The sequence below is a fragment of the Hyperolius riggenbachi genome, chromosome 3 (genome assembly GCF_040937935.1).
Source record: "Hyperolius riggenbachi isolate aHypRig1 chromosome 3, aHypRig1.pri, whole genome shotgun sequence".
Classification (NCBI taxonomy): domain Eukaryota; kingdom Metazoa; phylum Chordata; class Amphibia; order Anura; family Hyperoliidae; genus Hyperolius; species Hyperolius riggenbachi.
Window position 1 is genome coordinate 339,592,929 of NC_090648.1, and position 53,917 is coordinate 339,646,845.

General features: G+C 46.3%; 1 protein-coding gene across 1 annotated transcript; it reads left to right on the plus strand.

Moving 5' to 3' along the window:
- Positions 1-11,868: 11,868 nt before the first annotated feature.
- On the plus strand, positions 11,869-41,050 carry NFYB (nuclear transcription factor Y subunit beta). Its single transcript, XM_068272794.1, is given in 8 exon segments — positions 11,869-12,005; positions 26,979-27,072; positions 27,935-28,056; positions 28,059-28,154; positions 34,032-34,229; positions 34,353-34,434; positions 36,323-36,405; positions 40,614-41,050. Coding segments are annotated over 7 exon segments (714 nt in total). The 5' UTR covers positions 11,869-12,005; the 3' UTR covers positions 40,653-41,050.
- Positions 41,051-53,917: the final 12,867 nt, after the last annotated feature.

Below are 53,917 nucleotides of genomic sequence, written 5' to 3' on the forward strand. Positions count from 1 at the left end.
GTATCCTCAGAGACCCGGGATCATTTCTGTGTGCTGATAAGCAGGTAGCGGAAAGTGAATGACTTGGAGAAAGTCGTTTATTCACGCAATATAAATAATTAATATATACAGACAATTATGAAAATCAACAATTATGAAAACAGCAATAGCCAGTATGAAAAATAAAAGAAGGGAGAAAAATACTTAGTTCTGGAAAGATGTCCTTATTGTGGGAAGAATCATAAAGTCCTTGGTTTCAAAGTCCAGAGTTCAGAGTTCAGACCAGGTGGATACCAGCATATCCTCAAGCTGCATCTGATGAGTGCAAGATGGTTCAGTGTGGAGGACCCTGAGTTTTAGTCCTCAGCCATTCTTATGCCCCTGCTTCAGTAGGAGGGAGTGAGGGCGGGGAGCTATACACCTCCTTCAAAGATGAGATGAGCCCTCCTCTTGTACGTGGGGCTAGAAATCATATCTACCCATATATGGGCTCTATCTCACAGAACCGGTACAGGTCAGGGCAGATTTACTAATATTTCCAGATCTGCCTCGATGTACCCAGCAGTCTGATACCAAACCATGAGGGGTGGGACCCCTGTGGTACCATTAGGGCACTGTTGGACTGCCTAACGGGCAGTCTTTACCTCAGAAGGTTCTGAAATGTGCTCAGAACCAACGCCAGGCAGGGCCCTACCTGCTCTGTTAGTTTGGAGGGTCCTGCCAGCCTAGGCAACACAGAAAATATGATACATATAGCAATTTATGGAATATGAGAGACCCCTGGGATTTATACCAGGTCATTCCCAGGCAAAGGGTTCTTTGAAGTTGGCCAGCAGCAAGCCACATGTCGGCTCCCTGCTGGGAAAAGGAGTCGGAGTGTCTGAGTTCCCTCACTCTAAAGGGCTGGTTCAGACATGGTGTTTGTCACCTTATACCTGATGGATGGGCCATCAGCACAGCTTGAAGCCAGGGACTCTCTGGGCCCAGGCTCATTAGCATATCAAAGAGCCATCCTGCAGTTAAGGTGATGCTATTCCTCTGCTAAGAAGGGACTGCAGACCTCCTACACAATAAATCCAGATTGTACCGATTTGAAGCGCAATCGACGCAGGAATCGAGTGCGATCGTTCTTTTCTTCACGGGCGGTTCCAGACGCGCCTGCGTCCCCCGCAATCGTCCGTGACAGCCCCCCCCCTTGTCCGTGGCTTAGCCACTCATCCGCAAGATGTGTGGCGGCGCCGCTAGCCTGGCTGACGGGTCTCGAGTTGCCGGTACGGCGGGAAAACCTATTGGAGCCTGTGGCTCGGTTCCCCTGGACCGGTCGCGGTCGGCTACCCTCAGGGTTTGACCCAACATGGACCGTTCTGGACAGGGCGTGTTTGCGCCACTGCAGTCGGACGTGGGTGTCTGCCGGGACTGCGGACAACGGGCAGTGGGTTGGTTAGGTCAACAGCCAGCCCACGCAGGGTTCCCCTGCTGAGTGGCTGTGGACCTAAGGGAACCCCGCGGAATCCCTGGACCTTCCCAGCTCCTGACAGACGGCACATGCCCTGCAGTAGTTGGCTACATCCCTGTTCATCCGGGGCCAATAAACTGTTTCCGAATACCGGCGAGTGTCTTGCGGACACCCGAGTGCCCGGTCAGAGGATTACCATGTGCGGATTTCAGCACATGTCCCCTGAACGCACTCGGGACCACAAGCCATTTGGTATTCGCGTGGGATCTACCTGTAGGGGGCTGTGCAGACTCACTGTACAGTCTCCCACCTTCCCAGTACACCTTGAAAGCGGCCCCGTCTGCGAGGGGGCTCAGCGGCTTGCTGCATGAGCACCTCCAGGCTGGGGTCACTTTGTAGTGCGGCTAGAATACGGCGCTGTCAGTTTCAGCCAACTGGCTCATGTCACACGAGGCCAGCGGCTGAAGGTCTCATCCCTGCGGTCAGAGGAGGGGGAGGAGCCGGAACCCCCTCCACCTGTTCTGAGCTCGGGTTCTGAGCAGTGCAGCTGGCGCGGTATTGCTAGCACAGGTACACTGTCAGAATGGCACATATTGGCATTACCTACATCATTGTCACAAGCATTTATAACAGTAACAGGAACATTTTCATCACGGACAGTTGTACAGTAAACTCAGGTACAGTTACAGCATCCTCACAACAGACAGTCTGTACATCAAACTCAGGTGCCTTTGAAGCAGGCACTATTGAACCTGGTACCCCTTGAACTGGGCACCATTCAACCCGCCTCCCCCTGGTGCTCCCCAAGTGTATAAAGTACCTGGTGTGGGTGGAGAGTCCGTCTCCTTCCGTGAGCGACAAGGCGGTCGTGGCAGGTTCATAGTAGGACACAAGCTTGCCCAAATCAGTCCCTAGCAACACAGGGACTGGGAGATCCTTCATAACCCCAACAACCCTTTCTTGGACCCCTCCCACTCCCAATCCAGCTTCACCCTGGCGTGGGCTATGTGAAAAAAGGGTGCCTTCTACTCCAGTGAGGGCAAGGGATCGGCTGGAGTTGATGCTCTCCTTTGGCACAAGGTGTGAGTGAACTAACGTGATGTCAGCTCCGGTGTCTCGGAATCCGGTGACAACTTTGCCGTTCACTCTAACAAGTTGCTGCTGGTCGGTTCGGTCTGCGGATTCCTTTCCGCGGGCAAACAGGACAAAATCTGATGATCCAGGCTGTGGTTCGCTGGCGGGATGCCTCTGCTGTGGGTGAGGTGCAGGTGATGCCAGATGATTCCAGGTGCTGGTGGGTGTCTGTCTCCGCTCCGGGCAGTCGAACTTCATGTGTCCGGGCTGGCGGCAGTAGTGACAGATGACCTCTCCAGGCGCTGCAGGCTGAGTGCAGCAGCTGCGCTGGGTGGCCTCTGTGGCGGACGGCTCACAGGGGCAGGAGGGTCTGCCGAGGTATTGGGCTGACCTCCTCTCCAGCTGGATGGGACAGTTCTGCGTGTATCAGCCACCCGGGTAGTTGCAAAAGTCTCAGCAAGGTCTGCAGCGACAGTTTGCTGAGGTCTGCAGCGACAGTTGCTGAAGCCGGCTTGCGTTCTAGCACAAATTGTCGTACATCAGCAGGGCAAATGTTCAGAAATTGTTCCAGGACTATCAAGTCCTCCAGGACGCCATAAGACCCTTTGGTGAGGCCTAGTGTCCACTGGCGGAGTGTGGTGAGCAAAGCTGCTGACCACATCTCGGTACGAATCAGAAGACTTTTTCTGCCAGGCCCTGAACTTTTTCCGATAGGCTTCTGGCGTCAGCTGGTACTTAGTAATGATAGCGTCTTTTATAGCAGCATAATCATTATCCTTCTCCGCAGGCAATTCTGCGAAGGCATCAAGCGCTTTGTAGCGCAGCAACGGTGTCAGATGTCTGGCCCACTGGTCTTGGGACAGACGATACTGACGGCATGCTTTTTCAAAAGACCGCAAAAACAAGTCAATGTCAGTGTCTTTTTCAATATTAGCAAATTTAAATTTTGCACTTACGGGTGCTGCAGCTCCTTCAGCAGGGAGGCTGGGCGGTGAACTCCGGCTGGCCTGTTGAACCTTTGCCATGTCGAGCTCATGCTGTCGTCTCTCCCGCGCCTCTGCAGATTGGCGCTCCCGTTCTCGCTCAGCGGCATCCCTCTCTGGCGTGGCGTCCAGCAGCAGCAGCAGCAGCAGCTTGCCGCTCCCGTTCCTCTCGTGCTTCCATGTACTGCATGTACTTTTCCAGGTCAGTCTCCATCAGCTTTTGTAATGCCTGCTGCATTACCGGGTCAGCACCCATGGACAGTCCAGTACTGGCCAGTTCCGGGCGGAGTAATGTCAGAAACTCTGGGATTGGGGTCCATACTGACAGTCTCTGGCGTAACTGTTGCAACAGGGCCCGCAGGATGCTCAACCTCTGTACGCCTAAGATCTTCAGCCTCTGGTTCCCCTTGATTGTCAGATGGGCTGGTATCCACCTCAGCGGACACTCCCGGCTCCCGCAGTTGCTGGGCATCCCATCTGGACAAGTCGGCATCAGGTCCCGTTTGTCTTGCGGAGGATGCCAATGCCCCTCTCTTCGCAAGATTTTCCAGGTCTGCTAGGCACATGTTCTGGTAGTTCCCGACATTTCCATGCAAATAAAATAAAACTTTGGGGAGGGGTACTGGCTACACAGTCTCTCTGTATATATAAAAAATATATTGCCTTCCAGCTACACCAACGAATTAGTTCGTTTCTCGATAGCGCTAGCGCTATCGCAGATACTTTCAGCACAACACAGGTCTCACCGCTGCCTACCACTGTCACAGGACCCTAGTGGCTGACCGCACTTAGCCTTCTAAACGGTGCAGCGCACAGATCGTGCGAACTCTGGTCGCAGTCAATGCGCAGGAACCGTTAAGAATTAGCCGCAGACAACTCAGAAGGGAGCCTGTGAGACACGGGTGATTACAACGTCACCTACTGGTTCAGAGTAAACTGCCACCACCGCGGTTACTATGGGACCGTGGGGCCCACTAACTGACTGACTAATCCTGCGAATAAAACGGTTAAACACACGATATTCTGTCTAGCCAACAACAAACAAACAGTAGCGTATCCTCAGAGACCCGGGATCATTTCTGTGTGTGCTGATAAGCAGGGTAGCGGAAAGTGAATGACTTGGAGAAAGTCGTTATTCACGCAATATAAATAATTAATATATACAGACAATTATGAAAATCAACAATTATGAAAACAGCAATAGCCAGTTATGAAAATAAAAGAAGGGAGAAAAATACTTAGTTCTGGAAAGATGTCCTTATTGTGGGAAGAATCATAAAGTCCTTGGTTTCAAAGTCCAGAGTTCAGAGTTCAGACCAGGTGGATACCAGCATATCCTCAAGCTGGCATCTGATGAGTGCAAGATGGTTCAGTGTGGAGGACCCTGAGTTTTTAGTCCTCAGCCATTCTTATGCCCCTGCTTCAGTAGGGAGGGAGTGAGGGCGGGGAGCTATACACCTCCTTCAAAGATGAGATGAGCCCTCCTCTTGTACTGGGGCTAGAAATCATATCTACCCATATATGGGCTCTATCTCACAGAACCGTACAGGTCAGGGCAGATTTACTAATATTTCCAGATCTGCTCGATGTACCCAGCAGTCTGATACCAAACATGAGGGGTGGACCCCTGTGGTACCATTAGGGCACTGTTGGACTGCCTAACGGGCAGTCTTTACCTCAGAAGGTTCTGAAATGTGCTCAGAACCAACGCCAGGCAGGGCCCTACCTGCTCTGTTAGTTTGGAGGGTCTGCCAGCCTGGCAACACAGAAAATATGATACATATAGCAATTTATGGAATATGAGAGACCCCTGGGATTTATACCAGGTCATTCCCAGGCAAAGGTTCTTTGAAGTTGGCAGCAGCAAGCCACATGTCGGCTCCTGCTGGGAAAAGGAGTCGGAGTGTCTGAGTTCCCTCACTCTAAGGGCTGGTTCAGACATGGTGTTTGTCACCTTATACCTGATGGATGGGCCATCAGCACAGCTTGAAGCCAGGGACTCTCTGGGCCCAGGCTCATTAGCATATCAAAAGAGCCATCCTGCAGTTAAGGTGATGCTATTCCTCTGCTAAGAAGGGACTGCAGACCTCCTACACAATAAATCCAGATTGTACCGATTTGAAGCGCAATCGACGCAGGAATCGAGTGCGATCGTTCTTTTCTTCACGGGCGGTTCCAGAACGCGCCTGCGTCCCCGCAATCGTCCGTGACAGCGTCCCTCTCTCTGTGCCCCCACTGTGCGTCCCTCTCTCTGTGCCTCCCACTGTGCGTCCCTCTCTCTGTGCGCCCCACTGTGCGTCCCCCCTCTCTCTCTCTCTCTCTCTCTCTGTGCGCCCCTCTCTCTCTCTCTCTCTCTCTCTGTGCGCCCCTCTCTCTCTCTGTGCGCCCCTCTCTCTCTCTGTGCGCCCCTCTCTCTCTCTGTGCGCCCCTCTCTCTCTCTGTGCGCCCCTCTCTCTCTCTGTGCGCCCCTCTCTCTCTCTGTGCGCCCCTCTCTCTCTCTGTGCGCCCCTCTCTCTCTCTCTGTGCGCCCTCTCTCTCTCTCTGTGCGCCCCTCTCTCTCTCTCTCTCTCTGTGCGCCCTCTCTCTCTCTCTGTGCTCTCTCTCTCTCTCTCTGTGCGCCCCTCTCTCTCTCTCTGTGCGCCCCTCTCTCTCTCTCTGTGCGCCCCTCTCTCTCTCTCTCTGTGCGCCCCTCTCTCTCTCTCTCTCTCTGTGCGCCCCTCTCTCTCTCTCTCTCTGTGCGCCCCTCTCTCTCTTCTCTCTCTCTGTGCGCCCCTCTCTCTCTCTCTCTCTCTGTGCGCCCCTCTCTCTCTCTCTCTCTCTCTCTCTCTCTGTGCGCCCCTCTCTCTCTCTCTCTCTCTCTCTGTGCGCCCCTCTCTCTCTCTCTCTCTCTCTCTGTGCGCCCCTCTCTCTCTTTCTGTGCCGCCCCTCTCTGTGCGCCCCTCTCTCTCTGTACGCCCCTCTCTCTCTCTCTTTGCGCCCCCCTCTCTCTCTCTGTATGCTCCTCTCTCTCTCTCTCTCTCTCTCTCTCTCTCTCTCTCTCTCTCTCTCTCTCTCTCTGTGCGCCCCTCTCTCTCTCTCTCTCTCTCTGTGCGCCCCTCTCTCTCTCTCTCTCTCTCTCTCTCTGTGCGCCCTCTCTCTCTCTCTCTCTCTCTCTCTGTGCGCCCCTCTCTCTCTCTCTGTGCGCCCCTCTCTCTCTCTCTCTCTGTGCGCCCCTCTCTCTCTCTCTCTCTCTCTCTCTGTGCGCCTCTCTCTCTCTGTGCGCCTCTCTCTCTCTCTCTCTGTGCGCCTCTCTCTCTCTCTCTCTCTGTGCGCCTCTCTCTCTCTCTCTCTCTCTCTCTCTCTCTCTCTCTCTCTCTGTGCGCCTCTCTCTCTCTCTCTCTCTCTCTCTCTGTGCGCCCCTCTCTCTCTCTCTCTGTGCGCCCCTCTCTCTCTGTGCGCCCCTCTCTCTCTCTCTGTGCGCCCCTCTCTCTCTCTCTGTGCGTCCCTCTCTCTCTCTCTGTGCGTCCCTCTCTCTCTCTCTGTGCGTCCCTCTCTCTCTCTCTGTGCGTCCCTCTCTCTCTCTCTGTGCGTCCCTCTCTCTCTCTCTGTGCGCCCCTCTCTCTCTCTCTGTGCGTCCCTCTCTCTCTCTCTGTGCGTCCCTCTCTCTCTCTCTGTGCGTCCCTCTCTCTCTCTCTGTGCGTCCCTCCCTCTCTCTCTGTGCGTCCCTCTCTCTCTGTGCGTCCCTCTCTCTCTCTCTCTGTGCGCCCCTCTCTCTCTCTCTGTGCGCCCCTCTCTCTCTCTCTCTGTGCGCCCCTCTCTCTCTCTCTGTGCGCCCCTCTCTCTCTCTCTCTCTCTCTCTGTGCGCCCCTCTCTCTCTGTGCGCCCCTCTCTCTCTCTCTTTGTGAGCCCTCTCTCTCTCTCTCTCTCTCTCTCTCTCTCTCTCTCTCTCTCTGCGCCCCTCTCTCTCTCTCTCTCTGCGCCCCTCTCTCTCTCTCTCTCTCTCTCTGCGCCAACAGAACAACCGATTTCCTCCCAAACTAGACAGCCACCATGCAGCCTCCATCCCAGTGAATACGATAGTCCACCAGAGAAGGCAGCCGCAGCGGGGGAGAATGACAGCACCAGATGACTCACATTCACCTATTGCAAGCAATTAAATTAATATAACATTCCATGACACATAAGGGTGAGAGCCCTGCCCTTGTGAGCTTACAATCTATCAATTGATTGGTACCCTTTTTTAAAATTTGAGCACTCCCCTCTTGAGGATCCTCTGCACGGCCCTGGTTGGGAGCTATGGAGAGCTAATATTGTGGATGAGGGAGGGCCCCTCTAGCCCAAGGGCCCCAGTGAGATTGCATCTTCTGCATTACTACACCACTGTCCAGGCTCGTACTGACCCACCGAACTGCCGACGTTTCCATCGGTGAGCCCTGCTTCCTGGGGGCCCCAGAGCAGGCACAACACAGGAACGGGGGAAATTGGGCACAGAGCAGCGGGGAGGGGGGGAAGCTTCCCCCCTCCCCCACCTAGGCCCCCCCCCTTCCGCACTCCACCTCCCTCCAAAATTGCAGCCAGCGGCAGCGAGCGGGTAATAGCTTTACCGGCATGATGAGATGAGATCCATCGCTCTGCGTGCCGCTGGCTGGTCTGGTCTCCTGCAATGCACTGTGTCCAATTACGCTCTTGCAGTACTTCCTGTGAGAGCGTGATTGGACACAGTGCATTGCAGGAGAACAGACCAGCCAGCGGCACGCAGAGCGATGGATCTCATCTCATCATGCCGGTAAGCTATTCCCCACTCGCTGCCGCTGGCTGCAATTTTGGAGGGAGGGGGAGTGCGGAAGGGAGGGGGGCCTAGGTGAGGGAGGGGGGGAAGCTTCCCCCCCTCCCTGCCGCTTTGTGTGCCCACTGCCCCCCCCCTTCCAAGCTGGAGGGGAACTTAGACCTGGCTGCCTACCTAACTGGGGACACCTGTGACCTGCCTACCCAAACCGGGGGGGGGGGGGGGGGGCGGCTCCAGGTGAGGGAGGGGGGTCCCTCTGTGCCCACTGCACCACCTTCCAGCATGGGAGCCCCCACTAACTGGGGACCTGCCTTTATGGGGATATCTGCTGCCAAACTAATTGTATTTTGTGGGGATATCTGCTGCCATACGGATTGTATTTTGTGGGGATATCTGCTGCCAATCTAATTGCATTTTGTGGGGATATCTGCCACCAACCTAATTTCATTTTGTGGGGATATCTGCCACCAATCTGATTGTATTTTGTCTGGAAATCTGCCGCCAATTTGATTGCATTTTGTGGGGATATCTTCCGCCAATCTACTTGCATTTTGTGGGGATATTTGCCGCCAATCTAATTGCATTTTGTGGGGATATCTGCCGCCAATCTAATTGCATTTTGTGGGGATATCTGCCACCAATCCGATTGTATTTTGTTGGGAAATCAGCCGCCAATTTGATTGCATTTTGTGGGGATATCTGCCGCCAATCTATTTGCATTTTGTGGGGATAGCTGCTGCCAATTTGATTGCATTTTGTGGGGATATCTGCCGCCAATCTAATTGCATTTTGTGTGGATATCTGCCACCAATCTAATTGCATTTTGTGGGGATATCTGCCACCAATCTGATTGTATCTTGTTGGGAAATCTTCCGCCAATTTGATTGCATTTTGTGGGGATATGTGCCGCCAATCTATTTGCATTTTGTGGGAGTATCTGCTGCCAATTTGATTGCATTTTGTGGGGAATCTGCCGCCAATCTGATTGCATTTTGTCGGAAAATCTGCTGCCATTTGACTACTTGATGAGTTATCATGAGGCATGTAACTACTTGATTATTTTATCTAAAATGTATCTGGTCAGACCTAATCTCTGTGAATACCACCGCTACTTATTTTGTGTTGTTTTTTTTTAAAGTCTGCCCATGACTCATCATGACCACGCTGATGTTCCAGTGTGTGGTGACACCCATTTATTTTTGCTGAGGCGCGCTGTGCGCGCCCCATGTGGACATATCCCTAATAGAGACTGACCTCAGAAGTGCTTACAATCTATTCCCTACCATAAAATCATGCAAAATTTCAGGAGTACATGTGTATGTGAGCCCAAAATGGATGGGGGGGGGGGGATTCGGGCCCCAGGCTAAAACTTCCTCGGTGGGCCCAGAGTGTCCCAGTCCGACCCTGGCACTGCCCTTCTCCTTCACAATCATTGTCTTTTCTACATGTTTTTTTTAACACAGTAGAACGCTTCCTACTGGGTCCCCTCAACTAGAGTGACCAGACGTCCCGGATTGCCCGGGACGCGTCCCGGATTCGGGGTCCGCTGTCCCAGGCAGCATGAGGTCCCGGGAAACGTCCCGCTTTCAGCAGCGGGACGTCCCGGCCTCGGGACTCTGGCCACTCTCTCTTCATGAACTGGCAGCGGCGTCTATAGACGCCGTGCCAGTTCATTTCCTGCAGCCCCGCTCCAGCCTCCTCTTCCGGTGTCTGTTCCGGCAGGCGAGCAGGGCTACGGCAAGATGGCCGAAGCCCTGTACTGGAGACCTATTTGTGTCTCCAGTACTGGGCTTCGGGCGCCATCTTGCCGTAGCCCTGTCAGCGCGGGAGACCAGAGAGAGCAGGAGGAACAAGACGGTCCCGGGACGGAGCAGCGCGCCAGAGGAAGACTTCTGCCAGGTGAGTAAATGGTTTTTTTCCAGGTGTACTTTGCCCGCATTGCGTTTCATTTGTGGTGAAATGTTTGCCCACATTATGTTTCATTCCTGGTGAAATGTTTGCCCGCATTGCGTTTCATTCCTGGTGAAATGTTTGCCCGCATTGCGTTTCATTTCTGGTGAAATGTTTGCCTGTATTGCGTTTATCTTCTGGTGAAACGTTTGCCCGCATTGCGTTTCATTTCTGGTGAAATGTTTGCCCGCAGTGCGTTTCTTGTCTGCTGAAATGTTTGCCCGCAGTGCGTTTCTTGTCTGGTGAAATGTTTGCCCGCAGTGCGTTTTTTGTCTGGTGAAATATTTGCCGCAGTGCATTTCTTGTCTGGTGAAATGTTTGCCTGCAGTGCGTTTCTTTTCTGGTGAAATGTTTGCCCGCATTGCGTTTCTTTTCTGGTGAAATGTTTGCCTGTATTGCGTTTATCTTCTGGTGAAATGTTTGCCCGCAGTGCGTTTATTTTCTGATGAAATGTTTGGCCGCAGTGCGTTTCTTCTCTGGTGAAATGTTTGCCTGCAGTGTGTTTCTTTTCTGGTGAAATGTTTGCCCGCAGAGCGTTTCTTTTCTGGTGAAATGTTTGCCCGCATTGCGTTTATTTTCTGGTGAAATGTTTGCCCGCATTGCATTTCTTTTCTGGTGAAATGTTTGCCCGCATTGCGTTTATTTTGTACTGACATGTTGCCCCCATTGCGTTTATTTTGTACTGCAATGTTTGCCCGCATTGCGGTTATTTTGTACTGACATGTTGCCCGCATTGCGTTTATTTTGTACTGACATGTTGCCCGCATTGCGGTTATTGTGTACTGACATGTTTGCCCGCATTGCGTTTATTTTGTACTGACATGTTGCCCGCATTGCGGTTATTTTGTGCTGACATGTTGCCTATTGCGTTTATTTTCTGGTGTCCGGGGTAACTTTTACTGCATTTATTATTTAATGGTCATAGATGGCTATGTTTGCTGTTTTGTGGTTACGGTATACTATTAGCATCACACAGTTTCTGCACACCCATGATGCAAAGTCTCGTTTGTCCACATCATTGTGTAAACACTGCTTTCTTATGCCTCGCTGTTACATCATTACGTTAGCTCCGCCCATACAATGTCATGGTCACGCCCATTTTGCGCCGCGCGCGCTCCTCAGTCCTCCCCACTTTTCGCCGCGGCGCGCTTCCCCCCCCACGCCCCCCTCCCCATCCCAGGTTGGACCCACAAAAATATGGTCACTCTACCTCAACTACACTAGCGCCAAATTGTCTGCTTATATTTATTATGGCTGACCTGAAGACATAAATACAATAACGCCATAACAGCAATGTTCTTTGTGCAGCATTGGTAGAAGGGGGTGTAACACAACATTGCTGGAAGAGCCATCTAGGCTCACAGCCTTCGGCACTACAGACTGTCTAGCTCTAGCATATATGTGCGAACACACACTTCCTTCTAAACTACGCGAGAAGACGGCTGTGGAGGACAGCTCAGCGGCGGGGGGAGATGTAGAACGAGTGTACGCTTTCACAGCTCATTCAGTTACAGGAAGGAGTCTTGGAACAGCCATAGACGCGGGAGGGGTACTCGGCTAATGGCACAGCAGCAGCTGGGTGCTGGATGGTAAGCGGCACAGCTAGGAGCTTGCGCGCTGTGAGCCGAGGAGGGGGGTGGCGTCCCCTTCTCGGAACAGTAGCCCTGCTTTACAGCGGAGGGAGGAGAAGCAGAGTGCTGGAAGAGCCGCTCCGCGCTGGGACTGGCTCCTTCGCAGCCATTTTCTGTCCAACCAAACAGCCGATTCGTGCAGGGAGCCAACCAGGGCCGCACTGGAGGTTTGTGCCTGGCTTCGGCCAATGATTGCTAACCGATTCCTCCCTGCAGCTCAAATGAAATGTCCGGATCCGGCAGAGTGTGTGACGCCCGCCTCACTACCGTGCCCGAGTCAGCGCGGCGGCTCCGGAGCTCTGTCACCCGGCCCAGGCACAGGAGCGCTCTGCTTGCTGCGGCCGCCTCTGCTGTAGCGCGGGCTGCTCGGGGACGCAGTGCTGCTGCTGTGTGTGCCGGGGGGAGGGAGGGAGGAGGGGGACCGGACTGTGTACGAGAAGCCTGCACGGTATAGAGGAGGCGAGGCGGGCTGCGGCTAGTGTGCTGTGATGGATGAGTGCGATATGCGGGGAGGAAGGGAGGGGGCTGCTGCACCGGCTTCACCGGCAGCCTCACCTCTATTGTCTCCTCGGGAGAGGCTGTAGCCAGCAGCGGATCACCTGCTGCTCCCTGCCAGCCGTGCTGTGCCTCCCCCACTCTCCAATGAGCCTGTGCCTCTCCAGTGCCACCGGGACTGAGCCTCTGCCAGTCCCCACACTGTGCAGCTGCCTTCCTCGGCTATAGTGCTGGGGCTGCTTTTCCACTTGATGCGATGCAGCCGGTCTGCCCATGACAACAGCACTGTGATTTACATGTAAATCCCCATTCACACTCAAAATCACAAGATGAGATCGCAAATGATTTTGCATTGTTGTTTTTGTTGATTTTGCGATCTTCATTCCAGTGAATGAGAATCGCAACACAGTCCGAAAAATGCTTCATGCATCGCTTTTTGCGTTTGGTGGAAATCACAATCGCCATAGTGTGAGTAATCCCATAGGATTACATGTGCTGCAGTGCTTTGGTGATTGCCAATTGCCAGTGATCAGTACAGTGCCAGTGTGTCCTGGCCTAAACCATGGTGCTCCTTTTACATTAGTGCAATTTGTTTTTGCCAGAGTTGCAATTGCTAGCCTGCACAATTTTTGCTGCAATCACGCTTTGTTCCCGGCTCTACGGCCCAATCGCAGCAATGGAAATAGCAGGTTATGCGATCACAAATGCAGCATGATTGGGAGGGAGAATTGTTGTGTATCAGACTTGTGTTGTGGTGAAGGTACAAAGGAAGGTAGACTGTTTTTTTTTTTCCACTGCAACAATAGATTGGATAGCACTCAGTACAGCATTAGGCTGTATTAAACTCTAGATTTGAATTGATGTGAATCTGTTTTTAGCTTAAAGCGGAATATAACCCTGCATTTCAACTTTGCTCTAAAACATTATTTACAGCATATTATATGCAAAAAGCATTTTTTTTTTACTAGACCAGCATTGGAAGGGTTAAACACAGAGGTTTTAAGTTCCGTGCAGACATTCAGATGGTTACATTCTATTTAGTTAGTGTGTAACTGTTTATCAATAGATACATCTCTTTGGCTGTCCTCCAAGCTCCTTCTCAGTGAGAGAGATGAGTCATAATAAACACATATTTGTAAACAAAAAGTATCTAACTTAAGTTCGGATTCGGTTGCAGAAATCTCTAGGGACTTTAAAGCCCTGTGTAACCCTTCCAATGCTGGTCTAGTAAAAAAAAAAATGCTGGTTGCATATAATATACTGTAAATAATGTTTTAGAGCAAAGTTGAAATGCAGGGTTATATTCCGCTTTAATCCTGCTGTGTATTAAAAATAGGAACTCTCCTGTACAATGCGGTTTGTCAGAAAAATATTTGGCACTTGCGTATTTATAGCTTTGCATAGTAGGTGACTATTACGGTATGTTGTGTAAAAGCTCCTTGATTAACTGATATAAAATCTGATTTGATCACCTTTATTGGCAGTGGATTTGCCTTCACTACAATTTATGAAAAAAAAAAACTATCAAAAGCTGATTTTTTTTAGCACGCTGGAAAATCTTCTATTTGGATAATGGATGAGTGATTGGGTTTTTTGTCTTTGTAATGCATCAAGCAGTAAAGCACCAGCTGTTGTATTCTCATTAGATTTTTGTTAAATTTAAAGGACTCTTTCACACAGATGTTAAATGCACCATTTTGCCACCCAGTTGTTGGAATTAAGTGCCTTCTTACTGCAGAATAATGCAGCCACATGAGAGTATTTGTAACTCCACTTGTGTCAGCGTTTGACATGCAGTGGAGTTACCTGGCAGCAAAAACACAAAGTGTCAAGTTGTGTCTGAGATAGACTATAACTTGGGTGGGGTGCTTTGCCCATACCAAGCACCATCAAGCACCCCAGTCACTGCATGGGAGCAACTGACCGGTGGTAAATTCTCTGCCTTCAACCTGTGGAAGAGGCCTAAGGCTGGATTCACACAGTGCACGTTCCATAACACGAACAGAAATGTAAACTGGATATACACATTAATTCAAAGCCTGCATTCAGAGAGTTAGAGTTGAGAAGGCCTATAAAATTGTAAAGGCGAGTTGACATGCAGAATTATTCTGCATCGTAACTGATGTACTGTGAAAGGAGGATCAATTCAGCAGTTTGGTAGAGAATCAATAACTACCATATCAATTTACATACTTATTAGTTAGTATAAGTACACATACTGGCTTCATTTTACATTACTGGCATGTCAACTGTGAAGAGAAGAGCATTTATTTCAACCGAATGCCACAGGAAATGACAATAGCTGAAGCTGATATGTAACTTTTGGATAGAGCTAATCCAGATTCAGATGTTAACAAATTGCAAGATCATTACATTAGCTTCTGAATTTCAGTATCCCTTTAGAACATTTAGTTCTCAACCTGGGGTCCGCGGACTCCTGAGGGTACATCGGCAGCTGTCACGGGGGGCCGCAGACAAAATGGCGGATCTTGCCCCCAGGACAGAAGTGTCAGGCAGGGCAGTCTCAGTGGCATGAATGCAGCAACTTACTTAGCCTCGTTCTTGTGTGGACTCCTATCGCCGAGCTCTGCCTGTTGCTGCCTTGCATCCTGTTGCCATGGTTACCTGGTAGCCTCTCATGACGTCAGAGTTGCTGCTAGAAGTAACCATAGCAGGAAGATGCGGTGAGAGGAGGAGAGCCCAGCGAGAGGAGTCAGCGCGGAAATGGGACTATGTAAGATTATACTGGGGCACTACCTGGCTATCTATACCGCAGCACCTATAGGCTTGCTAACTACACTGGAGCAACACCTATGACTGGCTATCTATACTGGAGCACCTATACCTCTCTGCTATCCACTATGGCATCTGTACCTGGCTGCCTATACTGGGGGTACCTGTACCTTGCTAACTTATACTGTGGGCACCTATGGCTGGATACCTATACTGGGGGCATCTATGCCTTGCTATAGGCCTGAACGATTTTAGGAAAAGATTGAATTGCACGATTTCTGTTGGAAATTGTGATTTCGTTCACGATTTTCTTTCAATCAAGCTTTAGTATATCACACAGTCCAGCACAGTCACCTCAGCTCCAATGCACAGTGCCCACAGCACACATCATCTTGCGCGCACACACACAGAATGAGTCGCACAGGGTGTCAGAGTGATCTGATGTGCATTCTGCAGAGTTGCAAAGGAGGCAGGGGGCGGAGCCATGATAAATCTTAGCCTAGATGCCTGGCTCGTAGTTAGTAGTGGTACTGTTTGTCACTGCCTGGCCAAACGCTTGACTGACAGGCCTTCCGTGGCGCGCTATGCTAGGAGCAAGAGAGCACGAGAGTCTGCGGGAGAAGAGAGAACCGAGAGCCTGCGGGCGGAATCTACTGCCCGCCCAGCTGATGAAGTGCCAGTCTGGGCGGTGCAAAAGTGTGAGACCCTGCCGTGGCCGCCCGCCCAGCCAATGTCGCGCTAGGCGGAGGGAGAAAGTGAGAGGCTGAGCCCTGTGATGACGTCAGAGGTGGAGGCGGCACTAGGAAGGAGGAAGGAGCTGGTTAGAACCGCTAAGCCACAGTTACTTACACGGAGCGCAAGCGGAAGATGGACTGCCTGCCTCTGCCTGGCTGAACGGATACACTGCAGGAGGGCGGGGGGGGGGGGGGGGATATTGTGAGAAATCGTGGCATTCACGATCACGGAATTAGCGTTTCCGTGATCGCGATTTTGGTTTTAAATCGATACATCGTTCAGCCCTACCTTGCTACCTATTCTGGGGAACCTATACCTGGATATCTATATGGGGGGGCACCTATACCTATTTAGGACGGGGTCAAGAGGTGACATTGGGACCTAGAGGGGGACAAAACAGGCACGGGGGAGCAGAGCTATGGGGAGATGAGGTGACACAGAGGGAGACAAATGCACAAACTGAGGTGACACGGGGGTACAAAAGAGAATGGATTCAGGTTAAAAATGGATACGGTCCTTATCTCATTTGTTAACCAGGGAGTACCTGTATTTTACTAGTATTTGGCTCCACCCACATCATGTAATGGCTACGCCCCCTTCTTTGAGATTTTTCCAGTGGGGGTAGTTTTGCCTATGGAAGACTCAATGGGGTACACGTGCTAAAAAGGTTGAGAACCACTGCTTTACAAAGTAGCATTATATTGTAGCTAAGCAAAAAAAGAACTAAACATACCCTCCTATTTCAAAAAAGTAACTTCTAAGCAATTACTTTGTGTGTTTTACAGATGCCACTTGTACCCACCCATGTGTATTATGTATATTTTTTTGAGTAACATTATTGCCAAGCAGTGGGTTTCATGCTTGAATCGGGTACCGTTGCCGTGATAACTAGTAGCGTATTTACAAATATTTGGCTCTAAGAACAACGTTTTTAATCCAGCATAAATTAAAAAAGTTCTTAGACCATTCATTATGTCAAGCCATCACAATAAATATCAACATTATACATTTGTTTGTGCATTATGTTGGCATTTATTGCATTAATTGAGGTACTGAATAGCCTTGAAACACAGGCTTGCTTGTTTATACTTAATTAAAAGCATTATCTTTAGTGGAGTGGTGAAGATTTGCTCTGACTACCTTAGGGCCGGACAGTTCCCTCGTTTGTTTTATTTTTTTTTTGTTTATACTACTGATCCCATTCAAACGTGTGCATAATGCATGCATTATTACAGCAGTTTACTATTAGGACCTATGACTATTGTTATTAATTGGATTTATATAGTGCCAACTTATTACAAAGCGCTGGACAATAAATAAGGTTACTCACAATAATAGGGGTGACAGACAACACAATACAGATAATAAGCAGTAAAGCACACAATGTCAGATCATAAGCTGGAGCCATAGTCCAAGTAATTAAATTTCACATTCTATGAGCAGGATGCATAATCAGGCAAAATACACAAGGGGGTGGGGGCATGATAGGAGGGGGGGTTACGTTGAGAGGTTTTCAGCAGAGAGAATTAGGACATTTTACAAGGTAGTGTAGGCTTTCTTGAAGAGATGAGTTTTGAGAGCTTGTTTGAAGGTGCTGACAGAGGGGGCAAGTCTGATGGGCAGTGGGAGAGCGTTCCACAGGATGGGGGCTGCTCTAGAGTCCTGTAGTCATGCAGGAAGTGTGAGATGTATAGAGTGGTTTGGAGGAGCAGAGTGGGTGGCCAGGTATGTATCTGCTGACTAGGTCAGATATGTAGATTGGGTAGGACTTTTGCATAGATTTTTAGGCCAGACATAGGACTTGAAGCTGACTCAGAAGTGGATCTGGAGCCAGTGGATGGATTTGCATAGTGAAGTCATGGAGACAGAGCAGTGGGAGGAGTAGATGAGTTTGGCTGCTGTGTTCATGATGGATTGTAAAAGGACAATGCAGTTCAGAGGTTGGCCTGACAGGAGAGTGTTGCAGTAGTCCTAGCAGTAGATGATTAGGGCATCGGTTAGGCATTTGGCAGTGTCAGGAAGGGGTGTATCTTTAAGATGTTGCATAAATGGAAATTGCAGGCTTATGGTGGGTACACACTTGAAAGATAAATGAAAGATATCAGACCAATTTTACCCCCTTCCATGTAGTATGAGAGCCATACTCTACACAGTCTTTTCTATGGAGCTGAACTCCCCATCAGATAAAACTCTTTGCAAGATGCTGCACACAAAGATGCTGTACACATTCAAAAGATCTGTATCTGCAAAAGATTTGTGGCCTGTGGCCCCCCAGGTAAATTGAGTTTGAGACCCCTGGTCTAGAACATAGTGGATCTGAACATATGCCTATTGTATGCAGCCTTTTCGTAGTAAGTTAGGTCCTATGGATAATGTTTACCTACACTAGCCTCTGTATCAGGCAAACCTAAGGGTAAAAAACAGATACTTGCTGAAGATGGGGGAAGTCTCTGAATCCTGTGCATGAAGAGGAGCACGGCAATCTTCAGGATGGTTCCGGCCAGCTGCGGTGGTCTCCAAGACATTAGATACCGCGCTCCATTATATCTGGGAAACACCCCACTGTGAACGGCCTAAAGGAAATAACGTGCATAAGCTTCAAAATGTCCCTCCAGATTTCATCAATAAATGACTCCAAGCCAGCTTCCCTTCTAGCTCTACTTTTATTTGGGAATTTCTGAAGGTATTTTGGGAGAAGACCACAGAAATCATGGATGAACCCTTGAAGTGTGTTCATGCTCGATCCACATACCTCTGTGTGTTGTTTGTGCCTCTCCCTGTTGTCCTCGTAATAATTTTTTGAAAAAATGTGACCTTTGGCTAAAGTAAACAGTGTTCTCCCCAGAATTTTTTTTCCAGCCGGGTGGCATAAAAAAGTAGCCGGGTGGGGCAAGATGACAATGCAGGACAACTGTGCTTACAGCATAGGAGGAGGTGAGCCGAGGACAGCCGGGTGGTCACCAAATCTAGCCGGGTGGAGCACCCGGCTAAAAGAGCCTGGGGAGAACACTGGTAAAATTAGGAAGAGGCAGACTTGTGGTAATGTTCCCTCCTATTACCCAAGCATTTCCTCCTCTTAACCACCCTGGCGTTCTATTGAGATCGCCAGGGCGGCTGCGGGAGGGTTTTTTTTAAATTAAAAAAAAAACTATTTCATGCAGCCAACTGAAAGTTGGCTGCATGAAAGCCCACTAGAGGGTGCTCTGGAGGCGTTCTTTTTCCGATCGCCTCCGGCAAGCAGAAGTAACAAGGAAGGCTGCAATGAGCAGCCTTCCTTGTTTAGTTTTCCTCGTCGCCATGGCGACGAGCGGAGTGACGTCAGCCGACGTCCTGACGTCAGCCGCCTCCGATCCAGCCTTTAGCGCTGGCCGGAACTATTTGTTCCGGCTGCACAGGGCTCGGGCGCCTGGGGGGACCCTCTTTCGCCGCTGCTCGCGGCGGATCGCCGCAGAGCGGCAGCGATCAGGCAGCACACGCGGCTGGCAAAGTGCCGGCTGCGTGTGCTGCTTTTTATTTCATCAAAAGGTGGTTAAGGGGAGTGAATGGGGATCAGCAGGGTTACAAGAAGGAACATCACCGCGAGCCTGCCTCTTTTTTTTTTTTTTTTTTTTTTTTTTTCCCTGACATTCTGATTTTAGCCAAAAGTCACATTTTCAAGGTGTGATTACGATACGTAGTCCGGAGGAATGGACAGCGCACAAAGGTATATGGATCCAGCATGAACACACCTCTGTGCTTACCTTAGGTAGCTTTCCCTCAGGTCAGGTGTGCTTTCAATTACAAATTGACTAGTGTACCACTTACTTGTCATAAGAATTATTATCTCCAAAGAAGGTATTTCACATTAAAGGACAACTGAAACAAAGGCTGCCATATTGATCTTCTTTTAAACAATACCAGTTGCCTGGCTGTCCTGTTGATCCTCTGCCTCTAATACATTTAGCCATAGACCCTGACCAAGCATGCAGCATATCAGGTGTCTCTGACATTGTCAGATCCGACAAGATTAGATGCATGCTTGTATCTGGTGTGATTCAGACACTACTGCAGACAAAGAGATCAGCAGGGCTGCCAGGCAACTGGTATTGTTTGAACGGAAGTACATATGGCAGCCTCCATAGCCCTCTCAGTTCCGGTGTCTTTTAAAGCAGAGTTCCCCAACCCTGTCCTACAGGCCCACCAACAGTACATGTTTTGCAGGAAACCACAAACATGCACAGGTGAGGTAATTAGTGTCTCAGCAGAGCTGATTATCTACCTTTTGTGGATTTCCACAAAACGTGCAGTGTTGGTGGGCCTTGAGGACATTGTTGGGGAACACTGCTTTAACCTCCTTGGCGGTTATCTCGAGCTAGGGTTAGGGCGGAAAACCGCAGCTAAGAGCGGTGATCCCGACCTCTGCTCGGGGTAGCTGCCGGAGGCTGAATGCAGAGCAATGCGAGCAGCGGGATTGTTTCTACATACCTCCCGGGGATCCCGATGTCGGCTGGCATTCTTCTTCCTCTCCTCTGGGGCTCTGCTTCCTGCTGGTGAGATCGCCATGACGACAGCCGGCAATTTCACTTTAGAGTTGCAGCGCCACCCAGAGGATGGAGGCCTAACTGCAGCGCTGGAGCCAGGGAGGTGAATGATTGCTGGGCTGCTGCAGATCTCCCTGGCAGCACGATTTTTTTCCAGGTTTTAGCGTCTGAAAGGGTGCAAAAAAAATTGCACCGCTTTTAGACCCTAAAATCCGGAAAGAATCAGAACGCCAAGGAGGTTAAAAGATCTACTGCTAAAGTCATGGTGTCAAATATCACAGAACACCATCAGGGGTCTTGTGGAGTCCACATCTCAATGATTTACAGCTCTACTGCCAGCACAAGTGGATACTGACACAGTGGGCTTATGGTTTTGGTTTCTCTGTTCCTAGGGCCCAACTTATGAAATAAGCCCTTCATATGTTTAACATGCAGCTGTTTTTTATCAAAATAAGGGGCATTATGTTTTTTTTTTGTTTTTTTTTTTGTTTTTTTTTTTTAGAGATAACATTACTAAGGGCTCGTTTCCACTATTGCGGTGCAGAATCGCCTGGATTCCACCGCTGTTGAAATTCCATGAATTAGCATGCGGATGCGAATTTTTGCGCGTTTTTTGCCGCGAATTCGCATAGGTGAGGGTATATGAGAAATTAACCATGTCACTGCCTGTTTGAATTACATTGGTACCTATGCGAATTCGCATGAAAATTCGCATACCATAGCCGCATGCGAATTTCCTATTAAATACATTAGCGGCGATTCGCATGCATTCCACTCGCAGGCGAATTCGTTGGCTCTTTTGTGCGTTTTTTTACCGCTGAAAAAAACGCACCTCAACAACGCTACAGTGGAAACAGGCCCATCCACTTGCATTACATGTGCGAATCTGCATGCGTTGGACGCATGCAGATTCGCGATAGTGGAAACGAGCCCTAACCTTGGAGGTATTTCATCCAAGCACCCTCAGGGGACCTGTACTGCTGTTGCATGTGGAAACACCTGGTTGGGCCAAGCATTTCTCCAACCACCGTTGAACAGGGATATCCTAACATCCCTGAAACCATTTTATCATCTGTATAGTAAGGAGATAAGGATTTTCAGTAGTACTAATCCAGATATTAAATTTTCCTTTGATCAGTCGTTACACTTGGACAGCAATCATCTCCTGTGTTGGCCTAGACCAGTGTTTCTCAACCCTGTCCTCTATGACTCCACAGTGGTGCGTGTTTTGCTGACCTGGCAAAAGTGAACTGCGGCTGTTGGATATATTTTGTGTAAGATAAACAGATTTGTTGAAGGTGGAGTGCACATCTGAATCAGCCTGTCAATAATCATATGTGCATATCAGGTCAATACTAACTAATGGAGTTTGAGGGACTATTTGCAATATAACAGTCTTTTGCTACAGCTTTCATAATCACTTTGTGATTTTAAAAGCTCTTGCTAATGTTATCCTATGTGTGTGTTCACGCTGGAGCGATGTGATTTTGTAAAAATCCCCCATAGCATTGCATTAGCAAGGGCTTTTCAAAATCACTAGCGCTTAAAAAGCGCTTGTAGTGCGAATCAGCCCTTAGAAACTCAGTTCATCAATGAGCAGCAGGAACTACAGAGCTATTGAGCAAAGTGATTTCCCAAATTTTTTTTTATTTTTAAGGGGTGTGTGTGTTTGCCCCACAGGCCATTAAAATCAATGGCCCGCTCAGAAATCACAATTTGTTGCATTTTTCCACTTAGTTTTAAATCAGACAACTTTCTGCAGTGGTGAGATTGGCAGGCTAGGACACGGAGTACAGGTAAACAAACAAGCTGCTTGGATCTCAAGGCCCTGATCCTGTAGAATCCCTCAACCAGTTACTTGAGTACTCTGCAGGGGTTCCTTAGCATTCTTCCCCATCTTGGATGTTGGGGAAGTATGAGAGAAAGAACACTGTAATAGGGGGTACTGTTAAAAGATGCACTAAATCGGTGGTTAGAATACGAATGAACACATTAATAAAAGGCACTAGAATCCTGCAGAATTTGCTGTAAATATGCAGAATCCATAGTTCCATCAATTAAAGCCAGTTGTCTTGGTTGCTACCGTGACAAATGGGAAACAGATGTTAAGCTAGAGAGCAGAGTTTGCATTAGCCAAACAGCACTATTCCTTCAAGCCAAACTGAGCCTTGAGGTTCCCTAATTTAGCTACTTCTGGGCATATAAACCAGTACCCACACCAGCAGGGCCGAATTTACCATAAGGCACTGTAGGCGCGTGCCTACGGGCGCCTTATATGGCAGGGGCGGCTCACCTCTCTTCCCGAATGTATCCTCTCTCAGCAGAGCTGGAGATTGATATTACTCACCACCCGGCTCCAGTCTGGCAGCCACAGGCACGTAGTTAGGGGCGGAGTTTTGAGGCTTAATCAGTATCTCCAGTGAAAGTGAGAGTAGCGTGGTGGGCAGAGTGGGTATTGCATCCTCCCTGTACCGCAATCACTCTGGCCACACACACTGCCATTTGCCGCCTGCTCTTCTCATCTTGGTTGGCTTGAGGCAATTTAAGGTGGTGACTTAGTTGTGTTTAGCCCCATCCCCGATTGAGTGTAACCTGTTTTATAAGGTAACTAGGACCATAGGTTTTGCTGGGCAGGCCCTCCCTTTGAATTACACCACTGCTAGGTTCATATACATTTAGCTCTTTGTGTGACATAAGAAAATAAAGGTTGGCATTGGGGGTGTGGCCTGTGTTGAGGGGCAGAGTTTATGGCGCTAGAATCTCTGTGCCTACAAGCTCCTTAAAGCGAACCTGAACTCAGAATGTCCTCTCTAAGGCTGGTTTCACAGTGGGACGTTAAAGTCCCACGTTACAGCAGCCAGTAATGCAGCCTAACTCACAGCACTGTAAAATCAGTTGTGCTGTTCACAGTGCTCATGTTGCGTTACAAAGTAACGCAGCACGTTTAAACAAAGTGCTGCATGCTGTACGTTATACTGGGCTAAGCAGCGTTAGACTGCTTGCACATGCTCAGTAGTGTTGGAGGAGGAGGTCTTCCCTCCTCCTCAGCTGCCAGCCACATGGCTAATTAATATTCACTGCACTGCAGAGACTCTTGGTAGGACTGTAGTGTTGTCCGGATCATGAACGAATCGTTCATTTCATCCCGATCTTTTTTGTGAGTCGAATCATCCGGATCATCACAATGAAAGATTCGGTTCACAGTGGATGTCTGTCTGGAAGAAACAGGAACATACAGAATGTACAGTGCAGGGAAAGTCCTGTCCTGCTAGTCATTTCACCCAGTCTGCTTCCCTAGTAAAATGATTCAAATGATTCGGTTAAAAAGATCCGGATCTTTTCAATGATCCGAATCCTAATAAGATCCGGACTTCCTATCACTAACCTGGAGCGGCTGCTTTGAGAGCTGCATAACGCAGCTTAATCTGACGTCCAACTTCAACACCACCATGCGTTGCGTTAGGGGCATGTTATGCGAACATAACATAACGTCCCCTAAAACGCAACGTCTTGGTGGGAAAGTAGCCTAAAAGATACACAACAGCATAATAACCTTTAAACCTTGGGCAGCACGGTGGCGTAGTGGTTAGCACTCTCGCCTTGCAGCGCTGGGTCCCTGGTTCGAATCCCAGCCAGGTCACTATCTGCAAAGAGTTTGTATGTTCTCTCCGTGTCTGCGTGGGTTTCCTCCGGGCACTCCGGTTTCCTCCCACATTCCAAAAACATATATGGATAAGTTAATTGGCTGCCCCTAAATTGGCCCTAGAATACAGTACTTACACTACATAATATAGACATATGGCAATGGTAGGAATTAGATTGTGAGCTCCTTTGAGGGACAGTTAGTGACAAGACAATATATATATATATATATATATATATACTCTGTACAGCGCTGCGTAATATGTCGGCGCTATATAAATACTAAATAATAATAATAATAATAAACAACGAACATTTCTTTTGTTACAGCTGATACAAATAAATCTGCACAGTTTCTACTTCCTGATTCATGGAAGCAGACATATTGTTTACAGCCTGTGCTTTCAAATGGGCTTATCTGCTTACCTGCCATAGGTAGTCATGTGACACAGGGAGGGATCAAATTACAACTAGTGATTAGACACAAATGAAGAGGAATTAGGCTAAACTCTCTAAATACAGTGGCTTGCAAAAGTATTCGGCCCCCTTGAAGTTTTCCACATTTTGTTACATTACTGCCACAAACATGCATCAATTTTATTGGAATTCCATGTGAAAGACCAATACAAAGTAGTGTACATGTGAGAAGTCGTTTGAAAATCATACATCATTTCAAACATTTTTTACAAATAAATAACTGCAAAGTGTGGTGTGTGTAATTATTCGGCCCCCTGAGTCAATACTTTGTAGAACCACCTTTTGCTGCAATTACAGCAGCCAGTCTTTTAGGGTATGTCTCTACCAGCTTTGCACATCTAGAGACTGAAATACTTGACCATTCTTCTTTGCAAAACAGCTCCAGCTCAGTCAGATTAGATGGACAGCGTTTGTGAACAGCAGTTTTCAGATCTTGCCACATATTCTCTATTGGATTTAGATCTGGACTTTGACTAGGCCATTCTAACACATAAATATGTTTCGTTTTAAACCATTCCATTGTTGCCCTGGCTTTATGTTTAGGGTCATTGTCCTGCTGGAAGGTGAACCTCCACCCCCAGTCTCAAGTCTTTTGCAGTCTCCAAGAGGTATTTTTCCAAGTTTGCCCTGTATTTGGCTCCATCCATCTTCCCATCAACTCTGACCAGCTTCCCTGTCCTTGCTGAAGAGATGCACCCCTTGAGCATGATGCTGCCACCACCATATTTGACAGTGGGGATGGTATGTTCAGAGTGATGTGCAGTGTTAGTTTTCTGCCACACATAGAGTTTTGCTTTTTGGCCAAAAAGTTCCATTTTGGTCTCATCTGACTAGAGCACCTTCCCCACATGGCTTGTGGCAAACTGCAAACGCGACTTCTTATGCTTTCTGTTAACAATGCCTTTCTTCTTGCCACTCTTCCATAAAGGCCAACTTCGTACAGTGCATTACTAATAGTTGTCCTATGGACAGAGTCTCCCACCTGAGCTGTAGATCTCTGCAGCTCGTCCAGAGTCACCATGGGCCTCTTGACTGCATTTCTGATCAGCGCTCTCCTTGTTCGGCCTGTGAGTTTAGGTGGACGGCCTTGTCTTGGTAGGTTTACAGTTGTGCCATACTCCTTCCATTTCTGAATGATCGCTTGAACAGTGCTCCGTGGTATGTTCAAGGCTTTGGAAATATTTTTGTAGCCTAAGCCTGCTTTAAATTTCTCAGTAACTTTATCCCTGACCTGTCTGGTGTGTTCTTTGGACTTCACGGTGTTGTTGCTCCCAATATTCTCTTAGACAACCTCTGAGGCCCTCACAGAGCAGCTGTATTTGTACTGACATTAGATTACACACCGGTGCACTCTATTTAGTCATTAGCACTTATGTCTAATGTGTATGCACAATGTCTATAGGCAACTGACTGCACTCAGATCAAAGGGGGCTGAATAATTATGCACACACCACTTTGCAGTTATTTATTTGTAAAAAAAATGTTTGGAATCATGGATGATTTTTGTTCCACTTCTCACGTGTACAGCACTTTGTATTGGTCTTACATGTGGAATTCCAATAAAATTGATTCATGTTTGTGGCAGTAATGTGACAAAATGTGGAAAACTTCAAGGGGGCCGAATACTTTTGCAACCCACTGTACATACAGGGTAGGCATTTCTCCACGTTATCCTTTTGTCCAGTGCAAGAGTTTAGGTCCACTTTAAGTGTAAATCCAGCCCTGCGCACCAGGCCATACTGTGGAGGTACCACTGGCACTGCATGCATTCCAATAATTTTATTATATTTTTGTACTTTTGTGAAAATTACAGTAAATATTTTCCTGAATATCAGTGTCCTTATTAATGGTTAGGAATTATAAGTAACTAGTGGCTCTAGGTCTGTCACCGTCGCGTGCATCTTCCACTCCCCCCCCCCCCCCCCCCCCCCAAAAGGCTGTCAGTGCAGGACATGCGCAGTAGCGCAAAACCACTGACGCAGGAACACTTGTATATTATTAGGTAGGACTAGATGTACTGTTCCTAAGATATTAGTGGAAACTGTCGAAATACCTTCTGAAAGCTCAATTAAACTCATGGCAAACATGAAAAAAAGCCTAGAAAGATGTTTAAAAATGAATTATTATACTTTTGAGAATACTTTTATGCGGTGTATCCTGCACTTTTTCATTCATTTTGCTTAGGGGGCTCATCCAAATGTAATCAGTCTTAAAGGAGTCATCAGGCAAAAAAAAAAAAGTTTCACTTACCTGGGGCTTCTACCAGCCCCATGCAGCCATCCTGTGCCCTCGTAGTCACTCACTGCTGCTCTGGTCCCCCTCTGTCAGCTCGTTTTAGTTTTTGCCGACCTCGGGGTCGGCGGGCCGCATTGCGTACATTTTTAGCATTCCCGCTGGTGCAGGAACATTAACGCATACATTTTTACGCGTTAAGAGGTTCAATACGTAAAATTTTACGACTCCTTTAACTATAGATTTTTAGCTATGTAAATATATAAAACTTGCATTAATTTGCCATTGGTCTATTTTCATTTACAGATGGATGGTGATAGTGGTACAACAGACACATCCCAGCTAGGAATTGCTGCAGACTATATCGGAGGAAGCCATTACGTCATACAGCCACATGATGGTACGTCTTGAAGCCAAAAAAATGCTCTTGTTTTAAGGCTACCCACATCTTACAGATTGCTAGCTATAAGCGACAAGTAATCTTACTGTTATCTTACTGTTGGTTCACGCTGCTACCCCATTATTAATCTTCAGGAGCACCAGTTCCTCCTCCTGCTGGCACATGCCCCATAGCTGGTAGTTATATTTTGGCCTGTGGCGGCACCCAAATTAACAGCTACACCCTTTTTAGCTACTTCGTGGTGAATGAGATGCAAATAATTCTGAGTTGATGAATGATTTTGCAAATCTTGTTAGCAAATTTATGTATCAAGTGGACTAATGGAATCTCCCCTAGCTGGAATTCAATTAGTCAGTTTTCAAGCTGCATAGATTTGCATACAACATTTGCATAATCCTGCATCAACTTTGAATTATTTGTATGGAATTGACTATCACTAGCCTGTGGTCACACATGAATATTTCTGAAGCACAGTGCCACCAGCAGGTGAAACAGAAAATTGTAAGTCCCCTGATGCTACAATACTTCTCATTAATCAACAACTTGGTTTTCTTAGCAGGAAATATGTTTCCATTTTGTTCTGAAGCTCAATCTTCACACTAGATACTCATAATTTGCAATTGGTGGTCCTAATGTAACTACAGTCACATAAATTTTACACTTTTGATTACATACGTGTGCATCTGCATGGCAGGATGAGTATATAATTTGTACTGAAGCTTGTGCCTGAAGGAAATAGATCTTGCTTGATTATCAAGGTTTCCGAGTTGACTGTGAAAAGGATTAATATTTTTTTTCCTACACAGATATTCTCCTTGGCTAATGCAATACAAAACATTTTCTCTGTTTTTAATATTTTTAGGAGACACAGAAGACAGCTTAAATGACCCTGACGACACAAATGGCTCTAAAGAGAGCTTCAGAGAACAAGATATTTATCTCCCAATCGCCAATGTGGCACGGATCATGAAAAATGCCATACCACAAACAGGAAAAGTAATGTCTACAGATTCCCCTTTTTCTTATCTACCGTACAGCTTCATTTTGCACCCTCAGTCAATGCTATGCTTCAGGCACAAGAGGTGTGAAGATATTTAGTTTATTTTATTGTGGGCACCTTGTAGAAAAGACCGTGTGTGTGTGTGTGTGTGTGTGTGTGTGTGTGTGTGTGTGTGTGTGTGTGTGTGTGTGTGTGTGTGTAAAATGTCTTACATTCAATTATATATTTGTGTTACATTTTAAACCACTTTAGTGAAACATTAATGCATTCCAGATGTAGGCTTCTGTACAGTTACTAGTGAACCCTGAGAGGTTTGGATTACTAACAGCCTATTCATGTACCGGTATATAGCGGTGCTGATGCTGCTGGCTGCCAAGTTATGTGGCACGGCGAGGCTTATATAAGGGAGCAATGCGCCAAAATGCTACTCCCCTCCCTCCCCCCCCCCCGCCTCCACCCCCACTTTTCCAGTGGTTCTGCTTATGACCCATATGTGCACTGCTGTACTAGTGAAAGGCAACTGCTGGCAGCAGCAGCAATGAGAGGTCGGTGTGAAATACACTGCCATATACATTGGCATGATAGAAAAAGAAAAATGGAGGCACTGTTAAAGCAGAAGAGTGGTACCTTTAATCCACGGTGAAACAGACAACGGGGTTCACAGTGGGGGTGAAGGGGTGCCTGACAGCTGTTTCCCTAAGAAAGCTTCTTCAGAGGCAAATAATAATATTTGCCTCTGAAGAAGCTTTCTTAGCGAAACAGCTGTCAGGCACCCCTTCACCCCCACTGTGAACCCCGTTGTCTGCTTCACCGTGGATTAAAGGTACCACTCTTCTGCTTTAACAGTGCCTCCATTTTTCTTTTTCTATCATGCCAATGTATGCTTCTGAGAGCACGTCTTAGCTACTGGTACAGGATCCGGTGTACTCATTGCCTCTGGTTCATCTGGTGCCAGTCTTTTGTCTTCCCCATTTCGTACACTGCCATATACAGTGCTGCCCATAATTATTCATACCCCTGGCAAATTTTGACATAAAGTTACTTTTATTCAACCAGCAAGTAATTTTTTGATGGGAAATGACATAGGCGTCTCCCAAAAGATAAGACAATGTACAAGAGGCATTATTGTGATAAAAAGATTTCTCAGCTTTTATTTACATTTGAGCAAAAAGTGTCCAGTCCAAAATTATTCATATTCATAGCCGCATACTTGTTTCAGGTGTGTAATTCAGACACTGCTGATGCATGAAAGATCAGCAGGAGAGCCAGGCAACTGGTATTGTTTAAAGGAAATACATATGGCAGCCTCCATATCGCTCTTACTTCAGGCTACCTTGAAATATTGTAGAAAAACAAGTCCCTTATCAGACAGCACCAGATTGCTATGCACGTGTACATGTAATGCACATGTAATGAGCACTGGTAACAGAAAAATGGTCCAGAAATTCCAAGCCTATGGATAAGAAGTACCATCTGTGTGCTATTTGTCTGCTTTGTTGTGCAACTTGTAAATATTGTAGATGAATTCTCCCTTTCCTGGCATTCTGTTGGATGTATTAATGACATTCAAATATAAAGGGTCACATACAATCACTTGATTACCTATTTTATTGTTACTGTTGTTGTTGAAGGGAACTCCAATATACATTGGACTCTATGGCACTGGGACCTTTCCAAGTAGAGACCAGCAAAATATTATTCTAACATGCCAAGTTCCACTGACTCAGGAAGGTAAAGAAATTGTGACCAGTAACTGGCAATGAATTAGCTGGCAGGTAATTACCAATTAGAAGTTTAGGGTTCCATTGGAGATTTGGGTGTTAGGAGAATTGTGTTTGCTCATTATCAGAGATAACATGGAGGGATCCCAACCCCTTAGCGTTGCTTGTTCACAGTGATGGATGAACTGTATGCAGTCATGGGCACACTAGTTGGCTTGTGAACTTTTGTGTAGGATGTGACACCATGATCATCTGTTTGTCCATATATACTGCATCTTCATGCATGCATAATTCATTTAGCTTACAGCCCAAGTCCAGGCAGAAAAAAGTAGGAAATGCACACTTCATTAAGTAATGTTGTAGCTTGTACAGTTCTAAATAAGTCATCATTTTATCATTGTTTCCCCCAGTGTCTCAGCTGCTGCCTTCACTCAGAGCACAGAGTCTTGGCTGCTGGTAACACAGTTCAGTCCACAGTCTGCTGGCCAATGAGCACCTTCTGGCTGCAATTTAATACAGCCGATTGGCAGCATTAGTAACCAAATGCTTATCAGCATTTGACATGCAGTGTGGTTAGTTGGCAGCACAAAAAAGCCTCCTGCTACATCTTGAGTGTGGCTGCCACCCTTAATGTGCCACTATGGGACAGATGCTTCACCCTGCCTATGCTGACAGGCAGTGTATGTTCTGCCTGCAGCTGCCCATGTATAGGAGGCCTGATCTGCTCTTTTGCTAAATAGGCAATCCTGCTGTCTAGATGGCATCATTTGAATTAGATTAACAGAACTGTGATCATGTTACCAGAGCGATTATCTATATAGGTATGCAGATGCTTTATTACACAGGTGGTCCCCTACTTACGAATAACATCCTTTCCAGTATATGACTTGTAAGTTGAGTCAGAGTGATTTCCTGCCTGCTGCTTCAACTGGGACATGTGCAATATGGAGGAAAAGCTTCTGTAAACAGCTGTAGCACTCGATTAAAAGCTTTGTACACTTAGCTTTGTATATTTACATACAGCTCAGCTCACATTCTCTCCAGCAGAGGGAGCCTCACTAGAAAGACTCAATTTTCACTGTGCTCTGGCTACTCACAGGTTAATTTTGTTTACCCAGGCACTGCTGCATACAGTAAGATCATGCAAGATGACGTTAATAAAGCCCCGAGCTACTGCAAATCTGAGCTCCCGGTCTCCAGCATGACATCAGTAGAGCCCCAAGCAGCTTCCGAATGGCTGTATAGCACAGCTACAGGTCTCCAGCAACTTCTTTGCCTACTCTACATCCTCCCCCAGTTTGTGCATATCTCCCGAGATTCATAAATTGGTGATCGTAGGGGACTACCTGTAACTGAAATGTGTAGCAGTAGATTTTTGAAGGTGCATAAAGAAGCTTTTCTTGCATGCCTGGACTTGGGCATTAAGTGTGCATTATATCACTTCTGCATAGTCCACCAACCCCTGTTCCTTTCAGTAGTAGACCTCCCCTTCCCAACAAAGCAGTTTGCTTAGTGCTGAGGGAATTGGACTGTTTTTCATTCTCCTGGCCATTTAGGTATGTCCAGTTGAGATTGAGAGTAGATGTGCATGCTACAGCACATACATGATTACCTCCAGGGCTGTAGCAATAGGGGTTGCAGAGGTTACGACTGCATCAGGGCCCTTGGACCAGAGGGGCTCCGAAGGGCCCTCCCTCAACTACAGTATCAGCTCTCTATTGGTCCTGTGGTCATAGTAATCACTTCTATAGATACTTTGAATAGTGGTAATCATTAACAAGCTGTTTCCCATCCCCTTCTTGCATCTCTGACACTGTAGTTGCCATTGGCAGGTTTTGGTGCGCCATGTCAATTTATATGTATAGAGTGCTTGGGGGGGGGGGGGGGGGGGGGGCCCCCATTTTAAAACTAGCATTGGGGCCACAGCTCCCTAGCTACGGCACTGAATACCTTGTCCTCGCATTCAGAAGAAACAATACCCACGCCACATGTTTCACTCTTTTTTATTGAATGAATAACTGTTTTTTATTACAGTTTGTGATGTTACCAGTCATCCTCTTCTGGGAAGTAGCGGTAGGCGTTGGGGGCTAAACCTATGGTCCTGCTATTCTTTAGCATAACGTCTGTTGTCGGTTGGAGCATAATCTGGCTTGATTGAGCTGTTGTACCTTGAGGGGTGGTGACCCTGTCTTCACTTATAAAATCTGGCTCCAGACAGACAGGGATTTTGTTGCCATATACAGTGGTTTGCAAAAGTATTCGACCCCCTTGAAGTTTTCCACATTTTGTCATATTACTGCCACAAACATGAATCAATTTTATTGGAATTCCACATGTAAGACCAATACAAAGTGGTGTACACGTGAGAAGTGAACCAAAAATCATACATGATTCCAAACATTTTTTTACAAAAAATAACTGCAAAGTGGGGTGTGCATAATTATTCAGCCCCCTTCGGTCTGAGTGCAGTCAGTTGCCCATAGACATTGCCTGATGAGTGCTAATGACTAAATACAGTGCACCTGTGTGTAATCTAATGTCAGTACAAATACAGCTGCTCTGTGACGGCCTCAGAGGTTGTCTAAGAGAATGTTGGGAGCAACAACACCATGAAGTCCAAAGAACACACCAGACAGGTCAGGGATAAAGTTATTGAGAAATTTAAAGCAGGCTTAGGCTACAAAAAGGTTTCCAAAGCCTTGAACATCCCACTGAGCACTGTTCAAGTGATCATTCAGAAATGGAAGGAGTATGGCACAACTGTAAACCTACCAAGACAAGGCTGTCCACCTAAACTCACAGGCCGAACAAGGAGAGCGCTGATCAGAAATGCAGTCAAGAGGCCCATGATGACTCTGGACGAGCTGCAGAGATCTACAGCTCAGGTGGGGGAATCTGTCCATAGGACAACTATTAGTCGTGCACTGCACAAAGTTGGCCTTTATGGAAGAGTGGCAAGAAGAAAACCATTGTTAACAGAAAGCATAAGAAGTCCCTTTTGCAGTTTGCCACAAGCCATGTGGGGGACACAGCAAACATGTGGAAGAAGGTGCTCTGGTCAGATGAGACCATAATGGAGAATTTTGGCCAAAATGCTATGTGTGGCGGAAAACTAACACTGCACATCACTCTTAACACACCATCCCCACTGTCAAATATGGTGGTGGCAGCATCTTGCTCTAGGGGTGCTTCTCTTCAGCAGGGACAGGAAAGCTGGTCAGAGTTGATGGGAAGATGGATGGAGCCAAATACAGGGCAATCTTGGAAGAAAACCTCTTGGAGTCTGCAAAAGACTTGAGACTGGGGCGAAGGTTCACCTTCCAGCAGGGCAACGACCCTAAACATAAAGCCAGGGCAACAATGGAATGGTTTAATACAAAACATATCCATGTGTTAGAATGGCCCAATCGAAGTCCAGATCTAAATCCAATCGATAATCTGTGGCAAGATCTGAAAACTGCTGTTCACAAACGCTGTCCATCTAATTTGACTGAGCTGGAGCTGTTTTGCAAAGAAGAATGGGCAAGGATTTCAGTCTCTAGATGTGCAAAGCTGGTAGCAACATACCCTAAAGACTGGCAGCTGTAATTGCACCAAAAGGTGGTTTTACAAAGTATTGACTCGGGGCTGAATAATTACGCACACCCCACTTTGCAATTATTTTTTTTTTTTATGTTTGGAATCATGTATGATTTTTGTTCCACTTCTCACGTGTACACCACTTTGTATTGGTCTTTCACGTGGAAATTCAGTGAAATTGATTCATGTTTGTGGCAGTAATATGACAAAATGTGGAAAACTTTAAGGGGGCCAAATACTTCTGCAAACCACTGTATATTTATACTTGTGGCTGGGTTCCCACAGTGACCTTGTCTATCATAACAGAACATGTCTCCTTATGGTCAGAGCGCCTTGGCAACTCTCCCACGTCCAAAGAAATGAGCATATAGAGAAATTGCACTGCAAACTGTTCTGTATCTGCTTAGCCCAAGCATATTCACATACATTTTAATAGGAGTAATTAGCTAGCAACAAAAGAATGCTTTAAACTGACCAACAGAGGCTCTAAAATGAGCCACTTCTCTTCCACTAAGGTCTGTGATCAGTTATATGAAAATAGTTCAGTATTCCTGTATTTGTTATACCAGTCATTACAGTGGAAGATGATGATGGAAGTTACATAAAGAACTTTACTAGAACTTTTGTGTAGTAAATATACCTTTCTGTTTTGTTTTCAGATAGCAAAAGATGCGAAGGAATGTGTACAGGAATGTGTGAGTGAATTTATCAGTTTTATAACATCAGAAGCCAGCGAGAGGTGTCATCAAGAGAAGCGAAAAACCATCAATGGAGAAGACATCTTGTTTGCCATGTCCACTCTGGGCTTTGATAGCTATGTGGAGCCACTAAAGTTGTACCTCCAGAAATTCAGAGAGGTTGGTATAAAATGAGGATACAAATTGTCGATGGTTGTCGGATAAATTTAAATATACATTTTCCCCATATTACACACAGAAAGTAAGCCTTGTGCACTCTGCTTTTTTGTTTCTTCATTAAAGGCAATGAAGGGTGAAAAGGGTCTTGCTGGCACAGTTGCAACTGCAGATGGCCTTGGAGAGGAGCTTTCAGAAGAAGCCTTTAGTAAGTGAATTGCTGTATATGGAAATAGAATAGACATTATGGTGTGTGTTGTGTTTTGAAGCATATTGGGAGGTCTGAAACGATCTCAAATTCATGTTGATGGCCTCCCCACATTCCTACCCTATTTCTAAGTCATACCCTAACGCTAACCCTCTTTCCTCTCACTTCAGCCCCACAATAGCTCTAACCCAAACTTTGTATTTTACCTCAACAATTCTACTGAACTCTTAATAAAAAATAAAATATAAACACTCTCTAATGGTAATTTTGACATTTGAAATTGTGTCCTCAATTTGCTATGCTTCTTTCCTTTCTTTACCTCATTTATTCAATTCTTAAAGAGAGTCTGAAGCCATAATAAAAATTGCTTTTTTGCTTATATATAGCAGGGGTATGTGTGCCCCTGCTAAAACGCCGCTATCCCGCGGCTGAGCGAGGGTCCTTTCCCCTCCAAATCCCCCCCTCCCCCCTGCAAAATCATGACCAACTTGGTCGTAGATTTTGCTACCCCTGTGCGCTTCCGTGTGAGGCAAGGCTATGAGCTGCAGCCCTGCCTCACACGCGTCTATCAGCGGCTGATCTCCGCCTCCCCCCCTCCCCTCTCAGTGAAGGAAGACTGAGAGGGGCGGGGAGAGGCGGACAGGGGGGATTTGGAGGGAAAAGGACCCTCGTTTAGCCCCGGGATAGCGGCGTTTTAGCAGGGGCACACATGCCCCTGCTATATATAAGGAAAAAAGCCATTTTAATTATGGCTTCAGACTCTCTTTAAAGAGAATCTGTACTCTAATATTCTTACACTAAAAAGCATACCATTCTATTCCTTATTTTCTCCTGTGCCCCTCTGTGCTGTTTCTGCCACTCTCTGCTGCAATCCTGGCTTGTAATTAACAGTTTTAGGCAATGTTTACAAACAAACTAACCAGCTTCTAATAGGCTCAGCTAAGCATAGTGTGTGAGTATGCAGGGGGCCTGCAGAGGGTGTGTATCGCTTCTACCAATCACAAGCAGCCCTGCACATTCCACACAATCAAAGCCTTAGCCCGACAAACAGGACAGAGGAAAGATACATTGATTTATTACAGAGACAGTGTAATTAGGAAGAGCTGCAGTAAGCCCCAGCACATTAGAACAGGCATAGGAACTCATAGGATAGAAGAACTAAGGCTGAAAAAATTGTTACAGAGTCTCTTTAAGTTAAAGGACACCTGAAGTGAGAGGGATATGGAGGCTACCATTTATTTCCTTTTTGTCCTGATTATCCTTTGCCTCTAATACTTTTAGCCATAGACCCTGAACAAGCATGCAGATCAGGTGCTCTGACTGAAATCCTACTGGATACGCTACATGCTTGTTTCTGATGTGTGATTCCAACACCACTGCAGCCAAATAGATCAATAATTCTAAGTTGCAAATTAATGCAGCTTAAAAATGAACCAGTAAAATGCAGCAGTGGCTGGACTTAATTAGTTGATTTTGAAGCTGCATGAAGCATCCATTCTGAATTATTCACATTTCATTGACCCTCTCTATTGCGGGAGTGCGAGCTCTTCTATTCAGATGCTTTCCAATGAACTAGGAATACACAACCAGGAAAGTCTTCTCCCCATGATAACACTGCCCATAGAGGTCAATGAAGGTGACAGGGGTCTTCTTGTCCTCCACTCAGAGCTGGTCGAAGTAAAGGAATCCTAGACACAGTGTTGGTGGTACAGTATCCATACCAATAGTGGAAGTAATGCTTCATTCGCTACAAATACTGTGTGCCAAGGAACTTCTGTTTTTTTTCCTGCATGACTGAATGTGTGATGGAACAAATATGGACTATTCATTACCGCTTCAACCAATAGACTAACAAGATACAAATTCTTCTTCTGTGCTTCCTTTAAAGCAGGTCAGCTGCCAGCAGGCTTGATAACAACTACAGATGGACAGCAGCAAAATGTTATGGTTTACACAACCTCATATCAACAGGTATGGTTTTGATCTTCACTTTCAAAATAAGCCTCAAACGTAATTTTATAACTTCGGTCTATAAGATGCACCTACGCTTTAGAGCAGTGCTTTTCAACCCATGGTACTCGTACCAGTTGTGGTACTTTGCTTCTGGCCAGGTGGTACACTCTAGGGAGATGAAAAGAAAGTGTCTGTGGGCTGTGAGGAGATCAAAGGTAAAAGTGATTTAGGGCTGGTCCAGTGCCTGGTGTTTTCAGGTTTGTTTTGGTATAAGACTATGTGAAGCACTAGGCTGGCTGATAGAGCAATTACAGAGCAATTAGAGGGCAGGCAATCTGGTAAATATACACAGCATGATGCAGGGCAGCTTGCCTGTAGGGTCTGTGGGAAAACATCGGTCTGGTCTCTCCCCATTGTTATAATGACTTCATGTGTGGATAAGGTGTAAACAGGTTGAAAAGTTTTTGACAGTCCCTAGACTCCAGGAGGGCTGCTGGCAGCTTGTGTGAGAGACTGGCAGGGACAGTCATATTACAGGCAAGTAGCCTCTGATGTGGGACTGGAATACACATAACCTCTCTGCTTCATCTCCGGCTATTCTCAGTCTCTCTCCGCTCTTCCTCTCTCTGGGCTAGTGCACACCAAATCGCTAGCAATTAGCGAGTCCGTTTTTTTTTTCAGTGATTTTCAGAGTGATTTTTGAATGAATCTCTCCAAAAATTGCTACATGCAGCAAGTTTGCGATATTGAAAAAAATCGCAAAGCTGCTGTGAGAACACTCTCATAGGGTAACATTATGGCGATTTGAAAAACATTCAGAAGCACTCTTGGTGTGCACCAGCCCTCACTCATTCACCTTTGTTTCCCTCTTCCCCTAATGCTGGGAGACTGTCTTCTTGTCATACAGAAAATCTATTTTCTTCCCTTTCAGCTTTTCTCCCCTCTCTCCTCACTGTTTTTCTCCCTTCTCTGCATAAGTATTAGTACTCAGCCGGTGAGTTGGGCACAGGGAGAGCCGAAGATTGAGAAACAGGCGCAACTTTCCCATTGAGTGTAGCATTGGTTAACACTGTATGTATCCCTAATTATTGGCCAGCGCTGCATACTATGTATATTGGCGCTTTATAAATACAATAAATAAGTGTACTTATATTTATTTATTTTTTTCCACTTATGTTGTTGACATCTTGCGAAATCACTGGTGGTACTTGAAAATGTTCATGTGATTAAAGTGGTACAATTTCTGAAAAGGTTGAAAAAGCCCTGTTCTAGAGGACAAAACCTCTTAAGAAAAAAAAAAATAAAAAATATATATATATATATATATATATATATATATATATATATATATATATATATATATATATATATATATATATATATATATATATATATATATATATATATATATAATACGTTAGGTGCTACGTTAAGGTCGCATAACGTGCACCTAACGCAAGGCCTGGTGCTCTTCGATGTGGACGTCAGAGTGAGCCACGTTGTGCAGCTCACTCTGGCGTCCATGATGCCGTGATGCGTACTCTTGGACGCATGCGGCATCACGTGGTCCCGCCGGCCAATCGCTGCACGGAGCGGCCGCACCAGGAAGTAAACACTGCACGTCACAACGTGCAGTGAATATTAATTAGCCATGTGCCTGGCTGCTCTCCGCTCCTCCCCAACATGACTGAGCATGTGCAAACAGTCTAACGCAGCTTAAAGAGACACTGAAGCGAAAAAAAAATTATGATATTATGATTTGTATGTGTAGTACAGCTAAAGCAGCGTACACACGCCGGACTTTAGGCAACGACGGGTCCGTCGTTGCCTCCCGCTGGGTGGGCGTGCCAGCGACAGTCCGGCGTGTGTACGCTCTGTCGTCAGACTGATACGGCTGTTTCTGAGCGATCCGCCGGGCGGATCGCTCAGAAACAGCCGTATCAGTCTGACGACAGAGCGTACACACGCCGGACTGTCGCTGGCACGCCCACCCAGCGGGAGGCAATGACGGACCCGTCGTTGCCTAAAGTCCGGCGTGTGTACGGACCTTAAGAAATAAAACATTAAGATCAGATACATCAGTCTAATTGTTTCCAGTACAGGAAGAGTTAAGAAACTCCAGTTGTTATCTCTATGCAAACAAGCCATTAAAGCGGAATATAACCCTGCATTTCAACTTTGCTCTAAAACATTATTTACAGCATATTATATGCAAAAAGCATTTTTTTTTACTAGACCAGCATTGGAAGGGTTAAACACAGAGGTTTTAAGTTCCGTGCAGACATTCAGATGGTTACATTCTATTTAGTTAGTGTGTAACTGTTTATCAATAGATACATCTCTTTGGCTGTCCTCCAAGCTCCTTTTCAGTGAGAGAGATGAGTCATAATAAACACATATTTGTAAACAAAAAGTATCTAACTCAAGTTCGGATTCGGTTGCAGAAATCTCTAGGGACTTTAAAGCCCTGTGTAACCCTTCCAATGCTGGTCTAGTAAAAAAAAAAATGCTGGTTGCATATAATATACTGTAAATAATGTTTTAGAGCAAAGTTGAAATGCAGGGTTATATTCCGCTTTAACTCTCTGACTGTGGAGAGGGCTGTTATCTGACTTTTATTATCTCAACTGTTTTCTTTTCCTCTGCTAGAGGAGAGGTCATTAGTTCACAGACTGCTCTGAAAGACTCATTTTGAATGCTGAATGTTGTGTAATCTGCACATATTATAGAATGATGCAATGTTAGAAAAAACACTATATACCTGAAAATAAAAATATGACAATATTTTCTTTGCTGCTAATCTTCTAGTAATTATTCATAGTACACAACCAATTCACTATATCATATTTTTTTTTTCGCTTCAGTGTCTCTTTAAGCCGCTGTAACGCCGTAGCATGCTGCACGTGCAGCGTTACATGTAATGCAACGTGGGCAGTGTGAACAGCCCACTTGTGTTACATTGCTGTGCATTGGGGGAACGTTACAGGCTGCACTAACGTCCCTGTGTGTAAGCAGCCTTAAAATAACTCTGAAGGCTAGATGCTCACTTAGCAGAAATGCATGCGTTGCAGAAAACATTGTGTTTCTGCCGCTAATGGAAGTCTATGGGCCGCATGAAAAAACTGCATATAAAAAAACGCATATGCGTTTTGTATGCGTGAGTCTTTAAAAACGCTGGTTTTGTTACATATTGTTCAAAAAACACATAATGAAAGTCAATGGGAAAGCAATGTATTACGTTTTGTATGTGTTTTTCATGCGTTTTGATATGCAATTTTTTTTTTTTTAAATTGATGTTTCCGCTTCCTGTTGTCTTCCTAGTGATTTGCATTATACACAATCTAAAAATGCATGGAAAATGCATACAAAACGCATATGCGTTTTGTATATGTTAACCGCAAACACACGTAAAACGCTTGACAAAACGCATTTGCGGTAAAAAATAGAAACGCAGAGAAAAAAACCAACGCACTGTTATGTGTTCACCCAGCCTCAGACCCATTTTGGAAACAAACCTTATATGCATATACTTGTACCTTGTGGTATGTTATTTCTTTCTTTAACCACTTGCCGACCGCACGCTTATACCGTGCGTCGGCAAAGTGGCAGCTGCAGGACCAGCGACGCAGTACTGCGTCGCCAGCTGCAGCTTAATTAATCAAGAAGCAGCCGCTCGCGCGAGCGGCTGCTTCTTGTCAAATCACGGCGGGGGGCTCCGTGAATAGCCTGCGGGCCGCCGATGGCGGCTCGCAGGCTAGATGTAAACACAAGCGGAAATAATCCGCTTTGTTTACATTTGTACGGCGCTGCTGCGCAGCAGCGCCGTAAGGCAGATCGGCGATCCCCGGCCAATCAGCGGCCGGGGATCGCCGCCATGTGACAGAAGACAGCCTGTCACTGGCTGCACAGGACGGATAGCGTCCTGTGCAGCCCAGATCTCCGGGGGGAGCAGGTAGGAGAGGGAGGGGGGAGAATGTCGCCGCGGGGGGGGCTTTGAGGTGCCCCCCCCGCAACATGCCAGACAGGAGGAGCGATCAGACCCCCCCTGCACATCATCCCCCTAGTGGGGAAAAAAGGGGGGCGATCTGATCGCTCTGTGTGGCCGCGGATCTGTGCTGGGGGCTGCAGAGCCCACCCAGCACAGATCCAAACAAACAGCGCTGGTCCTTAAGGGGGGGTAAAGGGTGGGTCCTCAAGTGGTTAATACATGTTGTTTTTATCTGCAGATACAAGGTGTTGGTGTTCAGCAAATCCAGTTCTCCTGAAGAGCTGCTTCTATTTGCAAACATGAGTCAGGAAGAAAGCTATACCTTTTTGAATGCCATGTTGGATTGCGAAGGAGTGAAAGTTTATTTTTTCTATTTTGTTTTTAATTTAATTTTTTGTATATTAAGTTGCTGTAATGTAGCTTCCTCGGGTGTTTGTTGTAGAGGGTAATAACCTCCACCTTCTGTGGTTTCTTTTTCCCTCCATCACTTTTAAGCATTGGATTTTAAAGTTAGGTTTTTTTTTCTTGTTTATGTACAAGAGTTGATCTTCTGACTCCTGTATGTATTGTGTAAATTAATGATTTATTACTGTCTGAGGTTTTAGACAGTTTCTTATTTTCATATTGAACCATGTAACTTTTTTTGTAAATCAAAATAAAGAAAATGACTTGGAAGTGTGATGTGTTATTTTTCACTTTTCAGACGTTCATTATCACTCAAGTTTTGCTTTAAAGAGAATCTGTACTCTAATATTCATACACTAATAAAAAATACCACTCTATTCATTATTTTCTCCTGTGCCCCTCTGTGCTGTTTCTGCCACTCTCTGCTGCAATCCTGGCTTTTAATTAACAGTTTTAGGCAGTGTTTACAAACAAACTAACCAGCTTGTGATAGACTCACATAAACAGAGTGTGTGAGTCATACAGAGTGTGCAGGGGGCCTGCAGAGGGTGTGTATCGCTTCTATCCAATCACAAGCAGCCCTGCACATTCCACACATTCAAGCCTTAGCCCGTCAGACACGACAGAGGAAAGGATATAAGATTTATTACAGAGACAGTGCAATTAGGAAAGGCTGCAGTAAGCCTGAGCACATTAGCACAGGCATAGGAACTTATAGGATGGAGGAACTAAGGCTGAAACATTTGTTACAGAGTCTCTTTAATGCTGAGGTTTTTTTGAGCCCTTTAACTACTATAAAGGGAACCTTAACTGAGAGTGATATGTATGTTTCCTGTTAAGCAATACCAGTTGCCTGGCAGTCCAGCTGATCTCTGTGACTGCAATAGTGGCTGAATCACACCCTGAAACAAGCATGCAGCTAATCCAGTCTGACTTCAGTCAGAGCACCTGATCTGCATGCTTGTTCAGGGGCTGTGGCTAAAAGTATTAGAGACACAGGATCAGCGGGCGATTCAGGCAACTGGTATTATTTTAAAAGGAAAAATCCATATCCTTCTCAGTTTAGGTTCCCTTTAAGACCGCCTCACGCCAATTGATGTCAGGTCCTGGAGCCGGCTACTGAAAGAGGTCACGCGAAGGGTGCGCGCACATCTCCTTCTCGGGGGTGGAGCCCCGCCCCCTCTTCAGCTATCGCCGCTCGGGAGACTGTTAGACTGCATGATCACCGTCTATTTACACAGTACATCGCTGCGATCGGCAGCAGTGTGTGACACGGCTGTCCCCCTGGGGGGACAAGAGAGCGATCGGCTCTCATAGGCAGAAGCCTATGACAGCCGACCACGTGATTGGCCGGCTGGGGGGGGAAGAAGGGGATTTCTAAAAAAAAAAAAAAAAAAACAGTAAAAAAAATTACAAAAACAAGTACATAAATATTTGTTAAAAATAAACACAAGGAGGGCGATCAGACCCCACCAACAGAGAGCTCTGTTGGTGGGGAGAAAAAGGGGGGGGGAGAATCACTCGTGTGCTGTGTTGTGCGGCCCTGCAGCTTGGCCTTAAAGCTGCAGTGGCCAATTATGAAAAAAACCAACCTGGTCTTTAGGGGGGTTTATTACGGGGGGTTTATTACTGTGGTCCTCAAGTGGGTACACATTTAGGAGTTAAGATTTTAAACTAGAAATTCGCAATCAAGTATAAGTTCACTGTAGATTACTGGGAAGATAATTTTTTTTTTTTTGTTATCCTTCATAGCAGGGGATAATATAGAGAGAGAAAGAGCACCAGATGCTAATAGGGACAGGAAGCACAAAAGATAGAAAAGCCCCCCTCCTCACATACAGTATACCACTCCTTCAGGCCAGAAACCCACTAGGAGCGATTTCTAATTGCTAGTGATCTGAAAAAGCTCTTGCTAATGCAATGCTATGGGGGATTTTTATAAAATCACGTCGCTCAAGTGGGATCCACACCCATAGCTTTACATTAGCAAGAGTTTTCAAATCGCAAAATGCTCAGAAAATCGCTCCTAGTTACACATATAAATCAGTATCTCATAAGATTATTTTCACTTCAGATTCCCTTTTAAAGGAGAGTCTGAAGTAGCAAAATATCTGAGCTGCAAAACCCAGCCTCAGGCAGAGCAGATTGAATCCCCATATATTTCAACAGATTTGTCTACATGGGAAGTATCACTGTGGATCTATTCACAGAAACAGTATTCCCAATTGTTCAGTTCTCTGAATCCCCAGAGGCACTATCTCAGATGCGGAAAGGTATCTTCATTTACACATTCTCCCCATTCAATCAAGGCAGTCATTTAAAAGATCCTGACAAACCAGTTTTCCCAATGCCTATGTCATCACACACATATGGGTAGATGCCCAGCCCACTCTACCCCATAGGACGTTTAATTAATAAATACATTTGTAACTGTTCCCCCCCCCCCCCCGCCACCCCAATCTTTTGTCCTCGAAGCTCACCTCTTTTGTCCTCGGAAGCTCACCTCAGGGATGTGCTGGGAGTTTTGGCTATTTTTAGCAATTTTTTTTCCCTCCCCCCCCCCCCCCCACCTGCTGTTTTCTGCAGCAAGTGGCTGGTGGCCTTGGCCAGCCTTTCCTGTATGCTATAACGTAGCTTTGGGTGCCTGTCAGTTTGCTGGTTTAGACAGGCTTAGCTCATATCCTTAGGCTAATGGTCTGGGATGAACGCTAAGACATTTCTCTATATACACGCTAAATGCATGTCTTACTGGCAGTGGCGTGCGCTCCAAATGCCGGGCTATTCCTCTTTTGCTTCCGGCTTTTGCACTCCAGCTCGGGTCCCCCACTAATTCCGGTGGAAGTGACGTATCGTTACTCTGCCGGCATGTATTGGCTCCAGTGCGAGCGAAGGCGGTGTCGGGGGAAGTTAATGATTATTTAACTTTGCCGAGTGACGTCTCACGCTGTCAGCATGATGGAGCAGCGCAGGGCAGTTTCTGCACAACCTAAGATGAGCACGCAGCAAGCAAATGCAGGTATGCTGCTAAACTAGTTGGTGCACTTATACCAATTAGCTGGTCACTGCTTTCTATCTTTTCTCTCTTTCAGCTTGTTCTGCTGAACCTATGGATCCCACTGCACATTCATCAAACCAGCCTCGGGCTCAAAGGTAGGGGACAGTCAGGTAGGTTCTTGCCCGCAACGCTGAGTGCATGGTACTGACAATGTTATTTTTGGTCAGTCCTAGGAAACATCACAAAAAGAAGAAGACTCGTAGCAGATCAAGATCACGCAGACTTAGTCCTTCACGTTATTACTATCGTGAAAGAAGCAGGTCACTAAGAAGATACAGATCAAGATCACGCAGCAGAGAAAGGAGGGGATGCTGGGCTTGCAACCGACCAGTTATGCCGGGAAAGACGGTCTGCAGCCAGTGTTTTTCTGAGATGTCTACAGAACCTCAGCAACCACCTGTAGATGTTTCAGAATTAATCAAGCAAGCTGTACAAGATTCCATGAAGGAATATATTGCATCTCTTCCAGCACAACCATCAACTTCTGCTGAAGCTTCGCAACAACCTATATCAGTGGATGATGATCTGGCCGCTGTGGGTTTTGATTTTGCGTTAGTGGAACAGTTTGTGTGCTCTGTAAGGGAAGCCATACAGTGGGAAGATATCGAGGAGAATGATAACAGAGAGAAACCAAAGAAAAACATAAGGAGTACTACTCTCATTTAAAGAAGAAGTTTACTCCCTTCCCTTTCATGGACGAAATTGACGACGTAATAAAGGAAGAATGGGAGAAAATCTAGAAGAAGCCTCCATTAAGTAATCGTTTAGCAAAACTATACCTGATGGAAGAAGAAAAATCGAAGCAACTGGATAATCCACCAATTGTTGATGCTTCTGTAATAAGATTAGCAAAACCTACAACATTGCCCAGAGTGAACGCGGCTTCTTTCAAAGATGCGTTAGACTGCAAGATAGATGCTGAATTAAAGAAAATATATACGTCTTCCGGAGGAGCGACTAGACTGGCAGTAGCATTGACATCCATTGCCAAAGCCCTGAAGACTTGGACTCTGAACATTGAGGAGGCTCTACGGAGCGATACGGATAGAGAAACAATTATTGCAGCACTTGATGACCTCAAGCTTACGGCTGACTTTATGGGAGAAGCAGCGGTATATATCATAAGGTGTTCCTCTAGATCGATGGTGCACTCAGTAGTAGTCAAGGGGGCCCTTTGGTTAAAAGTCTGGTCTGCGACCCCACGTTGTGTCAGGACTGGTGCAAAATTACATATGATGGAGAAAATTTGTTTGGAAGAGAGATGGACACCGCAATTCAAAGTTACAGGGGGTAAATCTGGGCTAATCCCACAAGATCGAAAGATTAGAAAGCCAACTTTCCAACAAATGATATTCCAGCAATCAAGATACAGAAGTAGCCATGCCTATAGGCCTGGGCGAGAATATTGCAGAAATTGGCAAAGTTCCCAAACCACTCTTCCAAGATCGACCAGACTACGTACGGTGCCCACCAATCAGACTCAGAAGTCTTTTTGATGGTGTCTTCGCCCAAACTTGTCCGGTGGGAGGAAGATTGAAGGAGTTCGGACAAGTTTGGGCGGACAACATCCCAAATCCTTGGGTGGTAAGAACTGTAACTCAAGGACATTGATGGAAATTCCTGAATGGCCCTCCAGGGGACGAAAGTTCCTTTTGCAATAGACAATAAGCTCATCCTGACACAATATATAGAGACACTGTTACTGAAGAAAGCTATAATCCAAATTCCAGAATCCTCAAAAGGAAAAGGGTTTTATTCCCCATTATTTTTTGTTCTCAAAAAAACGGGATTGACGACCAGTACTCTATCTCAGAAGACTGAACAAACAAATTCATCTCGGGAAATTCAAAATGAAGACGCTTCAAACCATTACAAGATATGTGCTGGTATCAAACTGGATGCTATCTGTGGATTTGGAGGACGCATATTTGCAAGTCCCCATCCACGAGGATTACCAAAAATACCTCTGGTTCGCAATAGGTCCAGTCCACTACCAGGTCACGTGTCTCCCATTCGGAATTTGTACTGCGCTTTGGACTTTCTCGAAGATTCTTCTAGCAGTAGTAACCCTGTTGAGGATCTTCGACTTTATCAATATCTAGATGACCTTCTTCTTCTATCACAACATCTACAAACTCTACTGCTACACAGACAGATTCTACTGGAGACACTTCAAGAGTTTGGTTGGAAAATCAACTTAATCAAGAGTCATATGGAACCAACACAGGAAATGATCTTTCTGGGGGCATTATTCAAAACTTAAGAGAACATACTCATGCTCCCGGAAGACAAGATAACTGTTCTGATTACAAAGATCCGGCAGGTACAATCAGCAAGGTCAATTTCAGCAAGACAATGTCTGAGTCTAATTGGATACCTCACCTCAACCATACCTATGATCAGGTGGGCGCAGTGGCACATCCGACCGTTCCAGTTTGGATTCCTCAGACAATGGAACAAGAAGAATATGAATCAGATGATCTGGATAACACCTATCCTGAAGGAAAGTCTACAATGGTGGTCGATACTTACCAACTTGACGAAGGGTCATTTCATCCAGCCAGACCAACAGATCATCATTACGTCCGATGCCAGAGTGAAGGGCTGGGGAGCATACTGTCAGGAAAACACAACCCAGGGGATATGGCCTACCCCACAACCTCAAACGCCGGCAAACATCCTAGAGTAGAGAGCGGCACACCAAGCGCTGAGTTTTCAAACCTTGATTCGCGGGAACACAGTAGTGGTCAGTATGGACAACCGTATGGCAGTATCTTATATAAGACAAGGGGGAACAAGGAGCCGGCGTTTATTACAGGAAACGGAAAGGATCTTTCAATTTGCGGAACAAAACTTATGGGACATCAAGGCAATCTACATTCCAGGATCACAGAATGTGAAAGCAGATTATTTAACCACTTGAGGACCTAGGGCTTTCTACCCCTTAAGGACCGGCCACTTTTTTTCCATTCAGACCACTGCAGCTTTCACGGTTTATTGCTCGCTCATACAACCTACCACCTAAATGAATTTTGGCTCCTTTTCTTGTCACTAATAAAGCTTTCTTTTGGTCCTATTTGATTGCTCCTGCGATTTTTACTTTTTATTATATTCATCAAAAAAGACATGAATTTTGGCAAAAAAATGATTTTTTTAACTTTCTGTGCTGACATTTTTCAAATAAAGTAAAATTTCTGTATACATGCAGCGCGAAAAATGTGGACAAACATGTTTTTGATAAAAAAAAAAACCCATTCAGTGTATATTTATTGGTTTGGGTAAAAGTTATAGCGTTTACAAACTATGGTGCAAAAAGTGAATTTTCCCATTTTCAAGCATCTCTGACTTTTCTGACCCCCTGTCATGTTTCATGAGGGGCTAGATTTCCAGGATAGTATAAATACCCCCCAAATGACCCCATTTTGGAAAGAAGACATCCCAAAGTATTCACTGAGAGGCATAGTGAGTTCATAGAAGATATTATTTTTTGTCACAAGTAAGCGGAAAATGACACTTTGTGAGGAAAAAAAAAAAAAAGTTTCCATTTCTTCTAACTTGCGACAAAAAAAAATTAAATCTGCCACGGACTCACCATGCCCCTCTCTGAATACCTTGAAGGGTCTACTTTCCAAAATGGGGTCATTTGTGGGGTGTGTTTACTGTCCTGACATTTTGGGGGGTGCTAAATTGTAAGCCCCCCTGTAAAGCCTAAAGGTGCTCATTGGACTTTGGACCCCTTAGCGCAGTTAGGCTGCAAAAAAGTGCCACACATGTGGTATTGCCGTACTCAGGAGAAGTAGTATAATGTGTTTTGGGGTGTATTTTTACACATACCCATGCTGGGTGGGAGAAATATCTCTGTAAATGACAATTTGTTAATTTTTATAACACACAATTGTCCATTTACAGAGATCTTTCTCCCACTCAGCATGGGTATGTGTAAAAATACACCACAAAACACATTATACTACTTCTCCTGAGTACGGCGATACCACATGTGTGGCACTTTTTTGCACCCTAACTGCGCTAAAGGGCCCAAAGTCCAATGAGTACCTTTAGGATTTCACAGGTCATTTTGAGAAATTTCGTTTCAAGACTACTCCTCACGGTTTAGGGCCCCTAAAATGCCAGGGCAGTATAGGAACCCCACAAATGACCCCATTTTAGAAAGAAGACACCCCAAGGTATTCCGTTAGGAGTATGGTGAGTTCATAGAAGATTTTATTTTTTGTCAAAAGTTAGCGGAAAATGACACTTTGTGAAAAAACACAATTAAAATCAATTTCCGCTAACTTGTGACAAAAAATAAAATCTTCTATGAACTCGCCATACTACTAACGGAATACCTTGGGGTGTCTTCTTTCTAAAATGGGGTCATTTGTGGGGTTCCTATACTGCCCTGGCATTTTAGGGGCCCTAAACCGTGAGGAGCAGTCTTGAAACGAAATTTCTCAAAATGACCTGTGAAATCCTAAAGGTACTCATTGGACTTTGGGCCCTTTAGCGCAGTTAGGGTGCAAAAAAGTGCCACACATGTGGTATCGCCATACTCGGGAGAAGTAGTACAATGTGTTTTGGGGTGTATTTTTACACATACCCATGCTGGGTGGGAGAAATACCTCTGTAAATGGACAATTGTGTGTAAAAAAATCAAAAGATTGTCATTTACAGAGGTATTTCTCCCACCCAGCATGGGTATGTGTAAAAATACACCCCAAAACACATTCTACTACTTTTCCCGAGTACGGCGATACCACATGTGTGGCACTTTTTTGCACCCTAACTGCACTAAGGGGCCCAAAGTCCAATGAGTACCTTTAGGATTTCACAGGTCATTTTTGTTTCAAGACTACTCCTCGCGGTTTAGGGCTCCTAAAATGCCAGGGCAGTATAGGAACCCCACTAATGACCCCATTTTAGAAAGAAGACACCCCAAGGTATTCCGTAAGGAGTATGGTGAGTTCATAGAAGTTTTTATTTTTTTGTCACAAGTTAGCGGAAATTGATTTTAATAGTTTTTTTTCACAAAGTGTCATTTTCCGCTAACTTGTGACAAAAAATAAAATCTTCTATGAACTCACCATACTCCGTACGGAATACCTTTGGGTGTCTTCTTTCTAGAATGGGGTCATTTGTGGGGTTCCTATACTGCCCTGGCATTTTAGGGGCCCTAAACCGTGAGGAGTAGTCTTGAAACCAAATGTCGCAAAATGACCTGTGAAATCCTAAAGGTACTCATTGGACTTTGGGCCCCTTAGCGTACTTAGGGTGTAAAAAAGTGCCACACATGTGGTACCGCCGTACTCAGGAGAAGTAGTATAATGCGTTTTGGGGTGTATTTTTACACATACCCATGCTAAGTGGGAGAAATATCTATGTAAATGACAATTGTTTGATTTTTTTACACACAATTGTCCATTTACATAGAAATTTCTCCCACCCAGCATGGGTATGTGTAAAAATACACCCCAAAACACATTATACTACTTTTCCTGAGTACGGCGGTACCACATGTGTGACACTTTTTTGCAGCCTAGGTGCGCTAAGGGGCCCAACGTCCTATTCACAGATCATTTTGAAGCATTTGTTTTCTAGACTACTCCTCGCGGTTTAGGGCCCCTAAAATGCCAGGGCAGTATAGGAACCCCACAAGTGACCCCATTTTAGAAAGAAGACACCCCAAGGTATTCCGTTAGGTGTATGACGAGTTCATAGAAGATTTTATTTTTTGTCAAAAGTTAGCGGAAATTAATTTTTATTGGTTTTTTTTCACAAACTTTTGACAAAAAATAAAATCTTCTATGAACTCGTCATACACCTAACAAAATAGCTTGGGGTGTCTTTTTTTCGAAAATGGGGTCACTTGTGGGGTTCCTATACCGCCCTGGCATTTTACAGGCCCAAAACCGTGAGTAGTCTGGAAACCAAATGTCTCAAAATGACTGTTCAGGGGTATAAGCATCTGCAAATTTTGATGACAGGTGGTCTATGAGGGGGCGAATTTTGTGGAACCGGTCATAAGCAGGGTGGCCTTTTAGATGACAGGTTGTATTGGGCCTGATCTGATGGATAGGAGTGCTAGGGGGGTGACAGGAGGTAATTGATGGGTGTCTCAGGGGGTGGTTAGAGGGGAAAATAGATGCAATCAATGCACTGGGGAGGTGATCGGAAGGGGGTCTGAGGGGGATCTGAGGGTTTGGCCGAGTGATCAGGAGCCCACACGGGGCAAATTAGGGCCTGATCTGATAGGTAGGTGTGCTAGGGGGTGACAGGAGGTGATTGATGGGTGTCTCAAGGTGTGATTAGAGGGGGGAATAGATGCAAGCAATGCACTGGCGAGGTGATCAGGGCTGGGGTCTGAGGGCATTCTGAGGGTGTGGGCGGGTGATTGAGTGCCCTAGGGGCAGATAGGGGTCTAATCTGATAGGTAGCAGTGACAGGGGGTGATTGATGGGTAATTAGTGGGTGTTTAGGGTAGAGAATAGATGGAAACACTGCGCTTGGGTGGTGATCTGATGTCGGATCTACGGGCGATCTATTGGTGTGGGTGGGTGATCAGTTTGCCCGCAAGGGGCAGGTTAGGGGCTGATTGATGGGTGGCAGTGACAGCGGGTGATTGATGGGTGGCAGTGACAGGGGGTGATTGATGGGTGGCAGTGACAGGGGGTGATTGATGGGTGATAGGTGATTGGCAGGTGATTGACAGGTGATCAGTGGGTTATTACAGGGAAGGACAGATGTAAATAATGCACTGGCGAATTGATAAGGGGGGGTCTGAGGGCAATCTGAGCGTGTAGGCGGGTGATTGGGTGCCCGCAAGGGGCAGATTAGGGTCTGATCTGATGGGTAACAGTGACAGGTGGTGATAGGGGGTGATTGATGGGTAATTAGTGGGTGTTTAGAGGAGAGAATAGATGTAAACGCTGCACTTGGGTGGTTATCTGATGTCGGATCTGCGGGCGATCTATTGGTGTGGGTGGGTGATCAGATTGCCCGCAAGGGGCAGGTTAGGGGCTGATTGTTGGGTGGCAGTGACAGGGGGTGATTGATGGGTGATAGGTGATTGGCAGGTGATTGACAGGTGATCAGTGGGTTATTACAGGGAAGGACAGATGTAATTAATGCACTGGCGAATTGATAAGGGGGGGGGGTGTCTGAGGGCAATGTGGGCGGGTGATTGGGTGCCCGCAAGGGGCAGATTAGGGTCTGATCTGATAGGTAACAGTGACAGGTGGTGATAGGGGGTGATTGATGGGTAATTAGTGGGTGTTTAGAGAAGATAACAGATGTAAACGATACATTTGGGAGGTAATCTGACGGCGGGTTTGCGGGCGATCTAATGGTGTGGGTGGGTGATCAGATTGCCCGCAAGGGGCAGGTTAGGGGCTGATTGATGGGTGGCGGTGACAGGGGGTGATTGATGGGTGATAGGTGATTGGCAGGTGATTGACAGGTGATCAGTGGGTTATTACAGGGAAGAACAGATGTAATTAATGCACTGGTGAATTGATAAGGGGGGGTCAGAGGGCAATCTGAGCGGGTGATTGGGTGCCCGCAAGGGGCAGAATAGGGTCTGATCTGATAGGTAAAAGTGACAGGTGGTGATAGGGGGTGATTGATGGGTAATTAGTGGGTGTTTAGAGGAGAGAATAGATGTAAACAATGGATTTGGGAGGTGATCTGATGTCGGATCTGTGGGCGATCTATTGGTGCGGGGAGGTGATCAGATTGCCCGCAAGGGGCAGGTTAGGGGCTGATTGATGGGTGGCAGTGACAGGGGGTGATTGACGGGTGATTGACAGGTGATCAGGGGGATAGATGCATACAGTAAACAGGGGGGAGTAGTCTGGGGGGGGGGGGGGTCTGGGGAGAATCTGAGGGGTGGGGGGTGATCAGGGGGGGGGGTAAAAAAAATAGCGTTGACAGATAGTGACAGGGAGTGATTGATGGGTGATTAGGGGGGTGATTGGGTGCAAACAGGGGTCTGGGGGGTGGGCAGGGGGGGGTCTGATGGGTGTTGTGGGCGATCTGGGGCAGGGGGGGGAGAAATCAGTGTGCTTGGTGCAGACTAGGGTGGCTGCAGCCTGCCCTGGTGGTCCCTCGGACACTGGGACCACCAGGGCAGGAGGCAGCCTGTATAATACACTTTGTAAACATTACAAAGTGTATTATACACTTTGTATGCGGCGATCGCGGGGTTAACATCCCGCCGGCGCTTCCGTATAGCCGGCGGGATGTTGCGGCGGGCGAGCGGTGACAGGCGCCGGCGGAGGATCGTGTCACGGATGACGCGATCGCTCCGCCCATGCCCTTAGAAGGACCGCCGCCTCTGTGGGTGAGCCGGTCCTTCAGGGCTCCACTTCCCGGCCGCCGCTGTGCGTTAGGCGGTCGGGAAGTGGTTAAGTTGGCACAAGATAGACAACTGCGAGTGGAGTCTATGCAAGAATACCTTTCTTTGGGTTCACAACCAGCTAGGTTACCCTCAGATAGACTTAAAGTGGATCCGAGGTGAACTTTTACTCATTGCATAATTGTGTTCCTTTCCTATTGTTTATAGGGCATTCCTCAAGCTAAATACTTTTTTGTTTTAATACTCTAATTCCCTATAAACTAAATAAACCACGCCAACAGGTTTTCAGAGAGCCTTGGCAGTAGCAAGGGCTCATGAGAGCTCAGTCTTGGCAGGAGGAGGTGATATTGGCCATTGATTTCAGAGGCAGAGGGGAGGATTAGGTTTTTTTCACAGGCTGAGTGCTTAAGATACAGATAAGCCTGCCTCTGTGTAATGTTTACAAACAACATGACTGCTGTCATTGTATCACAGGAAGAAATAATAATTTTCTATTAAAGCTGTTCGCAGCTAGATTTGCTGTGTAAACTATCTAAACTTTAGATAAGATATATATATATATAGACAAGTTACTTGTTATAGTTAGTTTTTCATCTCGGATCCGCTTTAATGGCTTTGAAAACCAACACGAAATGCTGGGCCTCTATGCGCAGATACCCATGCAGGCAAGCCATAGCAACAGACGCAATCACAGCTCCATGGCAGTTCAACATCGGTTATGCCTTTCCACCGATCCTGATGATTCCCCAATTACTCACAGGACTTATGAAGGAGAAAGTAACTTTAATTACAATAATTCCCTGCTGGCCGAGTCCACCCTGGTTCCCCCTCCTGTGGGACTTGAAATTACGATCTCCTCTTCCTCTCAGGATGGACCTTCTACTTCAGGGTGTAATCCATCATCCAGACTCCCAGAGATTGAATCTCATGGCTTGGGTATTGAGGGGAAGAGGTTAGAATCACTTGGATGCTCTCTCTCTCAGTAATAAACACTATGCTTGGATCAAGGAAAGCTACGACAAACACTACTTATAAGAGAGACTTAGAACCACTTTTTTTTTACAACTGGAGGATCTCATGAGCAAAGAGACTAAAATATGGTGGGACTTGTCAACCCTCAAACAATATGTGGCAGAGGAAATTATTCCACGGGGTCTTCGTATTAAAAAGATCCCGACCACTGTCTATAGCGATGAATTTGTAGTAGAGTGGAATACCATTCTTACAGACTGCTCCTTGGGGCTAATGAAGTTAATTATCAAATATGAGGAAAATCAACTGGTTGATATTAGACTTAAAGTCACAGAGCTAACCTCGAATGTGGAAAAGTATAACATGTTACAACAGTATGAAGAGTTACATGACAAAATGCGGGAAAATTTAACCTCCCTAGCGTTCTGGACGAGCTAGGCTCGTCCAGATAAAAAAAAAAAGATTAAAAAAAAATTAGGTATAAAAAAACCATGCGCAGCCGTGCGGCTGCGCATAATCAAAACGCCCAGCAGATTAACTAAATTGGAGGAACTGATTACTGAGAATAAGAGAGTTAAAGAGCGTCTGAAGCGAGAATAGATCTCGCTTCAGACCACATAGCTAGAAGGGGCATGTGTGCCCCTGCTAAAACGCCGCTATCCCGCGGCTTAACGGGGGTCCCTGTCCCCCCAAATCCCCTCCGTAATGCGGGGGAGCGCTTCCGCATTGGGGCAGGGCTAACCGCCGCAGCCCTGCCCCA